This window comes from Vigna unguiculata, chromosome 7 (genome assembly GCF_037176805.1).
Source record: "Vigna unguiculata cultivar grain cowpea cultivar isolate G323 ecotype 2 chromosome 7, ASM3717680v1, whole genome shotgun sequence".
Classification (NCBI taxonomy): Eukaryota; Viridiplantae; Streptophyta; class Magnoliopsida; order Fabales; family Fabaceae; genus Vigna; species Vigna unguiculata.
In genome coordinates, this window is record NC_140798.1 from 13,572,198 (window position 1) to 13,644,286 (window position 72,089).

A 72,089-nucleotide genomic window follows, 5' to 3' on the forward strand; every position below is an offset into this window, starting at 1 on the left:
CCCACAAAGAACAACATCAACAGATCAATTTAAGCTACCAAACACAACATCAATACAAAACCAAACATTCAAACAAAGTCAAAATGCAAAAAGTAAGGTTTAACTTCCCTCACCTTCGAAGATAGACTCGAACTCTAAGAAACTCCAAGGCACCTTCGAACTCGCGAAAGTTCAACCTCGACCTAGAGACAACGTGTAACGTGCAACCAAGAAAAGAAAAAAAATAAACTACCCCTCTAAAAGGGATAACCGTAAAAGCATTAGGCAAAAGAAAGAAAATGTCTTATTTAAAGACTTTGAGTGGCAAAAGAGGGGATAGGGAAAAATTGCTACAGTCTCTTACGAAGGCTTCTTCTTCTCTCAATCTCTGTGAAGGCGGTGCCTCTTTCTCTGTTCCTATGTTCCTTTTTTTTTCTTTTCTGATTTGATTGTAACAACATTTAGCTTTTGGGTAATAAAATTATCTTTGGTTTCTTCAATGTTTCACAATTCTTCCAGAATACTTCTTTTAGCTTATCTGTTGCATACTTTTTTCTAGTTTCTTGACACTTGTATCTTGTTCTTTTTTTTTTCTGGTTACAAGGTGCTTTCATTGACTCAATGGCCGAAAATACTCGCATGAAGGATATGCAAGCCCAACTAACACGTCACGACGAGGAAATTCGCCGAATCGTGACCTTGCTCGAGAATAGTGAGGCAACTTCCCAAGAACGAGATGATTCTTTGCGCGACTTGGTTAATCAAGCTAATTCCCTCAATCAGAATCATTTCGAATAATTATAACGCTCCTTGGAAACCCTAATTCTTCAGTCAAATCCGCGCATTGGGCAGACGAACCAGTTACAGCATGACCACACCAGCACAACGTCTTCGTTCCAGGTACGTGAAATTTCACTCAAATTTCCTCATTTCGATGGTCTGACTCCTGTTCTTGAATGGATCTTCAAAGCAAAGAAGTTTTTTCAATATCATCATACCCCAGACTTCGACTGCGTCAACATTGCGGCAATGCATTTCAAAAAAGATGTTGTTCCCTGGTTCCAAATGTTACATCGGATGCATACTATCAAATCTTGGACCGACCTTACTTCAGCTTTAGAGACACAATTCGGACCATCTCCGTTTGAATGCCCTATGGCTTCACTATTCAAATTACAACAAACAGGTTTTGTTTCTGATTATTACTTACAATTTATGCATCTTGCTAATAAATCTCAGGGATTGTCAGATGAAGCTTTGATTAATTGTTTTGTGGGGGGATTAAATAAAGATATCCGTAGAGATGTTATAGCTATGACACCGTTTTCTTTGATGTGTGTTGTTTCTTTAGCAAAGTTATGTGAAGAGAAGTATATGCCTTCTATTACCTTACAAAAATCATCTTTGCAAAATTCGATTCCTAAATATTCCTAGGTTTTGCACATTGTTCACAACTCTTCTCCTAGTGTTAACTCAAACACTAAACCATCTTTACCTGCTCTTCTACCTACTCCATCCTTACCATCAACAAGACCTAACAATACTAAAAAGATTTCTCCTGCCAAAATGCAATTAAGATGGGAAAAAGGGTTATGTTATTTTTGTGATGATAAATTCACCTTTAATCACAAATGCCCTAATAGACATGTTATGATGTTACAACTAGAAGAAACTAATGAGGATCACCAAGAATTACAATCTGAACTGCAATGTATGGATTCTCATAAGGAAGATCACCACTTATCTCTTAATGCACTAAAACGAGGGTTAGGGGTTGGAACAATACGATTTCAAGCCTATATAAACCAGTTACCCATTTCTGTTTTGATTGATGGTGGTAGTTCTGATAATTTCATCCAACCTAGAATTGCAAGATCTTTAAAATACCCAATTGAACCGGTTATTGCTTTTAAAGTGATGGTAAGTAATGGAAATTATATGTTTGTTGAAGGTCGGATTAAAGAATTAACCATCAAGGCTCAAGGAAATAGTTTTTCTTTTCCAGTATTTTTATTACCCATATCTAGGGCTGATTTAATTTTAGGAGCATCTTGATTAAAAATTATAGGACCTCATATTGCTTATTATGGAGAACTTCGTTTGTAGTTTCTATATAACGACAAATTTACAATTTTGCAGGGCGAAGTTGACCATAAACCAGCATATGCTAATCTCCATAATATTCAAAGAATGATTCACAGTGATTCTATTTCAGATGTTTATCCTATGCATTTGCTTAATAAGGATTCCTCACCCTTACAAGAGGTATTGTTGGATATGCAACCTGCATTAGCAGAATTATTACGTAATTATGTTTCTATTTTTTCCATTCCCACGAGTTTACCTCCCACAAGATCACATGATCATGCTATTCCTTTAATAGATGGCTATACTCTTGTTAAAGTAAAACCCTATAGGTATCCCCACAGCCAAAAATCTTAGATAGAAAAACTAGTTGATAATATATTAAATGAAGGAATTATCCAACCTTGTAAAAGTCCTTTCTCATCTCCAATCCTGTTAGTTAAGAAAAAAGATGGGCCTTGGAGGGTTTTTACTGATTATAGGGCTTTAAATGCTATCACTATTAAGGATACTTTTCGCATACCAACAATAGATGAATTAATTGATGAATTGTTTGGGGCTACTTATTTTTCTAAGCTTGATTTAAGGTACGGTTATCATAAAATAATGGTAAAGTTAGAAGATAGGCATAAAACGACATTTTGAACACTTCATGGACATTATGAATGGTTGGTGGAGCCATATGGTCTCTCCAACGCTTCAGCCACCTTTCAATGTCTCATGAATGATATTTTCAAAGGGATATTACGAAAATTTTATTTTTTTGATGATATACTTGTTTATATGTCACATTGGCATGATCATCTTAATCATTTGGATATAGTTCCGAACATTTTAAAACAACAACACTTATATGCTAACCTATCCAAATGTTCTTTTGGAGTTAAAGAAATAGATTATTTGGGACATATTATTTCTGGAACAGAAGTTGTTATGGAAATGTCTAAAATAGAAGCTGTCAAAAATTTGCCTCAGCCAGTTTTCATTAAACAACTGTGGGGTTTTTTGGGGTTAACAGGGTACTATAGACGGTTCATTAAAAGTTATGCACAAATAGCTACCCCTTTAACTGTTTTGCTTAAGAAAGACTCCTTTAAATGGTCTTCTGTTGCTAATGAATCTTTTGTTGCTTTGAAGCAAGCTATGGTTTCTACACCTATTTTGGTTATTCCCAATTTCTTTGAACCCTTCATTTTGGAGACTGACGCATCAAGTACTGGGGTTGGGGTTGTCCTTAGTCAAAATAACCATCCTATAGCTTATTTTTCAAAGAAATTATCCTTTAGAATGCAACATCAATAAGCTTATATATGTGAGTTTTACACTATTACGGAAGCTCTAGCTAAGTTTAGATATTACTTGCTAGGTCATAGATTTGTGATTAAAACTGGTCAAAAGAGTCTAAAAGAGTTGTTGGAACAAAAATTACAAACTCCTGAACAACAACAATGGTTACCAAAATTTTTGGGATATGATTTTATAATTCAATATAAACCCGGAAAAGAAAATATTGTTGCTGATTCTTTATCTAGATAATTTGCTATGGCTTAGTCTGCTCCTACAAGTTTATGGCTTGAAGAGGTTAAAGAATTCCTTCAACAGGATACTACCTTACATGACTTGTATGATAAGTGTGTTAGTGGTTATCTTCATGATTCCAATTATTCTGCAAAAAATGGCTTGCTTTTTTGGAAAGATAGACTGGTAATTCCTTCCAATGACCAGCTAAAACACAAAATTTTTTATGAACTTCATGTTAATAAAATTGGGGGTCATGCGGGAATTGCTAAAATTGTTGCTAGGATAGTTTCTCAATTTTATTGGCCACATATGCATGCTGATATCCGCAAGTTTGTTCGTGACTGCTCCATCTGCCAACAAGCTAAATCTAATCATGTTCTTCCAACTGGTTTGTTGAATCCTTTACCTATTCCTAATCAGGTTAGGGATGATATTGCTTTGGACTTCATTACTCATTTACTTTTATCGCATGGCTATACTAGCATTATGGTTGTTGTAGATAGGCTTTCTAAATTTGCACATTTTATCTCTTTGAAAACTGGTTTTACGAGTAAAATAGTAGTTGATGCTTTCATTAATAATGTAGCTAAATTCATGGTTTTCCAAAATCTGTAGTTTTCGATAGGGACCATGTGTTTATAAGTTCTTTTTGGCAACAACTTTTTAAATCCCAAGGAACTATATTAAAAATGAGCTCTTCATATCATCCCCAAATAGAGGGCCAAACAGAAAATCTAAATAAAACCTTAGAGATGTATTTAAGATGTTATGTGTTTGATCACCTAAGTAAATGGCATCATATGTTACCATGGGCTCAATACTGGTATAATACTTCTTTTCATCATAGTATACATATGTCTCCTTATAAAGCTCTGTTTGGCAGAGATCCCCCTTTGCTGGTTCCATACGTCCATCAAGTTGATGATCCTTCAACTTTACAAGAAACATTGTAGACCCGAGATGCTTTACTACGACAGCTAAAAACTAACATGTCAAGAGCCCAAAATTATATAACTTGTCAAGCAGATAAGAAAAGGAGAGACGTCCAACTAGCTATTAGTGATATGGTTTTAGCAAAGTTACAACCTTATCGTCAACAGTCGCTAGCTTTAAGGAAAAACTATAAGCTAGGATTACGTTACTTTGGTCCGTTTGAAGTGTTGGAGAAATTTGGAGTTGTCACTTACTAGTTAAAACTATCTGCTGTGGCGAGATTACATCCAATATTCCACATATCACTCATGAAAAAGTTTCATGGCCACTACAATCAGCATTGTTTGTCGTTGCTGCTTACTACTTCTGAGTTTAGACCAGACTTACAACCTGAGAAAGTTCTTGCAACACGAGTAGTCATTCAAGGTTCAATAGCAGTTCAACAACTTTTGATTCAATGGCAGCATACTGAAGCAACAAAAGCGACTTGGGAATTTGAACAAGATATCAGAAAGTCTTTCCCAACTTTCAACCTCGAGGAAAAGGTTGTTTCTCATGGGGAAGGAAATGTAACGTGCAACCAGGAAAACGAAAAAATAAACTACCCCTCTAAAAGGGATAATCATAAAAGCATTAGGCAAAAGAAAGAAAATGTCTTATTTAAATACTTTGAGTGGCAAAATAGGGGATAAGGAAAAATTGCTACAGTCTCTTATGAAGACTTCTTCTTCTCTCAATCTCTGTACAGGCGGTGCCTCTTTCTCTATTTCTCTATTCCTTCTTTTTTTTTCTTTTCTGATTTGATTGTAACAGCATTTAGCTTTTGGGTAATAAAAGTATCTTTGCTTTCTTTACTGTTTCACAATTCTTCCAGAATACTTATTTTAGCCTATCTGTTGCATACTTTTTTCTAGTTTCTTGACACTTGTATCTTGTTCTTTTTTTTCTGGTTACACAATGTAAAATTAATTGGACCGAAACAAAAGGTCATTGGTTAGAAAAGAGTGAAAACAACGATTCTAGGAGCACATGAAAATCCAAGAGAGGTTGCATGCACTACCAAAACAAATTGGGTGTCGAATGATGCGAAAATTTTGACTTACCCAAACATAGATTTTGTTCGGTGATATTCGAAAAGGGTTTTGCAACAATCACGACCTCGAATCATAAAGATGATGGAATCTTAGAGAGAAGTTTGATGAAGGAGATGGAAGTTGTGGAGAGAATGCATTTTAGAAGAGAAAAAAAGGTTCAATGTTAGAAACATTTGGAGTAGTTGAGTTTGGGTTTTCTTTTTAATAAAAACATATTTAAAATTAAAGAAAAAGGTTTTACACCTTGTAAATGAAACGTGGAAATAAACACTCACACTATATCAATAATGAATTACTTATTTTTAATTTAGACTTTTGTAGTTGTTTCTTAAATCATAACATACGTTAAATTCAGTTATGATAGTAAGAGAGAATAAGAAACTAGAGTGAAAACCTATACCAACATAAGGAGCCAAATGAGAAAACAAGTAAGAAAGGAAAAAGCAAGGAAAATAATCAATTTTATTCTATATATTAAAGAATGTAACTAAGATACATGAGAGAAGAGGTAAACATGTATATATCAAGGCAAAAAAAATAAAGGAAAATAGAAAAAATGCACTTGAGCAAAAGGTAACACACTTGAGCAAAAAGAATAAGACAAAAAAAAAAATTGTCGCGCTAAGCGTGAGATGTTCTTATTGAGCAACTTGGACTTTTCAATAGCAAATTTTTTTTCTAAGAGCCCCTCAAGCTAGGAATGGATATTAAGCATTCCAAGCTTGGAACACAAATCATATAGTTAAAGCATCAAATTTTAGACTATGGTGTAAAGCTAAGCAAAGTACCTTTGTATTGTGATAATACTAGTGCCATCAACTTAACCAAGAATCCAATACAACATTCTAAAACCAAGCATATAAAGATTAGGCATCATTTCATTCGTGATCATGTTCAATGTGTTTATTTCACTTAAATTACCACTGAATGATGAAAAAATGATCTACTATGGTTTTTAATTTGCTGATTTCATAATTCAGTATGTTGGTTTCATTAAAACTGAATCTGGAAAAATGAAGTTCAATTTTACGATTTTCAATCGATTGATTTTCAAAATCAGTCAGCTAATTTCACTTAACCAGATTCTGGTTTTAATCTCTGATGCTCTAATGTTGTTTTAATCAACTAATTCTGCTTTTCAACATGTTGATTTTACTTAAACTATGCATTTACTAACGAATTGAGTTGCAAAGCTGACCTAGTCAAAGAAAGCATCTTTTTTGTCAGGTATTATCTGCTCCTAACAGTTATTTCACCAGCCATGTGTTGTTTTTACTGATTTGTTTGACCAAAAAGCACGTGTAGTGTATAATTTCAATGTGCATGCAGCTTACATGATCTCAAATGATTGATTCACTCATAAAAACACATTGTAAACACCATGAATGTGTGAGATACTATATTGAATTACATTAATCTGGTTTGGATAACCTAAAACGAATTAATTAGAAAATTTTGCACCATTTAATCGACTGTTTCTGAAAAATCAGCCTATTCAATTATAAATACTACACTTGAATTACTGCATTTGCATCATACATCTCTTAGAAACAGCCATACTCACATTCATCATGCCTCGTCGTCAACAAAGAGCCACCTAATCTGATGTGAGCACTCCATTCCTCCTACCCCAAGGTCTCCAAACCAAGAAAATCAAGGGAGAATTGAAGCATGGTTCGAAGATCATGAGTACAACATCCTAGTGTTCCTCATTGAGATGAACAAGAAGCAAATCAGCATTCCTAAGGTGTTGAGGTTTTCGTGGTTGAGGGCTGACGGCTTTGAGAGCCTATTTCCACAACTCAAGCATCAAAGGTTGAAGTCATTCCTTGAACTTTCAAGAAAAATCCATCCAGACTTGGTGAAGGTGTTTTTCACCAACTTGGAGTTCAAAAATGATGTGCTGTTGTCAAGTATCAAGGGTGTCCATATGGAGATCAACAAGAAAGCTTTCAAAGATGTGTAGTAGAGCTCTTCTTTGAAAGACTCTGATACAATCTTAGACTTTTTGTTGTTTCTTAAACTGTAATACACATGAAATCAAATCATAACAATGAGAGAAAACAATAAACTAGAGTGAAAACCTAAAAAAAAGTAATAGGAGAGAAAATAAAACAAAGAATACTGAGAAAAGAAATAAGAAAAAGAATCAATTGTATTCTCTACTTTAAAAATGTACCTGAGATACATGAAAGAAGAAGTATATATGTATAATGAAAAATAAAAAATAATAGGTACAAATATTTGTGTTAAAAGTGATTAAAAATGGAAAGTAAAAAAACAGAAGTATAAAAGATAAAAAAAAAAAACCAAATATAATATCATTTAAAAAATATAGTTTAATTCGTTGACTTTATTTTCAGTGACTCTTTATTTCTATTCGATAATTTTTTAAGAGGAATTTTTAAATGTGATTCAAAAAATGAAATGATATTAGATGATCACAACACTCGTAAAAAAATATTTCGAAAAAAAGAACTAGAAATCTAAGATTAGGTTTGTTAGTTTATATCACAAATTGCGTGGTGCTTAATTTCTTTATTTTAACTTAATATATTAATATTAATAAAATTTTCTTAAAACTTGCTAATAAAAAGGAACCAATGTATAAAGAAAAATACATGTATAAAAAATTTAAATAAAAAAAACATCAATGTTCTTCTTCAACAAAATATTATTCTTCAATGAAAATTGACACTCCATAAGATGTAGAGAGAGAAAAAAAACTTAGTATATTGGAAAAACAATTATATTTAATGTCACAGTAAGTGTGTGTTCGCTTGTAATGATTTCACTATTGACGAAAATTTACAAAGACGGATTTTAACTATGGATTGTGTTCTCTAGAACTGTAAATGTGAGGATTCTAGAGTGTGGAAAAGCGGGATGGAGGGATTATCTAATCATGGCAACGATGCGCAGATTTGAGAGTGTTCATTGTCATTTTACGACTTTAACCTTGTCACGTGGTTAATATTTTTGAGTTACATGGTTTTCCTTTTCTGCTAGCAAGATTCATGAACCATGTTGCCACTGCTTCACACAAATTTGTTACTTGATGTGTGTTGTAGAGGATTGTGTGTGTGTGTGTGTGTTCTTGAGTATGTGTTGCATAGGGGTGTGTGTGTGTGTGTTTGTATGTTTTTTAGTGTGTGTTGAAGGGGATATTGTCTATGAAACCAGTGTGTATGCACCGGTCATAATCGGTGTTGTGTGTGAGTGTGTATGCACCGGTTACGTAATCGGTGTTGTGTGTGTGTGCACCAGTTTCATAACCGGTGTTGTGTGTAATAATCACAACTAAAAATTCTCATATTACACGAGACTTTTCTTACAAATTTCTTAAAAAAAAATTATAAGAAAAGACTTTTTCCTACTATTTTTTTCTAAGAATCTTAACTAGTACGTAATTCCTTTGTGGGTAATTATTTCCTACAAAATTATAAAATTTGTAAGTATTTCCTACAAAATTTGATGTAAAAAGTGTTTTATACAAAATATTTTGCAAAAAAATTGGCAGTAATTTTCTGCAAATTTGTTTTCATAACAAAATTTATAAGTATTTCCTACAATAAAAATTTCAAAGCAAAATTGGCATGAAATATGAGTTTTTTTAGTAGTGAATAATAAAAATATATAATAAATATATATAATATAATAATTAATAATATATAATAATTAGTATTATTAATAATATATGTATATAATAATTAATAATATATAAATATATAATTAAAATATTATTAAAATTTAATATTTTTAACTTATTTAAAAATTATTTAATTTTATTTTTATCATAAGGTGATTAGATAATTTTTAAATTCTATCTATTCAAACTTTTTCTAATATATCACATCAATCAAATCACTCACTAACTTTTATAAAATTTATGTCCAAATCCATTCCATTTACCCTCTAATGCATGTTTATTCGAGCAGATTCTACGGATCCACTAACTTGTGCATATAGATTATTAAAGTTTTTCGTATTCCCTTTTAATGACTCAAAGTAAATGCTAAGATTGATCTTCGAAATAGCATGAAATCTTCATCTTCACAAAAGACTAGGATTTGCAAAGATAATAAATGATTTTGCAATTTTAAGCATCTCCATTTAAATGCTTTTTTTTTCATTTCATAATGATTCATATATTTGTGATAACAAAATATACCTCAAAAAATATTATTTCTCAAATTATATGTATTTTACATATATATTATTAATAATTATATATACTATTATTATATTTATTATTATTAATTAATTAATTAATCTATTATTATTATTTTATTATATATAATAAAATAATAATAATAAATAATATATTTATATGTATAATAATTATTAGAATTAATAATATATTTATAATTATTAATAACGTATGTCTAATAAATTATTAATAATATATATAATAATAAATAATAATATATAGTAATTAAAAATAATAATAAATAATAATATTATTGCTTAAATTTATTAGTTAATAATTAATATTACTACTATATATATTATTTTTATTATTTATTGTTATATTTAATTATTATAATAATTAAATATAACAATAAATAATAAAAATAATATATATAGTAGTAATATTAATTATTAACTAATAACTCTTAAGTAATAATAATTATTATAAAAATAATTATAATAATATAATATAATTTTTGGTATTAATTTTAATTAAATTTTATTGAATAATAGTTTTTAAAATGTAATATTTTTAACTAATATAAAAATTATTTAATATATTTTTATATCAAGGGTATTTTATTAATTTTATAAATTTATCTATTATAATTTTTTATTTTATCTATCACATCACTCAAATCATTCATTAACTTTTATACAATTTATCTCCAAATTCACTTACTTTACCTCTTAAGTCCACACAAAAAAACACACATATTCATCCTCTCAAATACACACAAATTCATCTTCACACTTTTCTCCAAATTCATCATACCGGATGAACACACCCTAAGAATAATGATTGTTTGAATATTCTTCTTCGATGGAAAAACAACAACATAAACAATATACTAGAGAATCCAACGGATTAATTTTTCCTAACTTGCAAGAATCTATAACGAGCAACTATCAAAGAGTAGCAATAATAAATCACCAGAATCACAAATAAAGGCACCAAGATTTTTAACGTGGAAAACCCCTTAAATCAAGAGTAAAAATCACTAGTCGTCCAGACCAAAGAAATGGTTTCACTATGATCAACAAGAATACAAATGAGTCTCAATCAACTGCACAAATTAGTATCAACACCCAACCAAATAGTAAAGCAACAAAGCTTTCAAATAGAGAAGAACAAAGAGAAGAAAAATCTATAAAATCGCAACTGCAATGCGAAATTAATTTCTCTCAACTCAGACCTTGTATCGACGATCCGACCGATCATAATGAAGAACAATGTGTTATGAACCTCCTGTAAACTTTTCAGTCTGATCCAACAGTGAACGAATTCGCAATGCCGATTTTACGGTGGCAGCTCTGTGAAAAACGTGAACAGATTTTTCCCTCTACCTTTCCCTCTATGTGCTAGGGTTTTCCTTGTGTTCTGACTCTATTGTTTTGTATCTCTATTTATTTTGCAGCCCCATCTCCACTAGGTTAAGTGAGACATGGGCTTCTCAAGTGTTGGGTCTTTTCTCCACATAGGAAGGGAGTCCAACAAGTGGTATCAAAGTTGATGGTTAGTCTTGGTTACTAGCTCACACGAATATAGTGTCCCTATATCGAAAGTCTTCTTGACAATGGTTTTAGGTAAGCGTGTCCCGTTAAGAAGAACAACGATACGAGAAGGGATACTCGAATGCTTCCGCTAGAGGGGGAGTATACCAATGTGGTGAAAGGGACTCACCTTTGAGGGGGAGATTGTTTGGAATCTAAGTGTGAGTTTAAGTCCCACATTAGGTAGAAATGAGAAAATTGAGCATCATATATGGAAGAAGACGCATAAATCCATTGTCTTAAGGTTTTGGGTTGAAATTGACAATGTCTTATGTAGTTAGGCTAAGGTTTTTTGGTGTTGTATCCCCAATGAATCTCCTTCTTGAAAGACTTAACATTCTTAATTAATAAAAAACTAAAATAAAATATATTTTATTCATAAATTAAAACTAATACGTAAATTATTTAAGAAAGGTTATCTCATTAAAATATTATTTTAAATCTTGAACAAACCAATATTATTTTTTTAGAACATTTGTATTTAAACAATTGTCACAATCATATAACTTGAAAAACTTGAAAGAGAGAAAAAGAAATATGATACACGATTATCACACAATAATATATATAAAAATATAAAAGATGTAGATGTGCAAGTTGTACATATCATGATTCTTACAATTATTGGTGAACAGGTGAAATGATTTGAACATTAAAGAGAAGACATTATGTTTATTTATTTATTTGAAGGTTTGAAAAGATTGGAAAAGAAAAATGTAGTGAATTTGAATTGGTTGGACATTTGTGATGAAAAGTATTATGATTATGCAATGATGAGTGGCTTTCTGACATTACCTAACATTAGCCAGGTGCTTTCATCTTAACCTCCAATCAAGTCGACATGCCCACCATTTATTTCACTTTCTCAACCATTTTCTTCATCGCAAGATTCAAAATAGGAGAAAAAAAATGTTAAGAATTAATATTTGTTAAAAAGTGAAAAATAATTAAAAATATGTGAATATTGAAATTTTATTATCTAATTCATAACTCTATCATTTTAAGAATTAAATTTTAGACATAATTCAATTTTATAAAATTAATTTATAAGATTAGGTTTATATATACTATAAATTGATATAATTTTTTAGTTGATACGAGACTTCTAATATTTTTTTTTAATATTATTATTATTACTTTTTTCTAATAGGTTTTAAATGATGGATATTTTTTTGTTATTTGCATGAAAAGTGTATTTGTTATGCAAACCTAACGAATTGGCAAAGAGTGAATTGTTATTAATTAGTGGTAAACACAATTATGAATGCAGGTGATTGTCGTCTAAAGAGGGAAATCCAAATGATTCGAATCAATTCAGGGGCTGTAGGTAGGTTCTCTCAGCCACACTGATTTACACTAATTTTGGATTTTATAAAATATTGTCACTGATGTCTCTATTTGTAGTATCAAAAAAGTATTAAGTATGTTTAATTTTTAAAGGTTATGCTTATTTATTTATATTTTTATTTCATACTCTCTTATTAGAAAATTTAGAAGAGAAAATGTAATTATTGTATTATATATTATTTCGTATAATAAAATAAAAACTTGTGTACTTTCTTTATATAAAATCAAGTTCATAAATAATTAAAATACATATTTGAGTTGTTTTTTTTTTTTTACAAATCTTTTGTTTGACAAGTAGATTAAGGAGTGAAAAAAAAAAAAAGAGAGAAGAGTGAAAAGTTGAATTGTTTGAATAAAAAATAATAATAGAAAATGAAGAGAAATAATTGCAAATTATTCAATATGAGCGATTGAGATTGTGATATTGGTTTAGTGTAGAAACCAGTCAAACACCATATCATAAACAAAATCGTAGATTTGACCAATATTTGTTACCCAAGTACTAAAAAAATCACTGTTACTGTTATGACCATCATAACAATTGTTGTCATTATTATATTCGATATCAATCCTTTGTAGTCACATTTAATATTAAAAAAATGACAAAGTTTTACTGTTGTACGCTAATTGTACCACTCTTTATAGTCATATTTCTTTTCTACATAGACAAGTCTTCTCACAAAAAAATATTTTCACTTTTAATATTAAAGCAACAAGTTATTTTAAAAGAGAATTAAATAGAATTTCAAGGCTTCTTTCGTAAATTGTTAAATCATTTCATTTGGCTAGACAATTACAACGACACAACAAAATATTTACGTATTCATGACAACTTTTTAGTCACATCTACTTCTCTTGGTTAACACTTAAGAAGTTCCTCTAATAAAAAAAAACATATAACTAGAAGAAATCAATATATAAACTACTCTTTGTTATAAAAAGTACATAAATCATTCTTAAATATATAAATGAGTATATTCCTTCTTGAACTTCTCCTTGATATTAGGAATTGAAGTACTTTTATAGTCACTTTTGAGTATGAAATAAAAGACATTCTTCTAAGAAAAATAATGTGTTGATGATTTTCTCATATCTAGATAATTTTAGGAAGTGATGAATATAAAAATTTCGCACACTCTCATAATAATAAAAGTAAGATTAAATATATTTTTAGTTTTTAAATTTTGATGTGAAATTAGAATTTTTTTATCTCAAACTTTAATACAATTTGGTTCCCAAACTTTAAAAATAAATAAATATGATATTTTTAACCCAACTATGTTAACTTTTTTTTACGTGTTAAAAGGTGTTTTAGATTGACATTTGAGCTTAAATGTATCAAATGGTGTAAATAGCTTAAATATTAGCCTAAAACACCATTTAACACGTAAAAAAAAAAAGCTAATATTGTTGTGTTAAAAGAATTATATCCATTCATTTTTAAAGTTTTGAGACTAAAATATATCAAAATTTGGAACATAGGCAAATTTCAATTTCGTATCTAAATTCAGGAACTAAAAACATATTTAACCCTAATAAGTATACCTACAAAGCTTTGAAAAATGAAATAAAATGATATACCTACATAGATTTTATTATATAAATAAAATTTAGACAAAAATATATTATTATGTAATTATAATTTTAGATTTTTTTTAAATACTTATTAAACTTTTTAGTGCTTCTAATAACGTTTTTTGAAAGTTGTATATTTTTTCTTTATTTGGACAAGTTATTTTATTTAAATGAGTTAATGTCATTAATATTGATCAAATTTGTTTTTTATTTGTTTTTATAAATGTAAATTCTTTTCTTTATCACTTTAAAATATTATTACAATGAATTTACTTTCTTTTACCATTTTTATTGTATGAAAATTTGTATTAATTACTTTGGTTTAAAATATTAAATCTTTTTTTTTTGTCTCTATAAAATTGAAATAAATAATATTAGATAAAAAGGAAATAAAGAATAATAAGAAAATGTATCAAAATACAAAGGATGGTAATAAAATAAAATTAAATAAGTTACAAGTTACAATACAGACTATAAGTTAGTTGAACCAGCTTGTAGCTTACAAGTTAGAAATTCCTACAATAAGGTACTTACTAAACATTTTGAGTTAGTCAATCTAGTTTATAAATTAGTAAGTAAACAAATCGAACACATTCAAAATCTGTGTGTTTGATATTGTAGTCTTTCCACTTTTGAACAAAATGTATCATTCATTTTCATCATTCATGTGATGAGAGTCTTTTTCATGGAAGGTAAGTTTTCTTTTTAGTCTTCAAATTATAAAACTAATAAATAATGCAAGAATTCATGACAAATGAATTATCTTAATCATATTTCTATATAACTTTCTCGTGTGTTTTAATTGACTTTAAGATCAATTTATTTCTTATGGAGTTTTTGAATATTGTTAACATTGCTAGAATAATTTGTTTCTTTATATGAAAATATGGAATTTAGATTTTTTGCTGTTTTTTTTTTTGTATTGTTTCTCTACTGTGTCTCTATAATACATTGATTACCATTAATTTTGACGTTTTTAAAATATATTAAAAAAATATTTAAAATACCAATACAGTGTATTTTCAATGCTCAATAGAGAATAATACCAAAAAACCAATAAAAAATATGAACTCGAAAATATGTTAAGTTTGTGTTAATATAAAAACAAAATAATGTGACTTTGATTAGGTAAAAGTCTTCATTAATTGTTTATAATCAAAGATGGATTGTCTAGGAATAGGTATGAATGATAATGAAATAAGGTTGTAATAATTATTTTAATTTAATCACTTAATTATATTCGGTGAGTTGAAAAGTGTAAACAATAACCTAAAGTTATGTTTAGAAAATGGAGAAGTGTAAGAAGATTGAAAAATGAAAAAAAAAAAAAAAAGGTTGTAGTAGATGAATATGCATATATTATAAGAAGCATGGGAAAGGTAAGAGCGTGAGATGTTGGGAGTAGAGAGACATTAAGAGCTTAACTTCCATACTCATAAAGTCATATAAGATCTCACTCTATCTTTTTCCATTCTCACACCACCCAACTCCTCCTTTCTTTAATACTCTCACTCTCTCACCTAAGCTATTTATTGTCTCCTTCTTTCAACCCTTTTTTTTTCTCTTTTGGAACACTTTTCTACCAAAATTATATCATTATTATTATTATTATTATTATTATTATTATTATTATTATTATTATTATTAACATTTTACGTTTAGGTTTCAACAAATTCGACTAAGGTCTGATCCTACAAATAGTATTTTGAAGATCTTGTCCCTTTGATGTTTTTTCATATAGTTGAAAACATGTATCACTGTCACAGCTCATCAAATTCAATAAAACTTGGCCTTCTGATTAAAATAATCACATGTCAAAAAATTAAAACTTAACCGATGCTAAATATTTCAAAATTGTATGCGTAGTGACGACAGGGTTCTTAATTTTGATATGGATTTTAAAATTTAAAAGTAATAGAGCCGAATACACGATACCCATTTCACACGATACCTGTTTTTATGTCTGTGCCGAAATTGATTTCAATATCACCAACTCATTTAACAAAATTCAGAAGAATGAGTTGATAACTCTATTATAGCATTTTTGTCATGTAGATAGATAAAATGTTACTCTTTTCTATTATAAGATAAAACCTACAAATATACAACCTTTTAAATATAATGTTACATTTTTATTAACTTAGTAAATAGAGTTCAATGGTCATGCTGTCAATTAGTTATCGTATTGATGTGAGTTTCACAATTGTTTTATATGGTGAATGTGTGATTTGTTCTATGTATTCAATGTACAATGTTTTTTTTTTGTGTATATACACATGCCAATGAGAATTTACTTCCGTATAATGCATAGTTGATTAGAAAAAATAATAATTTATTATATAAATCATATTTTGCACTTCATGAGAGACAAATCGTGTCAAATGATACTCTGATGTCAAGGTTTGATAATGATATTGTGCAAGAGAGGAAAATTGAAGAGTGGTAATTTTGTTGCGAAAACTTTGGAAGGGAGCTATCGTTGTTAATGTCAGCGGAGACTTGCCGACGACTCTGCCAACATACATAGACATGGACTCGTGGACTTGTAGTCAATGTGGATAGCAAACATTTTCACACTTCGGACATGTTATGCAGTTTTAGGGAAGAATAGGAAAAGCAATACTACGTAGTAGGTACCAACTACTAAAGGAACAAATATTGGATTACATAGGTCATAGGTCCAGCACCTCTTTGTCTTCTTTTCTGGAAGAATAGTGTACAACATTTTTTGTGTTGCTCCTCAACAGTTCAACACTTCCAACGTGTCTTTTCCTTCCTTCTGTGCACCTTGCTTGTCTCTTAGCATTATTCATAATTTTTAAGTTGGCATGTTGCAATCGGCATAAGGAATTCGATGAATCCCTGTATTACTAATCTCAAACCTGCGAATCTGAAATTTTAATGTATTTATCAACTATTAGTATGTCACGCTACAGGGTAGTATATATTGAAAAAGGGTATCTCTATTCATTCTTATGTGGTTCTATAACATGGTTTCCATTGATATAATTTGAATTTGAATTATATGAATACTAAACTTTAACACCTTTTTCTTTTGAAAATTACATGTGTTCATTAAATGCAGCGACAGGAAAAAAAGAAAGCAAAAAAGAAAAAGTTATATTATCACAATGCATATAGATCCACAAGAATTTATGGCGTGAAATCTGCACTGCTTTTAAAGCAATCAAATTATAATGCTTGTGGTTGAACATTGATTCAACTTGCAAGCTTACAACAAAATTAACATGCACTTCAAACTTTCAAGATTGACCTAGATCAGTTCGGTCTCAACTTTAAACCCCATCGTCAAATCTATCTTTTCCAAACTTTTTTCTTCGAGAACAAAATCAGTAGTAGTGATTAAAAATAATACATTTGTTTCATATTGCTTGTTCAAGTACAAAGTAAAAGTAACGAAACATGAAAAACCAGTACCTTGCAACCAGTGAAAAATGAACTCTTTAAATAAAGATTAAACATTAAAACTATACTTAATTTAAATATATGATTTTAAACCTCAAAATTATTAATTAAGATATATCACTAACTATAACCTTATGTGAAAACAGAACCCGGCTGGCAGAATTCAGTAGGCGAATAGATTTACAAAAGTATTGGACTTGGTGAATTCATTTCAGAAATCCATCCTTACGTACGTTCTGTCGTTCGATTGATGTATTTACTTATTCAGTTTAGATATCGACTCCTCTAAAATTAGCATGAACCATGGTAAAGCCAAAAATGCGTGAGGACCTCTCTTTTCTCCTTGGTACAACATAATAAAATCGATAACCTTTGAAAGACCCTTACTTTTGAGATTACGTGCAACTCAAAAATAGTTCTCAAATTGTAGAGGTGCAGCTTGCAGCCATGAAGCAACCATGCACGATGGTACTAGATTTTCTAAAGTAATGCACTGCATCACACTTCTATGAACAGTTTTTTATTAAGAGAAAAAAACTGTAGCATGGAGTCAATATGACATAAATAACAACTCAGTCAGCCCAGAAATGGAGTGACAAAAATCTCAAAAAGCTGCTGACCAAAATAATCGCATTAAATATAAAACATAAGCAACTGAACCAATGACAATGAGTCCTTATGGAAAACCATTTAATATAATCAAATAATGTAAATTACAATCGCACTGTATTCCACCACCAGCACTCACCAAAACTAACATTCATTGGCAGGGGAAAAAGAAGACAAAAAATATAGGAGAAAGGCGGGGAAAGAAAGAAACAAAATGAAAACCCACCTAAAAAAAATAATGCACACAATATACAAAATACACAACAATGAATAAAAAAAAAAAAAAAAAGGCATTCAAAGCCAACGAATTTTCATCTGAATGAACCACTAGACTTGAGTGGTATCAAGTGTTTTTCCTGTCCTTGCCTGTGAGATTCGATTTGCATAAATGGTGACCAACTTCAACTGTGTGCTGTTAAGCCCTTCCAAATATGGCAAAAATGCTTTCCCAAGCATGATATAAATGTCCACTAGACAGAAAACAACCGTCTGTACCACCCACCATTAACATAAATGAGAATAATGAAAGAGACCAGTTATGAAAATGGAGAAACATGAGAGCAAAAGCATGCGGACAACTTCTTGCAATCCTCCAATTCAAACAAACTTATCTTGCAAAGGAAGTCATATTAATCTTATCTGGTCCCTCTCAAGTACAAGTGTACTTTGGAGAATAAAATACATATATAGCCATTGATTGGAATATAATTGTGGCGATTTTCAAAGCTTAATAATTTATCACATGCTCAGTTATTCATTTAAAAACTTGAAACACTTGCATATATATCATCACATACTCCACTGTTGATTTTCTAATCAATGGAAAATATAACTGCTCTTCACCCTCTAAAGTATACCCTTTCACTGGAAAAGGGTTAAAAACATGTTAATCACCTCTTTTACATTATTACTTTTTCATGTTGAAAACAACTAAACTAATGCTCAATATCCAGACCTAGAAAACCAAAGAAAACAGCTTACTGACCAGATTTGCCACGTGAAATAAATGTTATTGGTAAGTGCAATATTTGTGTTTAACTACAGTTAATTGAAGAGCGAATTGTATGCTTAAGAGTATTGCAAGAGTAGAAGGTAAGAAACCCCGAAGGTTTTTGTTAGAAGAAGTTTGCTGTTGTCTTCAAGAATACTTGGAATACTCGGCAAAAAGCTTTTTTTTTTTGCTGTCACCTGTTAATCATATAGGGTCCTAGGGTGTAGCTTTTCCTATCAACCTGTTATTTCGAACATATGTGCTACTCACGGCTATTCTCATCATCAAAAGGGCTATTATTGCTATTCTCAAAAGACAAAATAGTATAACTTGTTTGCTACAGTCTCTTTCTTTGAAGAGACTCCTCTTTTTCTTCTTCCACGCACGTTGTTACTTTTGTTCAACAGGTCTTATTCCATTCATTGATTTTCTCTCCTAAAATTCCCAACTAGGCACAAGTTTGAGTCATTCTCCTACCAACTCCACACCCTTTACCACCTTCATCAACTCTCATTACTTACCAATGGAAAATACAAGGAGTTGGTCCAAGTGTATGGTGATTCTACCTTATGCCCTTCTCCATGCATGCATGACCTATCCAAACATATGTGATGAAGATTTGCATTGACCGTTTGTTTTTCAAAAAATTACACGACATCCTCACTATATTTGTAATTTTTGAGCAATCATTGATTGTCCCTTTGATATGTATATTTTCTCCATCTTTTGTCTTTTGTTCATATTCTAAGAAATATAAATGAAGCATTTGTTCATCCTGAACGGCGACATCACCATGATTATTGAAATGCAAGCTCTTGTAAACAGTGGCATGATAGTTGGTCCCTCGGAAAGGTAATTGGATGTCAATGGGTCTACATAGTCAAAGTAGGGCCCAATGGCCAACTGGATTGTCTTAAGGCTAGAAATGTAATCAAGGTGTATACTAAAAAATATGGACTTATTATCAAAATGCGTTTTCCTCTATGGTTAAGAATACTATTGCATGATTCTTCTAGGATCTGTTAGTCGTTCACCATTGGCCTCTCATCAATCAAATATAGAAAATGTTTATCTCCGTGGTGACTATATGGAGCAACCTATTGGCTTCATTACACAAGGGAGTGACTTAGTCTTTAAAGCCCATCAATTTCTCTATGGGATTAAAAAATCCCACAAGCTTGGTTTGGGAAATTTAATTACCTTGTGCAAATTCCAGACTAAAGTGTAGTGAGGCAAATCATTCAATTTTCTTTTGTCACACTTTTCCTAGTAAATGTCTTTGACTTAATCATGTATGTTGATGATGACAGTTATTAAAAAAAAAAAAACATACTGCCTAAAATTTCTCAGGTGGAAAGACATTTATGCAACCATTTCCAAACTAAAGTGGCTTAAAATATTGTGTCCTAAAGTGGCTCAATTAAAGGAAGGTATCATCTAGATATCTTCAAAGATATAGGACTAATTGAATGCAGGTCAATAAATAGCCATGTGGACCCTAATCATAAGTCAGACAAAACAAGGAGAACCTTTTCTAGATCCAAAGAGAAATATAGAAGACGTGTTGAGAAGCTCATTAAACTCATGATTACTAGACCTGACCTATTTTTTTCAGTTGGAGTTGTTAGTCAATTTGTGCAAGCCCCTCATTTCGATCACTGAATATTGTAACTCATTCTCAAGTACCAAAAGAAGGCTCCAAGACAAGGATTTTTTATGCACATTGTTAAGAAATAAATTTTAAGTCTAACTCAACTTTACAAAACCGGCTTATAATGTGAGATGTGCACCCACTTATATACTTTAAACCCACCTTATCTTTGGTATGTGGGATCTCCGACACCCCCACCTCACGTCAAGGCATATACTTCTCAAGCATAAGACTAGACATTAATGGATGGTCCAATAATGATCTGATAGCAGGTGGCACGATAGGCCCAACAAACTCTCATTAGGATAGGCTCTAACTCATGGCTTCAATACCATGTTAAAAAGTGGACTTTAAACCTAACTCAACCTTACAAAACCGAATTGTAAAATGAGGTTTACAGCCACTTATATACTTTAAACTCACATTATTTCTATTCGTTATGGGATCTCCAATAAGCATAAAGAAAATACCAAAATTTTGAGGTCATGTGATCTTGATTGGGCTGGGACCTCTATCTATAAAAGTTCCACTACTGGGTATTTGTATCTATTGGAAGGCAATATTTTTTTTCTTACAAGATCAAGAAACAAAATGTAGTTGCTCAATTTAGGCTTGAAGTTGAGTAAAAGGACATGGCTTCAATCACAAGCAAACTCGTGGCTCAAACAACTTCCCCAAGAATTGAAATTTTGGGATTCATCAAATGAAGTTGTATAGTGATAATCAAAGAGCACATCAAATTATCTCTAATTTTGTGTCCCAAGAAAATCAAACACAGAAATTGAATATTTTGGCCAAGTCTTTATAAGGAGACCTCAATTGAGTTCATAAGTTCCAAACTTGGTGAATACAATCTATATGCTTGAAAGGTCCCTTATCTTTATAATTTTTCTCGGATTTTTGTACTGTTTTGGGAAGATTTAAGTTGTAAACGAGAGTATTTAGCTTAGATTTAGCTTCATTAGTTTTTTAGACTAGTTTTGTGAAATTAGCTTAATTAAGCCTTTTTAGGGATACCGAGTTTAGTTTAGAGGATAGTATTTTAGATAGGTTGTTAATATTCTAGTTCGAGTAGACAGAGTTAGTAGTGATCCATATGGTAGAATATGTAGTATAAAGTAGAATTAATGTTCTTAGCTAATTAGTCTAGTTGGTTTAGATTTGTGTTTGTGTGCATTCTAATAATTGTGAGTTTAGAGTCAGTTTTGAAGCAAGTTAGTATTATGTCTAGTGAAGTTTTAGTGCTTAAATGAAATATGGCATAGTAGGTTGCCTAGTTTAGTGTCATTAGGTAGAGTCCTTAGCTTGAGTAACCTTAGTTTGAGTTTTGTAAGTCTAATGCAGCCAAAAGATGCAAAGTTAGCATTGAAATGATTATTGAAAGCAACCAAATCAGTCAAGCCTCATCAAATAATGCAAAGTTGACTTTTTCAGCATAGTTGACCAACAGTTGACTTTTTCCAATCTCTAATTCCAATTTGCACTTGCTTAGTTGACTAGTGTAGTTAAGTTTTAGCATACTAATTCTAATCTGATTTTTGTGGTTCTGCATGCAAGGGGGAGTGTGTGCGGAGGTTTTGGAGTTGTTCCTAACCTAAAAGAGGTTGTTGAGTTGGATGAACCATGATGAAGAGGTCAAAAGGATACCACACAAGCCTAGCACGTGAAAAGCTATTTGAGAAGTGGAGCTGAAGCTGCTATGAGTCTGTTGGCTTTGTTTACCCTCTACAACATGACAGGAGTTTGAAGAGTCCAAAGGAATAGAAACAATGTTGTCAAAATTGCGATTTTACTCGCAAACTCACACGATCCTGCGAGTTTTCACACCCCATGCCAGCTGGATCGGAAGTTCACTGAATCAGAGTGATCTTCTGAGTTTGTTCGCGAGATCAGAGGATCGTGCTCCCTGTCAATCTTTCATGGTGAGGTTGAAGATAGGTTCGAAAGGAGAAAAAATGGGATTAGGGTTTAACGACAACATATTTTATTAAAATACAGACCCCCACTTCATGTTTTAGTAAAAGACAGACCCGCTCCATGTTTTGGTAAAAACAGACCCGACCCAGCCCAAAACCCAACTTGTTTCCCTCCTTTTCTTTTAGGTTAGGTTAACTCTTTTTCAGCTCAAAAGAAAAACCAGTTTCACACCTTAAAAAAAGAAACTCATACGATACCCAAAGAGCTTCACCTGTCACGAACACTTTCTTCTCCTATTTTAATTGTTATGAACTCATTTTATGAATCATAATGAGTTGTTTTTATCATTTATATTATTTTAAACGATGTATCTATTTAAATAATATAATTTTTTTATCTAGTAGTAACTCTAATGAGTCGAGTTACGATCCTCGAGTTATGAGTTTTCATTCCCTTTCCGATCCACTTACTATCCTCGAGTTAGACAACAATGAATAGAAGGACTGACCTACACAAGCCAATGGCAGATGTTGGAATAAGGTTACCTAGGTTAAGGGTCAAAGTTAGAGTAGTTAGTATAGGTAATTAGTTAGTTTTGTTAGTTAGGAGTTAGGATGACTTGTAATAGGTTGTATTGGTTCTGGTACAATAGTTATATGCACGAAACATTCTCATACTAGGGACCAATCATCCATACACCATTAGAGATCCATTCATTCATCACCCACAAAGACACCATTTCTTCTATCATTCTGCTGCACTTTTCTACACTTTTTGGATCATTCTTGGAGCTTAAGACCGCATAGTAAGCTTAGCACCAAAGATTTTCCTTCTCAGTGAGTTTGCATTCCACTTCCACCGAACCATTGGTTGTAAGCATGTTTCTATTCAATAAAATTTGTGTATTCATTTTGTTTTCACCGATTAATGTTTCTGTTTTCCTGTTGCTTTGCTGATTTGAGTTCATGAAGCATGTTTAATTGACTGAGTTTTGTTGATTCGATACAACACTGAATTTGACCTGGAAACATGTCGAATTTCAAAGAATGCACAGTCATTCAACCTATGTCAAATGTCTTTTGATTAAGAATCAGCTAAAAACAAGCAATTCAAACTTAATTCATTAAGTTCATTTCATCAGAACCACACATACGCACACTATTCTATTCAATTTCAATTCGATTTTTGTTTTCAGTTGTTTTTGAGCTTTGTTTATTAGTTATGATAGTTTCGTAATGTTATTCGTGATTTGTTTGATGCATTTTCATGGTGAATTCGTGTTCAATTTAGTTAAATCTCCATTTGTGTTTCGCAGTAGTTATAGTTAATTAGGGTTCTTGATTTGGGATTTCGAGTTTTACCTAATCGTTTTGAATGATTCCAGTTTCTATAGTCAATTAAGATCATTTCTAACAATTTTGAATCACCAAATCGTCAATTCATCCATTACACATCCATATTCGTACCTGTCCTGCACTTTCATTCATGAACCTTCAGATACATTTTTCCAGTTTTTGATTTTCTAATTAGAACCTCTTGTTTTCATTTCCAGTAGTTTGAATTCAATTTATATAGTGCATTAGAGTTAGTTTAAGCATATAGATTAGGTTTTACATAGCTGCATTATGAAAATCCACATGTTAGTGCATTTAGAAGCATGAGTCTTGGTTACCACTGTTCGTAAATTCATCCAGTTTTATGAGATAATTTGCATTTTAGATTAATTTTAGTTTGTTTAATTACATAATTAGATTTCCTCCATTAACACAAAACACACTCAAAAATCAGTCAAATCCACTTTGTCTTTCCTAGGATTGATCTTTGGTTTCACACGATACTACACTAGTGAAGAATCAGTTTTGTATACACTTGAGGCGACTTAAAGTTTATCAATGCTCCAACTCAACAAGTGGAGTTAGAAGAAGTTTGTTATTGTCTTCTAGAATACTTCGTAGAGCTGTTTGTTTTTGTTTTTGCTATAGCCCGCCCATCAATCATATAGGGTCCCAGGGTGTAGGTTTTCTTATCAACCTTTTGTATACCACACTTGGATGGCTTTTTACATTAACTAGATCAGCTGGGAAGAGATCTCAAGCTTGATTCTTCTCTTAATTCATTATTCTAGATTGTTTTGATGCTTGCATTTCGTAATTTTGTGATTATTCTCTCCTAGTAATATTTTATTCACACTCTTCATTTATCCATCATTGCAGGGATGTTTGGAGTTTAATTTCGGCATTCTTCCACTTGAATGTGAGCAAATAGATTACAATAACAAAATAGGAGAAGATTGTTTGGTTCAAGCCAAGGATATATAAGTAACACCTTATACTCCCTAAAAATATCCATACCCAAGATATTCGAGTACACCATTTAACTATTTTTTTCCCCACAATATATTTGGTTAAGCTCCACCACTGGCCATGCCCAAACCTGATAGGGAGAAGATGATCGTGTTTAGTGTGCATGGGCACACCAAAACCTAACATGGCCACACAAAGTGATAAGTAATCAATATTGAGGTGTTTAAGCTTGCATATTGCCATGCTAGATATAAGCATGGCCATCCCAACAACTATCTAAAAATTATAAATAGCTAGATTCAATCAAAAGAAGGAACTTTTACTCCTGTGAGGATAGGGTTCGAGTTGAAATTTGGGGAATCAAGTCTTGATTCTCAATTTCTAATGAAGTTCACTAAACTATATTCTCCCAATTGCGCCTCTTTCTTCATGTGTATGGATAATTAGTTCTCAAGGTCAGGGGCTGCTGATGACTCCGAATCTATATTTCTAGTAATTCAGATTCTCTTGCATCTTGATTCCAGTTCATTTCTTTCAATTCATGTGATTGCTTCTCTCTTAATGCTTCTATGGCTTTTGATCACCAATAGATACATTCTATATTCAATCGCAATTTTGAAATTGGTTAGCGGATTAGAACTGGGACTAAATCACCATAGTCATTGATATACTAGGAATTTTTTCAACAGCAAATGTTTATTAAATATGTGAAAAGAAGGAAATTAATTCATGGATGCAAACAGAATATCTTAAGCACCTTGCGAACATCAGCACTCTGGTTTCCGAAAGCTTCAAACAAAGCAGGCAGAAAAGAGGGTAACTGAGCCATCAGTTCCTCTTGAGAGAGACGCCCCACAAGCTGAAAAAGTGTATAATATGAAGTTAAATATGATTATGTTCATGAAGCAAATTTAATTCTTGCACATAAATGGAAACTTCGTAAGTAGTACACCTCCAATATGATACAAATTAAATTCAATATGTTCTGGTTGTATGATTTATTCATTTCTACTATCACTAATTGATATGATATTATGTTTTTCCTGAGAATGAAAATGACAGACTAGGATATAGTCAATATAAAGTATGACATCACAATTGCCATTCATCAAGGAAAGAATCAGGGTATTTGTATTCAGGACAATTTTGATTTAAGTTTAAAATTAAAAGAAATGACACGTTTGCTGAAGTAAACAAGAGGTACCTAAGCTATATACATAATTTAAAGTAATCATATAAGTAGGATACTTCCAGGATATGGCTTTATAAGCAATAATATAAATATTGGATGAGTACAATAGGGATTATTTCCCTTTTATTAAGAACCGTGGCTTCACAGGTCAGTAACATAACAGAACAAGGTTTTCTAAGAAGTGTGTATATTAGAAAGTAGAGTTAATTAAAAATGAGGTTTTGCAGAAAGAAACCATCACATCGAGAAAAACTGAAAATTGATTCCTCAAGACAATACCTTTGTTAAGCAATTTATGCAAGTGACAAGAGTTTTCTCATCCTCAGTAACCAATAGAGGAACAATAACCTGAAACATTTCAAATTTTAACATCAGCTTTAACTTTATGCTGATAACACAAATCCCTGCGCCCTCCTCCAATCCAACTAAAGATTTTACAAGTAGTAAGGATGGACAAAGTAAAAAAATCAAGAAATGCATACACTTAAACATCTAAACGGATCATTCTGAGATAAAACACTGGTGAGGCAGTGCTCTGCTTCATTTGAGACCTGAAGAAGGGGTGACATTGCAGAGACTGATAAGAAAGCAACTATATAAAAAAACAAAAAAAGACAAAGTTGCCTACCTTGGGAAGAATATCCTTTGTAACATTAAGCAGCTTTTCAACAACGATCTCAACAGAAGTCTCCATGGCATCTTTCTGGAAAAAATACACAAATCAATAAAATAATCTCTTATTATGCTACGAAAAGAATATGAAGAGACATACATGCAGACAAAGTTTCAAGTACACACGCATGCGCGTGCGCACGCACACACACACACACACACACACACACACATATATATATATATAAGTGAGGACATAATCCAACAAAAGATGGCACAAAAATGGAGTACGAACCTGGTTTTTAAGCATTTCAACTATCAGAGACAGACCAAGTTCTCTGATTGAGGAATCTGAATCATCCAGCACGTCAAGCACAACTGTCAAAATCTGATTGAAGTACTGCAATTACACCATTTAACTATATAAATATACAGACGCTCACTGTTGTTTGATAAATTAGTGATTTCCTTCTTTCAATAATCAAAACTTCTCTAACTATTGATCTCACAGCTAATAGCAATCAAAGAATCAGAAGAACTCACTATTATACAACTGATTCTTTTTGGAGAAAATGTCATTGAATATTTTAGAATATAAAGACAAATAGCATTTTATAATACTAATATTAATCACCAAATAAATAAAAAGATATGACAATAAGAAACCATATTAGTTTTTTAATGAAGTTCATTAGATTAAATCTTTCATTTGAAGTACAATTGACAATCACATAATTTGGGGATAGGAAGGAGACAATTGTTAAATTAAAAGTACCAGAGTCCAAACCGAATGATCATTAGCTATAGACACTTCAACTAGCTGTTGAAGTGCAGTCCGCTTGCTCAAAATAGGGCTTCCAGCACCGTCACTGCATATCTACACAAAAATCAAAACTATATTTTAGTGAAAACAAATCGAAGACATAACACCCTTAATAAATTTAAAGAATAATCATTATAACATTAATCAAGTAGTGCTGTCTCTCTAAATAGGCTGACTGAACCAGAAAAATTTAAACGATAGTGCAAATACATAACTCTCTTAATAAATTTAAAGAATGATTATTACAACAACCAAATAGTGTTGTCTCACTAAATAGGCTGGCTGAACCAGCAACAATATTTGGTCACATAGTAATCAGCAACAATATTTGGTCATAACACCCATACAAAATGGTTCCACTACAGATCAACTAGACACCACTTGTTCTTACACCATGGCGTAGCTTGACAGCTTCACACAAGCTCTTGCCCATTATCTTTTAGTTTTGGATATGCTCCACCATCTTAGAGAGCTTTTCATTTCCAAACTGACTGCTTTCTCACAAAAATATAGGGTACTGTACACACTAACCTGGTGTGTGACATCATTAACTCAGCATAATGCTAGGTTTTGGGGTTTGTATCTTTTTTTCCCAAAGCGATTTTTGTTGACTTTTTAGGCTGATAAAGTTTTTGCTTTAAATATTTTTCTGATGTATATGTTGCTGCTCTTAGATGATACTTTACATAATTAACTACGCTTTTCATTCTAATGAATTTCTTTTTTCAAAAATAAAAATTACTGTACCAATCCATATACTAGTTGCATAACTCACCATATGAAGAATCTGAGGAATACTGGGTCCAGTGTCAGTCATGTAGTTTTCTTTCACACCTTCAACTGACTGATGATTATGGTTCAATTCAGAGGGATGTTCTTTGTCAAGTCCAAAGTCTTCAGCAATATTTAAATGTTCTGATGACATCAGACCATTAATATCCATATCAGATGATAGACCTTCAAAATTCATGCTACCATCCACATGTCCAACTTGGCTAGTTTGAAAGCCAAAGTTTTGACTCATTGAATTGACTGTGTAAGCAAGATCTTTAGTTTTTAAACCAAAAATACCACTATTAGAATCAGTATGTTCCTCAGATTCATCAGAAACTGCTTGGCCAAGATTGGCTTTAATCAGAGAGGAATCTTGGGAACTTGACTTCCTGCCACCATCACTATCCAGTGAACCACCTGAATACCTTCCAAGGTAATGAGCTTTCCTGGATAAACCAGTATATCCCTCTTCAGGTGATGCTCCAACTACATCAGATGGATCATAGGAAGATTTGGGGCGTCGCTCTTTCTTGTTCTGCAGATAATTCATTAAGTCTACTTCAATACGAGGGGTGCGCTGTTTAAGGGCTCGTCTCAAAGAATTTTGTTCGTCAACTGACAAACTAAGAATAAAATTCAAAACTGCAGATGAATCAAAGTGAGAGTACACAGATATGATGCATGTAATAGCAGCTTCTTTAAGTTTTGTATTTTTATCATGAACCAATGGAGCTAACTTGGAAAGCCATAATTTTAGAATGCCAATATTAGCAGCACCTTCCGGATTCATTGAATGCTTGTTAAAGGAACTTATTGCAAACTCAATAACAGCCAATTTTGCCTTTGGAGACCTTTGTTCATCTAGCGAGCGTAGCAGTGCAGGCAAGAGAGAATCTATGCTGTATGTTTTGCTAACCACTTCCAAATTCATTGAGCAGGCTTGCCTAACTAGCTCTTTGGGATCAATTAACCGAGAAAACACATGGGGTAACATCCGTTCCATGTAACCCTCAAAGGGCTTTCTACATGCCAGAATAATATCTGCAAGTGTGGAGAGAGCAGCCTGCGCAACTTTATGATGGGGATCATCCAAGTGCTGAAAAAACAACTTCATTACCTTCTCAAAATTCTGGACTATTTCTTGAATTCCCTTTTGACCTTGCTGCAACAAAGAGTGAAGATAATTAAAGGCAGCAACCCTAGCAGACCAATCAGAACCTGAGCTAAGTCCTTCACTCAGAGCTTCATGAAGAGATGCTGGTCCATCTGCATAAATTGACATCTCTCCAGGAGATAATTGGCTATCATCCAAACTCCTCCTGCTGCCAGCAGACACACGTCCAGCTACATTCTTTCTCAATAGTGGCCTCTGGAAATTAGGCACATAACTATTCTGTGAATCTCTAAAGTTGCCATCTCTGTAATGGGTATCCATATACTGCCTATCTACATTGGGGTTCATATATCGTCTAGTGTCCCTGATGTCACTATTTTCATCAACAGAACTTCTTTCTTGTAATTTCTCAGAAGGTCTCTTAATTGAGTATGATGAATATGCTGATAAAGGCTCAATACCAACATTAGTACTATATGCTAACCTACCAGAGTCTTTGGAAGCTTGAATTTGGGTAATTATGTCAGACAGACCCAAAGCACCATTGCGGTTACTACCTTTGTTGGCACCAGAAACAGTTGACTCAGTCATTAAAGAGCTAGTCAGATGATTAGATGCTGAGACAGCAGCAGGGAATGGTGGATCACGAGATGAGGGAGGGTCAACTCCTGCACTAGGGGCAATAAGAGATAAATTTAGCCGCTCACAAAAGTTTAAAAACATACCATTCCACTAATCACCATCATTTGTTGAATGGCTGGAAGTCCATAAAAATGAAGTGCAAAGAGTATGTATTTATTTAACAAGTAAACTTATTTGGTACCTAGATCCAAACTCGAAGACCGGAGAACTGATGTACCATGCTTATCCGACAGATCCAATCCCCTAAGCATGCTTTCAATAGCAGTGACCTTCTGTTTGCTTGCATGCAGCACACTTTCCAAACTGCGTTCAGTACCCTTGGCTTGTGAAAGAAAGCCAGAGGTAATAGAAGTCCCTGATGATAAACTTGAACTTCTATCCATTGCAACAATAGCAGAAGTTCCATAACCAGTTAGATTAGAGGGAGCTGAAGCTTGACTAGTTATTGATATCAATGCACCTCTATCACGTACAGAAGGTGATGCATGTCTCCTATGCATTCCTCCATCCTCTTCATTAATTAACTGCAAGTTATGTTCACGTTAAAGAAACAAACTAAGCAACAAAATAAAGGACAAACAACACCTTCGATTAAACATATACCCTTTGAATAGCAGGGTCAAAGGATGAAAACAGATGGCGGGAACGATCTGGCCAAGTCTTTGCAAACATTCTGTAACACATCCTTGCAGTTGACCGCACCTATAAAGTTTAATACTGTAATTATCTTTATGCACACAGCTTGGCACCAAAATGAAAAATGCCAAGTCAAAATACACTGACAAGATTCTGTTTTAAAGTAAACCCACATAACTTTTAATCAACAAATAATCAAAAGTGCATGAGAACTTTAGAACATCCAACCAAACATGATTACCACTGAAACAGAGTAATGTAGTAATTATGTCATTTTGGACACCGTTCCTTCAAAGGTTAAAAATTAATAGAATTTGCATAGCTAATGATAAATAATATATATATATATATATATGCATTCAGGATCCCAAAGTCATTGATTCCAAGTCCATAAGAAACAAGATGACTGAAGATGGTAGCAATTCATCTAAATCGCTCTTGAGAATACATCTTTTAGTACAGATATGTTGGTCAATTAATTATTTGACATCACATTAGCAAGAAATAAAATATAAAGAACTTCATACAACAATTAACAGATAAGCATAACAGGTTTGCTTCACCGTATGTTTTATTGTGCAAACTTTCAGAAATTTTATTGGGCAAAGCCAACCAACAATTTCTTAATAGCTAAGGAAAAAAGAGCAAACCTACAAAAAGCTAGCCTGAGTAGAAATATGTACAGTCAACACTGATCAAAGACATAAGCCTAGAATTATAGGGGTTACCTCACTCATTGCATCTGAAACACAACACCTTATCATATCCTCGTATAAATCAGCCGATCGTTGTATTTCTGCTTCATCAGGCCAATGTTCTAGTATCAAAAGAGCATAATCACAACACCTACAATGCAAAATTATGTTAATTAAAAACCAAAACTCTCACACATCTATCCCCAAAGTAGATAATCCATACCTTGCACGAAGTACAGCACTACGATCATTTTTTGCACAATCAGCTACCCGAGGAAGCACACGAGCAACTTTGCAGTTGCGCAACATCTGGGAAGTAGAGGATAAAAGTCACAACAGCACTCAAAGTCATATATGTGCAGAAAATTAATAAGCATACCAAATTACCGTTTTTATGCAGTTATCTGCAGATTCTGCAATTACGAGCACAGTAATCACAACTAGCTTCAGAAGGACCTGATTATCAGATAAAGAATAAGATTTTAGAAATATGCAAAAAATGATCATCATAAACATAAAGTTGAACTTACTGGTATGAACAATTCAGCACATGCTTCAAAATCACCCAAGAGGTCCTTTGACAAAAAGCATAATAGATGGCAAGCCTAGAATAAAGTAAATAGCAAACAGAAAGTATCCATGTGTTAGTAGTAAAATCTAAAAGAGATCGAGCATCAATAATCATGCTTACTTGCAATAAAGCATTCTAATCTAAGCTACACTACCCATTCAAACATGAGTGGAAAACTAAAATTTCAAGCCAATATTCTGGGCTTTAAGTGTGGGTAATGCTCTCAATCCCAACTACCTTGTCCGTAGTTTAAATTTCTCTACCAGTACAAGAAAAATTTTGACAACTTGGCCATAAAAGACCTGGCACCATATGCAAGCTAAAAGCATATTATGCCAAACTCAGAGTAGGGAACAGGGTGTTAGCTCAAGCATTATAAGGGATAGGAGTGTTTAAAGGACTTGAATAGATTTAAATTTTATAAAAACTGAACTAAACTACAAAACCAGTTTGCCTAAATTAACTGAACCAAAAAATAGTTCAAACAAACTAAAATATTTTTTAGCTTGCTTGACTACATTCTACATGTTTTTAACTGAACTACTTTTTTTCTTGAGAAATTGAAGTAATTTAATCATCTGAATTGCATTTATATTACACACAAGAGAAAACAGAATTATTGCTGTATTTCTTTAACTCAAATTCATAACAAGAATTCATTTACTAATGATGTATAGCCACCAACTTTTTATAGACAAATTGTATCTAATAGAGTAATATAAATATCAGAGTCTTTTAATATGGAAGGAAACAAATCATTAGTGAAAGGTAAAGTTTTCACCATATGAGCATAGAAGGTACTGCCATTTGTTCCAGACAGTGAAATGTAGTTATTAATCTATTAGAATACATTCTTAATGTTGAAACAACTTTTAACAAATCAATTCTATAACAGATAATTTTACTGTTAAAAAAATCATAGTTAAAAACTCACCTAAAAGAATGGATTACTTCAAGAAAAGGTAATGAATGGTTATATAAAGTTTGTTTTCAAATTTCATGATAATGTACGTAGCACACTGAACTATTCCCTCAGCAGTTAAGTTTCTAAAAATTGAACTGAAAAGTTCAGTTTAGTTTATAATAAAAAAGTTTCTAAAAATTGAACTGAAAAAGTTCAGTTTAGTTTATAATAAAAATATATCAGTTTTTTATAGTTTAGTTCAATTCAATTAATTATTATTTTGGTTCAATTTAGTTCTTTTGAACACCCTAAGAGGTATTTTGCCCATGTACCCAGCCGATATGGCATCTTAACGTCCTTCCTGAAAATAAAAGTTGCATCTCACTTAAAGTAAGATGGATAGCCATAACCAATGAAAATGTCAACGAACCTGCTTCACAATGCTAGACCTTCGATCTGACAATTGTGTACTTAAAGGCCCTACAAGCTGCTTCAGGAGTCCAAAGAAACATGGATAATCAGTAGCACCTGGAATGCAAAATATTTAAGAGATATTGATCATTCATGCCACAGACAAACAGAATAAGTTGCATTGGATTTTAACATCTCAGTGAAAATTACAATACAACAACAACCTAAAGTAACAGTAAAAAAACATTTTAAACAATAAAACAAAGTAGAGACTTCAAATAAATAATTGAAATGTAATCATGCCAACATTAAACTCTTACTAATTTACAATGCAACAACTGTTTAAGGCCCCCTTCCTTTCTGCAAATAGAATCTCAAAAACTCACAGCTTTAAGCTATTCATAGAGCTATACTTTATGGCCCCAAAATACAACTTTCAATCCATACTTAAATTAGAATTTGAGTCTAACTCAACACCATAAAACTTATTTGGAAAGTGAGGATGTCCAAAGCTTTATAAACTTTTTTGAAGTAATAATAGTATTCATTAAGGGATGTAAATAAGCTGAGAGCCAATGTCCCAATGGCTGCACAGTACAATGCCTCACTAAGGTTTTCTGATCAACCCCACCGTAAGTAGTCCTTTATGAGACATTAACAACTAACTCTAATAGGCCATAATTAATACAAGCTAAGGGAGTTATTAAGATGGCTTTCCAACAGTTTACAAGGATATTTATTTCCATTATTTGATGTAATAGTTCAGTTTAACACAAACTCATTGAATTCACCGCTACAAGCAAAAGCTATACCAAAATTCAAGAAAGATCACCATAAACAACCTTCATAATGACATCATGTTAAAGATATACCTACAACAAATGTTCTTTCCCTTTGAAACAAAATTAGATAAAAGATTTCACGATTGGATTCTAAGTACATAAAATTAAGTACATATATATTATTTACTCCTGAAAAGAGGATGGAAAATACCAACCTCCCAAAACAAGACCTTCAATTCTTTGCATGGCAGCAATACGAATTGACCAGTCCTTTTCTGGTACAAGGGTAGCAGCAATCTTATCGATTTCTCTGATTAACTCCTTCTCTGAATACACCTTGATGGGGTCTATGACTTTCACTGTAACATCACCTTCTCCTGTCATTTATATTTAATACAAGAAAATGAGTATTATGTTAGAATATGACAAATATATTATTATGTTCATTATAAGAATAATATAGAGTATATCTTGTGATATGTTTCCCTGTTTAGCTAATTTAGCTAGTGCTGTAATCCAGTATTAGAGTAAGGGTAAGTACTTTATGTTTTTTTATCATATTCAACAGTAATATTCAAAGTCTTTATTCTCCCTGCTTCCACCCAATGATCATGCGAGCTAAACATGTGAAATAGCCCAAAACATGCTACCTAAAATATCCCAAAAGTTCTGATAACTGATAAAGAAAAAATTTGGAAATCACCACATATTGTTGATTGGAATAGCATCTTTATAATCAAAATTTGAAACTTTATCAATTCCAGCATGATCGAAATGTTCTGTTTGATAATATCACATAAAGTACATCAAACTATTATAAATGAAAGCAAAATTTCTTATGCAAAACATAAATCTGTTATTCCTTGACTTCAAACTAAAGTTTAAACATACGATCAAGTAAAAAAGGAATATAAAGAACAATTAAAGTGCAATTATAAGGCATGTAGGCAATAACAAAGCAAATATGCAGGAGAGAAGAAAAATTTATAGATAAGGTATAAGCCATACTACAAAAAAATACATTGATATTAAATTACAAAATAAATATTTTGCAATCCAAAAACTATAAATATTCTAACCTCCAAAAAGAGAGCTCTCCCTTGATGAACTTTTAGCCTTTGGACTACTTTTTTTGGGATTAACACCCACAGGCTTGATTTCCCCAGCAATATAACCACTAGCAATACCATCTGAAGATTGAACTTTTGGTTGAATTCCCTCAAGTCTGGCATTAATAGCTTTCACCTGAAATCATTGTGATTCCAAGAAAAAAGAAAATTAAAGTCTCATAGTAGTTGATATGAAAATGTTAAAGGATCTTCAATATCTAAATTACAGAAGTGAAACACAGACATTCATGAGTACAACATATTAAAGATAAAAGTTAATGCTACCAGAGAAGAAGGGAGATTGTGGCGCTGAAGTTCATCACGAAACTGGGACCCAGCTTGTGCATACATCTCCTGTAAGAGAAGAGACATAATTTTAAAGGAATGCCTGAGATCCTTCTTAAATTTTAAACTGCTAACCACTATGCTTAAGTATACATATAATATTATTCAAGGCCTAATTTATCATGATACCAATATCAATCTCCTAGTCAATTAAACATTAAAAAAAACTAATCCATTTATACATAATTGTTGATACTTGAAATAAAACAGCACTCCGAACTCTCAAAGAACAAGGTTGCATCAATTCTTAAATTTTAAGCCATGTAAAGTTGGCAAGATGCAGGAGTTGAAAAGTATATAAGCATCCAAACCCAAGCACTTGAAACACCCCCCCTCCTTAAAAGCTAGATGCAATGGGGGAAGAATCAGGCCACTTAAGCACTCCACCAAACATTTGATATTATTTGTAGGACAGAGGCACTCAATAATATCCAAGTCCCTGTTGTAGTATCACACTGAGATCTGATACAAACATGTAAGCCAGTTCAAGCAATATAAAATGGCAAGACATACTTACCTCAATGCACAAAATAGCAGCTTCCCTAACAGCGGGATTCAGATCATTAAGCAACTGCAGAATCTGATATTGATCAATTTTGAAAAGGAGTTAGTATCACGTTCATGAAATATTGAATAACTAAAGCACATATATTGCTTGTAGAGAAATTCAATGAACATACAGGAGGAAGAATAGCACGTTGAAGAGGAAGCTCGGTTGCTGAAAATAGACCAATAGCAGAAGTCACAGTTCGTGCAAATTCCTCTCTGATTCTCCAGCTTTTGCACGTCCAAGCAAAGGACCCTGCTCTTTCAACAATTATTGTGGGAGATGAAACCTGAAAATAATAGTAATAAAATATAAAAGGAAAATCAACCAAACACAGAATTTAAATCTGCAACAAAATCAGACAATGGGAACATTAATATTTCTTCAAATTTGAATGGATATAAATAAATACCAAAACTTAAAACAGAATCATTGTAAAGTACTGAAGATTTTGCTGTTAGGGTAAACACAGAATTGTATTCCAATTTACAAAAGAAACATTCAAGGTACAATAAGGGCATACAGATAAATATATTCTGACTTGAAATTTACATGGATTAGCCATGCAAGACTCCATTTGTTTGGCAATATATTATAATAACCAAATGCCAACACCGACATTTTGCAATGAGTCAAGAAATATGTTCAATGCATAGCAATCACCAACTCTAATAGCTTCCAGCTTAACTTGTTAATTGTTATACTATCCTCATGCATAGGTTATTTTAAAAAGTATGATTTGTCTATTGCATTTAATATTGTTGAGTGTTAAATTAATATTGTGCACAATGAACTTCAATGCATATAAACATGTCAATGTTTGGAAGAGCTTATTCATTTTAGCTTATTTCAACACGCTATATTTCAATCTTGTCAAAATAAACTATTTTTAGTTTATATAGACAAAAGTTACAGGACTCAAATTATCACTGACAGTAGCAACTATCATGTCATTGAAATTCACTCACATGTAACTGTCAGCACCACAAGCTTGAATATGGTTTGGCTCATTAACAAAATAACCGAATGTTATAAATCTCATGTTCAGGATCTTTCATCCATCGAACGACCTACTAGGATAACATAAGGAAGCTATGACACTGGCATTGGACTCCAATGACACTAAAACAAAAACGCTATATGATCACAACAAACACTTGAGAGATCCTCCAGTTAAGCGCAAAATTCTGATCAAAGATCTAGTGATATATTTAGAAGTCAAGGAAGAGTCAATAAACGAGTACTAACCTCAAATCCAAGCAATCAATTATCCCCACTCATCAGATTTTTCTTGCCAGAAATGAAGAGTGAAACGTTCATGCACAATTGCTAAGATTTAAATACCACGTGCTTCCCCTTCGTACACTCAAAGTCTTATTCCCCGATCTCACTTTTTCAACCGACAACCAACTTTATCAATTAATTATTATTCGCTCTCACCTCTATTCACTCATGGCACTAACTTTTCACTTTCCTTATAACAGATTCGAGATTCTCTACTTAGCAAAAACCTCAGTTACCAGACTCTCTTCCTTCCGAGGTTTCGCACTCACGATTCACTGAAAGATACAGATACATAAATAAAAATTCCAGGAATCGAAGCTATTTACCTCCATGAGAGTGAGCAAGAGGCGTCTGGCGGCGTCGCGGACGGGCTGTTTGGCGTCACCTAACCGTTCAACGACGGCAGGAACGAGCGCATTGAAGTGGAGCTTGAAGTGGTCGCCAGCGCGGACGGCGGCGGAGTCGAGCGCCTGAAGCGCGCCCTGCGAGACCTTGAAGCTGCTGTCCTTCAAGAGATCCAGGCAGCATTCGACGAGCGAGGTGACTTCGGCGGAACTTAGGCTCCTCCTAGAAGCTTCGAGAACCTCGTGGAGGCGCTCCACGCCGGCCATCCTCTCCTTGGCGTCCTTGGCGCGTGCGAGCTCAAGCGCTTCCTCCATCGCGCAGCGTTCGGATCTGGCGTGGCCACGTGTAGATCTGAAATAACCGTTCCCGGATTCACCACCGCATGGAGATCAGTATCGGTGCCGAGAAGCTGCGAAATGCAGATGAAATGAAAATGCAAGAGTAAATAAATGCGAAAGCGAATGCGGGAGTTAGGAGTTAAGAGTGAGATGGTGGATTGAGGAGTGAAATTGAGAGAAGTGGTTGCGGTAGGAGAGAGAAAGAGAGTGGAGGGAAGGAGTGGGGACTGGAATTGACGGAGGTGGTGGTGGAAGATGATGACTCAGAGAAGAAATGAAAATTATTTGAAAACTATGTTTATGGGTTTCTTCCGCTTGCAAAATTAACCATTCGCCTTCTTATAATTTACCATCTATACCACTGTTCACTGCTGAGTTGGATTGCTTTTAATTTTTACCTTTTTTACTATTTTTATATTAAGGTAAAGACAAAATGTAAAACAGGAAAACACCTAGCTCTTCATTCACTAATCTCCTTTTAGTTGTACATATTATGTCAAGAGTGTTGTATTATTGAAGTTAATTTAGTTAGGATGGGACTTCTAAAATAGTACAGAACATGGTGAAATCTTCATAGATACCGACCATTTTAAAAAAACTGAAATCATATCTACGAAGACATCAGTTAATATATATATATATATATATATATATATATATATATATATATATATGAGTACTAGTTCCGCTTTTTATTTTTTTAAATACTTTTTATAATTTTATTTTTTACTTTTTAAGATTTTAATAAAATTTATATTAATAGAATGAAAATTTAATAAATAAATAGTTTATTAATATTGTAATTATTTTTAATATCTTAATTAACTTAACTGAATATAATTATTTATATTAATAGAATGAATAATTGAAAATTTTATTATGATAATACTAAATATAATTCTTAAATTATATAAAAAATTAATATAGTAGAATTTAAGATCAGAAATTTAATTACTAAATAATTAATTGCTTTCATATTTTATGATATTCATATTGTCATACACGATCAAATTACAAATTATAATCAAAAGTAGTGATGAAAACTCATTTTATTTCTTAAAATTGCGGTGTTTAGATTGAAGAAAATTCAAAGAAGATTTTCACTGGACATTAAAATAATCAATGGTTATCTAAATGTGAAAATGCAATTTCAAGGATTCATCAGAACGAAGGAGCTCAATTAAAGTAAAAACACAAACACAAATAACTAAAGATAAGCATACCTGATATAAAGAAACATAAAATGAATATAAACATGAGATAAAATGGAACAAAAGATGAAAGACTAGAAGGGGGAGACGGGAGAGGTGCAATCATACTATTGTTGTATTTTATATAATTTTATTATATAAAATTATTGTTCTCTATTTTATTATTATTGTGGATTAACATTAATTAATAAATTATATTATTTGTAAATATTCATTATATTACACAATTGTTATTAATTTATGGATAATATATATTGAGTTTCTGATGAACGATCTGTGATGGGTTGGATTGTTCAATGAACGGTCTGTGATGGACTTAAGTATTCAAGAACTTGTTGAGAGGTCCTTGGTCTCTGCTGGTAAGGATATAAAATTGATATCCCATTAGTCAGTTTCATGAGACAACGTAATAACACATTTGTGAAATACGTTCTTGGATAACCTCCTACAAGGAAGAGAGCAGTATCGTCTCACACGTAAACAATTTCTTATCTCTTAATCTTTCATTGATTCAATTCTATTTGGAAGATCAGGTATCACTGTTCAGGTACGCTTCTGCATTCTACTATTGTATTAGGAACTGTTCTTAATATTTGGGATTAATTGATTATATGGATGATTTGATACTTCTCATAATTGGTTTAATATTCATAATCTAACAATTGGTATCAGAGCATGTTAGATTTGTGATTAAAATTATGTTTCCAATTTGCATGAACCCTAATCATGCGAAATCTCAAAATCTGGTCTTCCTGCTCCACGTTTAATCTTTCTCGAGGGTTTATAACCGTTTTCCCAAATGTTGTGAAGAACCATAATTTTGTTTTGATTAAATCCTAATCTCGTTTCTTCTCTGGTATTCCCATAGGTCACCAATCTTTTATGTTCTTATGGGTTTCGACGCTACGAATCTTTTTTTTGTGCCACCCTTTGGACTTTTTCTTCATTGGTGTCACGAGGAGGTGTTGTTCCTCATCTTCCATGGAGCTCGCGATGGCTGCGTTTCACGCAACAACGTTCTATTCGTCAACGTCGCGGTGGTCACCGGCAGCTTCGTTCAGAGCTCGCGCTATGGACTTGCACTCTTGTTCGAGCCAGTGGTGGCTTCGTCGCGACGACTCGCGACTTCTGCTTTGTCCATGGCGAGGTGCTCACGGCAATGGCTACGATGATCTGGTGCGACGGTGAGTCTACTTGAGCTGCTAACGTCTGTGACGGTGTTCGCGGTGGCGTGTTCGGCACAAGTGCGACAACTCTTTGTGGAGTCACTAGTTCTCTATGGCTGCAGCTTATGTGTGTCACGGTGGTGTTTTTTGGTTTTGGTGACTCACGAGAGAGGAGAGAGAGAGAGAGAGAGAGAGAGAGAGAGAGAGGGGGCTTGGGTTTTTTGTGCAGAGTGTGTTTGAATGAGTTAAGTAATTCTCTATTAAGTATTTCATGTATGTATCTGTGCAATTAATTTACTTTAAGTATCATTAGAATGCATTGTAATTATCACTGGTACATGTATGTTTGCAATTTTTTTTAGGATGATGATACAATGACATGATTTTTTGACCTCATTCTTACCCGCTTACGTGACATCCTTTATTTTATTCTTACTCGCTTACTCGCGTGAGTGAGAAAACATAGAAAGAAAGAGTGTAGTTTTTAGCTTTTGAAAGAGAGGTTTCGTATCTTCTTCTTCCCTGACTGAAAGCCCATTTTTTTTCTCTTCTTCTTCCCGAAATTAAAGGCTATTTTCTTATCTTTTTCTTCCCCAAATGAAAAGGTGTGTCGTTGCTCTCACTCTATCAATCCAAAACGTTGTTGTGGACTATTAATCCGTAATCTCTTCCAAAAGGTAAGTAATTTTAGTTGTGAAATCTGCCCCCCAAAAAAACATGTATGTTGTTGTTCCCCAAAATATGAGTTTGAAATTGTTATGAAGAAAAAGTGAGAGGGTTTCTCTAACAAAGAATGTTTGAATGTGCGAAGGGTTGTGAAGAAGTGTTTCACCGAAGGATTGGATGGCTACAAAAGTGAAGTGGTTTTGTGTTGTTGGATGTTAAAAAGTGAATATATTGGAGCGTAAGAATATCTGTCGCAGAACACGGTTAGTAGATTTGTCGCAGAACATAGTTTTGTTTAACATTAAGTGAAGGGACAACTAGTTGTTCGTGTGTGTAAGTTGTTATTTTGATGGTTTGTTGTATATTGTATGATTAAAGTTGTTTTGCAATGAGTTTGATTATTTGTTATTGATTTCAGGGTTTTTGACGTTGTTGTGTAATTTGATTGAACTGTGCCTAATTTCTGTTAATTTAATTTGGTTAATGTGTTTGGTAATTTCAATTCAGTTGACATGAGTGACGTTAGTAAAGGTTGCGAAGGTAGTGAAGGTTGTGAAGTTGGAGATTGTAGTGATATAAGTCAGGTATTTTAACTTTTGTTTATTTGTAAGTTCATTTATATTTGAGTAATATAAGTTCATTTACAAGGTGAAGCTGAAGTAGTACAAGATTCAAATAATGCAGAAGACAAAAATGTAAAAAACAGTAATATGTACATGCGTATGAGGAATCATCCACGCTTGCGGTTCAAAAGTCGTGTAATCCAAAGTCCGTTCGCAGGGTATGGTCCAAAGAAGAAAATGATACCAAAATAGTTGTTGGAGTTGCAGCAATATGTGTCTGGTTTTTTTGTTTGATGAAAATGAAATATCATTTTGAGTTGTGTAATTTAAGAACGGTTAATTGTAATGCAAATGTATGAAACATGTAATTGTGAAGAATTTGTGTTGTTGTGTAAGGGGGTGTTTTTTTTATTGTGATGTTACAGTTCATGAATATTGACTTTTTAGAAGTGTTTGTGTTGCTCTATAATGAACTTATTTAGCAGAGAAAATATGTCAGGAAAGAATATTTATGCTAACTCTATGGTACAGAAACCACATATCAGAAAGACACTTATTGAACTATAAAAAGACATATCTTGTGCCAGATATTCAGAGCTCCAATTGACATGTGATTGATATTTGTATTATTTTGGCACTGTCAAGTTAAAGTTATGTACTTAAAATAAATTGAAATGAATTAAATTTTTTTTACGAAATGTCATGTTAAGGAATCAATTTTTTTGTAACTCTGTTGTACACAAACTACATCTTAAAAATATAGTTATGCTATTGTAAAAAGACACGCAGTGAACCACAATTATAGGGGCTCCATTCAACTTGGGAATGATATTTTAATTATTGTTGGAGTATTAAGTTCAAGATTATATGTATTTGAAATGAATCAAAAAATGTTTACGAAATGTCATGTTAAGGAATCAATTTTTTTGCAACTCTGTTGTACACAGTCTTAAAAAGGCAGTTATGGTACTATAAAAAGACATGTAGTGAACCACATTTATAGGGACTCCATTTGACTTGGGAATTATATTTTAATTGTTGTTGGAGTATTAAGTTCAAGATTATATGTATTTGAAATGAATTAAAAAATGTTTACGAAATGTCATGTTAAGGAATCAACTTTTTTGCAACTATGTTGTACATAAACTACATCTCAAAAAGGCAGTTATGGAAGTGGAAACAGTGATGAAGGATTGACCCTAACCAAAGATGGAGGCACATGCTTAAGAAGACTAAGCATGTTTAGAAAGGAAGTTCACTAATCCTTCATCCATTTCATTTGTGTTTGTTATTTTTGATTCCCAAAGTTGACTTAGTTGAATCAACTTTAGTTGACTTGTTGACCTTTGACTAGGTTTGACTTGTTGACTATAGTTGACTTGACTTAAGCCAACATGTTAATCTATGTTTATTTGCTTTGTAGGTTAATTAGGAGTAAGAAAGCAATGCTAGGTGGCGCATGGTGATTGGGGAGCATAAATGATGTGGAGGAGAGAGTAAAGCATAAAGTAAAAGGCATGAAGCAAATGTACCTATGTACCTTTGGTCTTCTTTGTTTTTAGCACACTTTGGCCACTTTTTGGAGACATATGAGACACATTTTTTGTTTCCTTTTGTGCTAGAACGAAATTAGTCTTGCACACACCATAGTTAGGTCCTTTGTCTCTCATTTTTGTAACCTTATTTGACCTAGTTTCTAGAAACTAGGGTTAGGTTTTTTTAGAGACATCCTTAGGTATCTTTTATTTGCTTAGAGGCCCCTAAACTCTTCTATATAAGGGGTGCTCCTAGACATTTAAAAGGGTTGAAGATTTTAAAATAAAAACACTCTTGTGTCTCAACCATTTGTGAGAGTTTCCTCCCTAGGGAGTGAATACTTTTAAGCCTTATCTTCAATAGCAAGTGGCGACACACATCCACTCATCTTCAAGGTTTCCATGGCTTCTAGCCTAGCCTTGTAGTGGCGTGCTTCTCACATTTTTACCATTTCTTTCCTTTCCGTTTTATGTTTTCTTCTTCCTTTAATTGTTCTTGGTTTCTATGGTTTATGTGCTTTCCATTTCCTATTTGTTTTGAATCAATCTATCATCTTCTTCTTTTGAGCTTTGTGAAAGGAACCTTCACATCTAGATAGCTTGCTATCTTAATGTCCAGTGGGGATTTCACTTAGATTTCTTAATCAACTCACACCATATTCAATAATCTAAAAAGAAACAAGTTAATCCTTCATCAAACAGACACGTACTGAACCACATTTATAGGGGCTCCATTTGACTTGTGAATGATATTCTAATTGTTGTTTGAGTATTAAGTTCAATATTATATGTATTTGAAATGAATTAAAAAAATGTTTACAAAATGTCATGTTAAGGAATAAATTTTTTTGCAACTTTGTTGTACACAAACTACATCTTACAAAGGCAGTTATGGTACTATAAAAAGACATGTAATGAACATCATTTGTAGGGGCTCCATTTGACTTGAGAATTATATTTTAATTGTTGTTGGAGTATTAAGTTAAAAATTATATGTATTTGAAATGAATTAAAAAATATTTACGAAATGTCATGTTAAGGAATCAATTTTTATACAACTTTGTTGTACATAAATTACATCTCAAAAAGGTAGTTATGGAAGTGGAAACAGACACGTACTGAATCACGTTTATAGGGACTTCATTTGACTTGTGAATGATATTTTAATTGTTGTTTGAGTATTAAGTTCAATATTATATGTATTTGAAATGAATTAAAAAATGTTTATAAAATGTCATGTTAAGAAATAAATTTTTTTGCAACTCTATTGTACATAAACTACATATCAAAAAGGCAATTATGGAAGTGGAAACAGACATGTAGTGAACCATAGGGGTTCCATTTGACTTGGGAACGATATTTTAATTATTGTTGGAGTATTAAGTTCAAGATTATGTGTATTCCAAATGAATTAAAAATTGTTTACGAAATGTCATGTAAAGGAATAATTTTTTTTTGCAACTCTGTTGTACATAAACTACATCTCAAAAAGGTAGTTATGGAAGTGGAAACAAACACGTACTAAACCACATTTATAGGGACTCCATTTGACTTAAGAATGATATTTTAATTATTGTTGGAGTATTAAGTTCAAGATTATATATATTCCAAATGAATAAAAAAATTATTTATGATATGTCTTGTTCATGAATCAATTTTATCATGAATCAATTTTTTTGCAACTCTATTATACATAAACTACATCTAAAAAAGGTAGTTACGGAAGTGGAAACAGACACGTACTGAACCACATTTATAGGGGCTCCATTTTGACTTGGGAACGATATTTTAATTATTGTTGGAGTATTAAGTTCAAGATTATGTGTATTCCAAATGAATTAAAAATTATTTACGAAATGTCTTATTCATGAATCAATTTTTTTGCAACTCTATTGTACATAAACTACATCTTAAAAAGGCAATTATGGTACTGTAAAAAGACACGTATTGAACCACATTTATAGGGGCTCCATTTGACTTGGGAACGATATTTTAATTATTTTTGGAGTATTAAGTTCAAGATTATGTGTATTTCAAACGAATTAAAAATTGCTTACGAAATGTCTTGTTCGTGAATCAATTTTTTTTTGCAACTTTGTTGTAAATAAACTACATCTAAAAAAAATAGTTATGGAAGTGGAAACAAACATATTCTGAACCACATTTTGACAAGCTCCATTTGACTTAGGAATTATACCTGTATTATTGTGGAAACATTTAAAAAAAATAAACTGCGTTGGTTCGGTTTTCCCTTCTTCTTCTTCTTTCCCGCAACGTTCTTCTTCCACAAGGTTACACAAACACAGAGTTTTTTCTTTCCCAAAAGGCTCTTCTTCCACAAAGGTTGATGTTGTTGATATTTGGTGTAGGTAGCAATCGAAGCGGAGAGCGGACTTCTCGAGAGTGGTTTGGGTTGTTGGATGCGGCTGATTCGCCAGAAATATGTGGGTACCGTTCAGTGCATTGCTTGGTCGCAGTCTTGGTGGCGTAGTTCTTGGTTCATTAAAGACCATTCACACAAGGAATCTTTGCCCGATAGGTTATCGTCCAAAACCCCTGTTTGAAGGCGGACATGATTGTGGGATCTTGGTATTGAAATTTATAGAGATGTGGGATGGTATAAGCAAATTTGATGGTAAAGCCCTGCTTGACTACACTACTGTAAGTTTACCTATATAATATGTTTTATTGTTTATAGTGTTTCTTTGAAGATTACATTTGGTAACATTATCATGATGTTCTTTTTAGGAGGAGCTGCAATTAATTAGGCAGAAATTCGTTTGTGATTGGGTTTTACATGAAGATAATGTCCACCATGATGACATTATTCAACACTACGATATGCTCATGAAGAAATAGCTGTTGTAAATGTAGAAGTTTATGCTTTTGCATACAACATAATTCTATAACTGTATTGTTTTGGAGACTAAGATTATGAATTTGGGCATACCTTTGATGGAATGCAATAACAAGATTTTTGAGAAATGAGATGTAGATAATTGTAGATATGTATAGTTAGAATGAAATAGAAGCAGGAAATGAATGTACTTATTGTATATTTAGTTTTGAAACTTGGATGAAATAAAAACTGATACATTGGAAACTGTTATTTGACTTGCAATGTGTTTTGCAGTGTTTGAACTAAAAGTGTCATTGAAAAAGCCACTTATGTAGGCACAATAATATATATTGTTGAATCATTTGTTGGAGTTAATATGTAGTTTGTACATTGACAGATTTATTGATAATTTGATGGTAATCTAACCATTTGAATGTGAATGCCATTGATGGCAAACAAAATTTGTTGTGAAAAGACAGTTATACAGGGTGAACAATATACTTAATTTTAGGAAGGCAAATGTTAATTTTTGATTGTATTAAATTTTAGTTCATTCATTGACAGAGGTTTACTGATGAATGGCTTATTTGGATGGCTTTTGTATTGTGTCCAAACCAGATTTTATGTAAAAATACACTTGAAAACCAGTTCCAGTACTGCTGGTACCAAAACTTGACTTGAAAAAGACACTTATTCACTTAGAAAAGTACACTTCATTCTAGTACCCGAAATGTTATTTTTTTTTTGTATCTTCAATTCCACTTAGTTCTTTAAGTTGTTTGCTGATGATTGACGTTGATGGAATTATTTGGATGACTTTTACATTGTGTCCAAACCAATTTTTATGTAAAAGTACACTTGAAAACCAGTTTCAGTACTGCTCGTACCAAAAGTGGACTTGAAAAAGACACTTATTCACTTAGAAAAATATACTTCATTCTAGTACCAGAAATGTTGGTTTTATTTCTATCTTCAATTCCACTGCTGGATTTCTCCCATGAATAGGAAATGAAAATATTCTCCAACATGCTTCACATGGTGATATGTACCTGCAATCTAGATATTGTTTTATCTCATCTGGAGTCTGTTGTGAAAAAGATGCTTCATTGTCATTAGGAACTATAACTGCTGTAATTCTATCATAACCCTTGTTAATGTACTTAAATAAGTACTTGATTGAATTGCTCTTGTTACACCATTCTACATTGATATGAGTTTGGTACTTTAGCAGTATCCTAGGGTTATAAGGGACAACAAAACGATTATCTAATGTAATATCATTTTCACAACTATTGAACCGTTATTTCTTCGACGGTAATATGGAAAACCATCTTCTGAAATGGTAGTAGCACTTTGAAAATTCTTTGGGTAAAATCGTGAACATGATCCATTCTTCATGCAAGGAGATGAGTTGTTAGCTATCCCACAGGGACCATGAATCATATGTTCTGTGACACAATGATACAATTGTGGATCTTTTTGGGCACATGGGATTTCTGCTGAAATTACCTTATCAATATCCACTGGTGTTGGGTATTTGCTAGAAGGATGCAAAAATATCAACAAATGAGCATGTGGTAGACCACGTTTTTGGAATTCGATACTATACATGTCTACAATGAAAGAAGTTTAACAATTAGAATAAGAAATGAATTTAATGAATTGAATTTGTAGACTTATAATGCAATACTTACATGCAATCACTTTACCGAGTACATGCTTCTTCGTCAAATCTATTAGAAGTTCATCAAATTTGATTCTAAAAACTCTTGCAATTATATCTGGTCGGTCTGTTGGTGTTAACTTCATAGAGTTCAATATTCTGGAAATTTCTGACCACTTAGGGTTACAAGTAAATGTGAGGAAAAGATCTGGGAATCCAACATGACTACAAATAGCCATTCCGTCAAAATATAGTTGGTTCATAAATCTTCTCCCACCAACAAAGGTTGATGGTAGCACAAATCGTTTTCCTATTTGTGAACCTTCATTCTGGCTTGAGTTACTTGATTCAGAAAGGTTTATGTACTTATCACCCCTAAGCTTAGATTGATTGTTTCTGATGAAACATAACCTTTTAGACTCAATCATTGTATATCCATCAACAACAAATTGCTGAAATAGTCTCCTATATCTCAAAAGAGTAGCTGCCTCACAATCCTTTGTCTGAATTCTAAACGAAAATCATTCCCTAATGGTTAATTGGTTTCGTTTCTTGCCTTTAAAAAGCAATGAATCACGATGATTGATGTCATGCCTATAACCATCTTCACCATATGGAAACAATAGAGGATATTGATAACCCAAATAACTTGTGTGTAACTCGTTTATCCTTTGTAGCTTTCCTATTCTACTCTCCATTATAATATCTCTAGGAGAAGCAGTATCAACATCCCCTACTATTAATGCAGCAACTTCTGACACTGTTGGGATATTGTATACTCGCCCATCTTTTGTCCTATCCGCTATAAGCCTTAGTTTTAGATAATCAAATGGTTGCTCTCTATAACTATCTCTTGTCATTCTGAATGATTTTGCATGAACATTGTATTTATCTAACATGTTTGTCAGCTTCTTTACAATTTCAATATCAATATGATTGTGGTTCCTGTAATGGGATTGGATGTAAAATAAATAATTCTGCCATATTTAAATGAGTTTAACTTTTTTGTTAGGATTTTGATACAATAATTCTAATAAACAATGTAAAAAAATTGCACAATAATATATAATATATGAATATCAATATCTTACCTTAAAGATTGAATTTTGTTGTGTATTTCATTATCAGTATCATAGATGTAGAGTTGTGCAAACTTTGGAAGTTGGCGAGTTGGTGGTAAGAGACTACCAATCCTATGACATGTTTGTCCTTGGATTCTCAAATTAGGTGGTCCACGTCCATTGTTGAATTTGTTGTCTACTTTTGCTCCAGGAGATGTGAACGCAAACATCATGTCGTATGTTCTAATATGTTGTTGATAATTTTTCCATGGAATCAAATTTAAATAGAAGTTGTTGTAGCTCTTGAGGTGGTTCTTTCAATATTGACAATTGAAATTTTCCATTACCACAACACATGTTAAAGTTGGGATTGATATTGTTCTGATATTTATTGATCCGTTCCTGGTACCACATAAATGCTTTGCAATGTGGACATATATATATATATATATATATATATATATATATATATATATATATATATATATATATATATTGGATCCCCTATATCTTCATATCCTATGGAAATAAACATAGTTGTCAGTTGAATGTATGATATATGATTGTAGTTTAGTAAATGTAGTTAGTGAGTTTAATCTTGAATTGAGGTCCATTGCTTCATGGTTAATTAATACACCTACTTCGAAGATTTTTATGAAAGCATCTTCATGATGATTAATTGTTCAATAGCTATTGATGAATGACATATCATCTTATCATATGAAAAATATATCAATAACAATGATTGCTTATTGCATCATTGATATGAACATAGATATTAGTTAAATTAACATGTACTTGTTATTGGTGAACACAATTCTGGTACATTATCTTCTTCATGTCCATTTTCATCAATATCTTCCAAATGGATTGATTCAGTTTGTATACTGGTAGGGGAATTAATGCCTGAACTACCATGAATATGGTGTGGTCCACTACTTTCTATCACCATATTAACAGTTGCTACAAACTTTTGAAGTAGATTTTGTCTATTTGATTTCTTATTCTTTTCAGTAGTTGTTGCATGTACTGAATTTTTTAATGATTCCATTGGTTGTTGTCTTCGACAATGCATTGGTATTTCCATTTCAGGAAGCTGTTGATTGAAGATTGAAGATGTTATATCAGATAGGGGTGTACAACTTTTGGTTCTCTTTGGAGGGCGATTGTGTTGTACACATGTTGCCTTAATCCTCTTCCCTTGAAGTATCAATTTCCTCTTCATTCTTGCATTTGACAAACTTGTACTGCAATTTCTATTTTCATCTTCCATCTCACTACATAAAACAATATAGTTTAGCATTAGCACATGATAAATATTGCATGGAACCAATGTAACAAGTATTTAAATGTTAAGAATAACAGGAAACAAAGTACTAATACAATTTGTCACCAATAATAGTGAACAATGTGTAAGAAATAATGTTTATATTAGTTCTTCTTCAACCCATGATATTGGGTTTGACATTATTTCTTCATAAACTTTGATCAGTAGCTAAGGGTGTTCTTGGTGACAATAAAAGCTTATTAGGTAAGTAGTGCTATTGGCTCCTTGGAAAGATTGCAGATGAGCGCCAATTGTAATAATTTTGTTAAACTTTTTCCTTAATGCAAATGTTGATTTTGAGCGCCAATTCTTGCAAATTATTTTTGAGTGGGAAACTATTTTGGATAATAAATACATGTCTTTTTAGTTAATATAGACATGTCTAATCTCATGATATTTGTGAACATGTAAATATTATTATATTAGTACTAATACTGTTAAAAGTAACATCATATAAGATGTTTATTACTTGTCATGCAATCAATGGATTTCTGAGTTAGGAAATGTTTTTCAACTCATACAAAGTTGATAATTGGTGTGGTTTATTTGACGAATGCATATAGTAGTATTTTCAAGAAATTGTTTTGCCTTAGTGCTGGTAATGAATGTCTTTTCAATTATTAAATACATGTCTTATCTGACATTGCCATTTTTTTATAGCTTTTCATTCCATTATATAAAAAAAAGGAATAAGCTACAAAACTAAATAACTTACGGTGACTAATTGCAACCCATGTAATTTATCCAACTAATTAAGTCTATTTAATTTTGACATGTCTACGTAAAAAGTAATTTTTATTTATCATACTTAATATTATATATATATATATATATATATATTAATATGATATGATATACGTAACTATTATAAAGAAATCGTAGAATTTTATTATGTTAGTGTTTTCTTCTGTATAAACAATTTATTCTATGTAATTAGTATAATAATGTTCTTTTTATATTCAGAGTAATGTTAATGATTTGGTACAACAACGTGCATTTTGTTGCTCTAATTTTTATAATTGTTATATAGAATGACAGAAAATAATAAAATTGTGTTAGGATATTATATATATTATAGATTCTAATATCATTATTATATGGAATGATAGAAAAGAATAAACTTGTGTTAGGATATTATATATATATATATATATATATATATATATATATATATATATATATATTATAGGTTATAATATTTTTTAATATTATTAGAATATTATACCACTCATGATTCATAATAATTTATGCGCGGAATATTTGTATGAATTTTTATAAATAAAATATTAAAGTATATATATATATATATATATATATATATATATATATATATAATAGCAAGTTATTATATAAGTCTTAAAAATTATCGTAAATCAAATGTGTTGTATGATTTAGGGGTGCTTTAATGTCATTTTTTTAAGATATAAACACTTTATGTTTATTTCTCGTGTAGAGAATGTATCTATAAATATCTATTACAATAAGGTATTTATTATTTTAATGGATGAAGACATATAATATGTTGTGAAATTCTCATAGTATTTGATTAATTATTAGTAAATATTTGTACAGCAGTAATTCTCAAACTGGAATTAAAGAAGATCATGATAGTGATGGTGAAAAAAGATGAAATAAAATTGGTCTCCAACGAACTTCTTGTTCTAGTCCTTTATAGCCTGAAAAACAACATGCTCAAACAATCAATTATATGTTAATGGTTAAAGGTCAATATACTTAAAAAAAATAACACCTTATTTAGGTACAGTCACATGTATATTATGATTGTTTATTTATTTTTTCACTGAGAAACTACTAATGTCAAAGTTTTATATATTCCAAGATTGATAAGATAAAAAGCATCTACTAATATCTTGCAAACATTGATACCAATCCATTAACCCTCACTTTGAACTTTTCATACTACCTCTGTGTCAACATGTGTTTTCAGCTAATGTAACAACTTCAATCGACAAAATTCATTATGGTTCATAACCAAAAACTACATGAAGAGTTCTGCCAAAGGATAAGAAATAAATAAGTTCATTAAGGACCCTAATGGGTATGGAAGGAAACAATTCTAAACTAAATGTCTCTAACAATCAACCAACATTCATCGATAGCAAAATACCTCACCATTACAATAACATCTCAATCTAACATAACCCAAATATAAAGGCAGTCATCAAGGCACATGCCAAAAGAAATAGATGCATTTTCAAACTCCTTAATCAGTCACCATTGCACCAGAATGTCAATGAAGAGCACAAAAAAAAAACCAATACCAGGAGACTTACCATAGTTATGCTTCAAAGCTTTGTCAAAAGCAACAATTTTATGGTCTTGCATCACTTCAAGGAATAAAAACAACTTTATTCATTGGACTTAATAGTCAATAAAATCACAATAAGTCTATTTTAATACAGAAAAATATTAACTTACATTGATCAAATAATGCATATAAGTAATTTGGGGCTAAGTCAGCCCATAACAACATGATTGCCTTTGCATCTCTTGTCATCAATATTCCCGTAGATCACTCTAGAATCTTTGTGTAAAGCATAATACCAGCAAGCTACAAAATAAATACAAATAATGAGCAACACGTAAACAACGTAAACAACAAAATAAGTACATAAGCATCTAAGGAACTAACACAATACCCAAAATACAAACCACAAAAACTGCAAATACAATATGCAGAGCACAAAATAGTGAAAACTATATAACAAAACAAACTAAATCGTACAATATAAACTACTACATTGAGAATTTGAAAATCCCAAATAATTGTTTGTAAAATAGAAATATATTACCTTGATATCTGAGTTCTTAATATCCAAGTGGTCCAATAGATTTTAACTTCTATTCTACAAACCTGAACAAAAACCCCAAAATACCAAGATAGGTTCTAATGGAGTTGTTGATGACTTGGATGATGAAAAATACAACTATTATGACAAATATATGTATCCAAAAAATCCAGATCAGTAAAAAACAGAGAGCAAGTATACAAACTTCATAAAATAAGAATAAGACAATAATAAAGGAAAGAACTTTTATCTATATTGTGCAATAAAACCTTCGTTAAAAGAAAACAAATAAAAAACAAAGGTATTAGAAAAATAAAACCCCATACTATGAAACCTAAAACGAAGCTAAGAAGAACAACATAATAACAACCCAAAACAACTTCTTAAAGAACCATGGGACGAAAAGAATTTTGGTTGAAGAAGACCTAACCTTCAAATTGATACCGAAAAAAAAGTAGAAGAACAAACTTTGAAGAAGAAAAAGAAGAAGTTGGGACCAAGTAATGCAGGTTCAACAACACCCAAACTTCAAAGTCGTGGTGACTGAATAAAAAGATGAGGGGCTGAGAAAGTAATGCAAAATGAAGAAGAAGAAGAGAGAAACGAAAAAATTTAGCAGAAGATGCAGCGTGAAATTTAAGTAATCTATGCCCATCAATCATTCATGCTATCAATTAAGTAAATTGACATAATAATAGGGTAGGAAGAGATTAAGAGAAGGGTAAAATTGTAAACTAAGTACAAAGAACACAAATGACAAAAAAACCATTGTTTGGGACAGGTGTCAATAAAATAGAGTGGGTTAAAAATGTATTTTACCTAATGGTTCATTTTCTTATATATATAGTAGATAAACTTGAAAACCAATTCAATATTGGTCGTACCAAAACTTGACTTCAAAAAGACTCTTATTCACTTAGAAAAGTACACTTCATTCTAGTACCCGAAATGTTGATTTTTTTTTCTATCTTCAATTCCACTCACTTCTTTCAGTTGTTTGCTGATGATTCACGTTGATGGAATTATTTGGATGACTTTTGCATTGTGTCCAAACCAGTTTTTATGTAAAAATATACTTGAAAACCAATTCCAATACTGCTCATACCAAAAGTGGACTTGAAAAAGACACTTATTCACTTAGAAAAGTACACTTCATTCTAGTACAAAAAATATTGGTTTTTTTTTTCTATCTTCAATTCCACTCACTTCTTTCAGTTGTTTGTTGATGATTCACGTTGATGGAATTATTTGGATGACTTTTGCATTGTGTCCAAACCAGTTTTTATGTAAAAATACACTTAAAAACCAGTTCTAGTACTGCTCGTACCAAAAGTGGACTTGAAAAAGACATTTATTCACTTAGAAAAATACATTTCATTATAGTACTAGAAATGTTGGTTTTTTTTTCTGTCTTCAATTCCACTCACTTCTTTCAGTTATTTGTTGATGATTCATGTTAATGGAATTATTTGGATGGCTTTTGCATTGTGTCCAAACCAGTTTTTATGTAAAAATACACTTGAAAACTAGTTCTAGTACTGCTCGTACCAAAACTGGACTTGAAAAAGACACTTATTCAATTAGAAAAGTACACTTCATTCTAATACCACAAGGAATACATATAATTTAAAACATCAATATAGCTGTTTATAATTAAAGTAAGACCCCATTCACCACAAAACACAAATATCAGATTTAACAAAAAACTTTAACATACATAACATCACATCTAATTATTTGAACATCATAGTTACTCGTCACACAAACATTTGTTGACAAAGACTGTAATGAATTCATTGGCATCAGCGTGATCCACTTCAAAGAGCACACGATCTCCTTCTTTCAATTGATGTTCATTGCAAAATTCCTTCCAGCCCTTCCCAAACTTGGTGGAGCGGAGTGAATCTGAAATTAGAAGTTTGCATCCTACAACACTATTTGGACCACTAAGAACGACTTCATTGATATGCTTGCTCCTGATCAAGGTAGCAAATTTGGTGTTAAGATCCTGATTGGCAAAAAACATTTAAAAAAATTCAGTATCCCAATTAATGTGAGGTTAACATTTGGTTAATGAAAATAAAAAACTTGAAAATGACATATATTAGATGAGACCCTCGACTTTGATATTTGGTCAACCTCACACAAAAGATTGTGTCATGAAACTCAGTGGTAGGATGGCGTAATTGGACATCACGATGATAATATCTCCGTGTAGCGGAATTGGACATCACGATCACCGGAAATGTGATAATCTCTCCAAAATCATAAAACGCATTAACCAAATTTAAATTAAACAAATTCGGCACAGATCAATGAAATTACACACAACATAGTCAAAAACCAACAAACTAACTTTCTAACATCCAACAACACAAATCCAGTTTGCTTTTTGTACCCATCCAAGCCTAAATGTCGAAACCAACAAACTCACTTTCTAACATCTAACAACACAATTGCAGTTCGCATTTTGTACCCACCCGACCCTAACTGCCGAAACGCTTCTTCTTCAAAAGCATTCGTACATTCGAAGCATTTTTGCTTACACAAACTCGTTCACATTTCAAATTAACAATCCACAACAACATTTAGGATTGAGAGAGTATCAATTTGGGGAACAACAACACATAAAAATGGCATTTCAATCGAGGAACAAGAACATACGACAATAGGGTTTCATTTGGGGAAGAATAACACAAAAATACGGGATTGCAATCGAGGTAGTAAAACATACCAAATTGGCTTTTTATTTGGAGAAGAACACCAAAATTAGGGCTTGCGAATGTGGAGGAAGTTGCGGCAGCGATTAGCAACGATTGTGGAGGAAGCTGCAACAGCTAGAAAGTCCACCTCTGTTTTCCTTTCCCAAAACCGCACTCTCGCTTTTCCCAAAACCGTAGCGTTCACTTCTTTTTTCTCAGTTTTCCTGTGCAGCGCGTGACCTACAAACCATTCATAATCTCACACGTCAATTCTCTTTTCATATTTACAAAACATTAAAATAACCCATGCCATGTAGGCGGATAAAATTTGGGTCAAATAAGTGAGGCATTCTATCATTATCCTTTTAAAAAAATAAAATAATGGATGCCACGTAGGCGAGTAAGAAAGAGGTTAAAAAATTAGGTCATTGTATCATTATCTTTTTTTTTAGCATGAGGCTTTCCACATGTAATGAAGTATATTGTATGGACATGTGTGCTGCTTGGGATTTTAATATCTATATCCATTAACAATGCATGATGGTATTTACTCTTACGTGAGTAGATAACTTATGACGAGGTTGCATAATTCCAATTCCATTTATTTGAAAATAAAATTATGGTATTATAATAATTATATATATAATTATAAAAGGTCATAATTTTATTCATATATTTTATATATCATTTATGAGTGTCTTTTTGACTTATGAAATAATTACATTTGGAATTTTTTTTATAAATAAAATAAATATATTTTGGTTTTGGAATAAATAAATATTCAAATTTTGGTTTTGTTTAGCATTTTTTTATGAGAAAATTGAATCAAGATTTCGTCAAAGTGACTTCTCTTGAGGAGATAATTTGTGGAAAATGTTAAATGTTTGTGTTTTTATCCATGCATTTTAATTTCAATTGTTTTGGATTTTGACCGTCGCGTGATGGCGATCATATCGTCGAAAAATCGTGTCATTCTATTGAGTAAATTGCCGAGATATTTCTTTTAAATATAATTATTTCATGCATTATATAATCTTATTATATTTGGTTAAGCATGAGTAATATAATTTTATATGATTGTGATCTCATCTATCGTGGGCACAATTGTATAAGATTTTAAGTGAATGAAATAATTTAATTTTAATTATCTCATGAATAAAACTTAAGTTTATATATTATATTCTCGACTTTTTGACATGAAATTTTTGTACAAGTTCTCTACTATTTTGGTGACGTGTTAGTATGATCTACTATCCTTGTTAGCATGTTTATATTTGAATTGATTTGTTACCCTTATTTCGAAATGTTATTATTTAAGGGGTTTTTCATGCATAAAATAATTTTATTATATTTTGTTAAGCATGGACGATGTAATTTTATATGATTGTGAACTCACCTATCGTGAGTACAGTTATATGAAATTTTGTGTTAATTAATTTTATATTACATTAATGTCAATCATGCTCGTATGTTATTTTATTTCTTGATGATATGATGTACTTTGGATTTTATCATGTCAATTATTTGTCTTGTACCGTATCAGTATTAGATTTCTTTATGACATGAGTTGTGCATTGTCTTTTATTTCTTAATTATATTTCTTATTTATTATGATTCGAGACCCTTAGGCGGGATCATAATGGATGAGAAATTGGTATTATAGGCCTGTTTGACTGAGTATTCAGAAACATTAAATTTTATTGCATAATAATTGTGCATATTAGATGTTTCCTTGTCGTTTTGATATCGGCTTCATTGCCCATGCAATTGACTTCGGTCAAAACTTTGAATAATACAAATTTTGAGGACTAAAAAAAATCTTTGGACTTGTGTTGGTAACTACCAATATGGACTCTTCTTTAAGAGAAGAAGAGCCTCCCGCTTTTACTCCTGATTACTCCTAAGTCCACTATAGTCTAGAGAGCTCCTTGTAAGAAATTGGAACACTCAAACATAGTGTGTTTAATGGTGTTGAAATATACCATGAGGACGTCTATATGGTTCAATTTGATAGCTTTTGCTAAATAAGGCAAAGAGCATTTAGTTTGCAGGTTGAAGAAGTCTATTTATGACTTAGACAAGCTTCTAGACAATGACATTTTAAATTTGACCGGATGGTCACTTCTTTTGGCATTAAGGAAAATGCCTCAGATTAGTGCATTAACTTGAATACTAGTGGGAGCAATTCATCATTCTTGTCTTGTTGATGATATTCTTCTTGCTAGTAGCAGGGTTGAACTTTTTATTGAGATAAAATTTATGTTAAATAGCCACTTTGATATGATGGATCTATGGCTTTGTTGTTCTAGGCATTCAGTTTTTTGTTACAGGTCACGTGGCATTCTTGAATTGTCTCAAAGAGGATACATTGATAAAGTCCTCAAGGTTTAACATGCATTCTTGCTTCCACCTCTTAAAAAGGTGACAAAATCTCTAAATCTCAATGTCCTCAAAATGACATACAATGATAGAGTTGAAATGGAAAAGTCCATATGCTTCCGTTGTTTGATAGTTTAAAGTATGCTCAAGTTTGTATTCGTCTTGATATTGTTTTTGCTGTAAATGCTTTAGGGAGATACTTGAGCGACCTAGGTTTGGGTCATTGAAAAGCCGTTAAAAGGTCTTTAGGTATTTGCAGGGAACCAAGGATCACATGTTGACCTATAAAACGTATGATCAACTTTAACATCAAGTCATTGGTTGTTCTAATCTTGATTTTGCTGGTTGCCCTGACGATCGAAAATCTACTTCCGGTTTTGGTTTTATGATCGAAGGAGAAGGTATTTCTTGGAAGAGGGTTAAACAAACTCTTACAACAACTCCTGAAGGCAGTATGTTGCTTGTTATGAAGCACTTGTCAAATTGTGTGGCCTAAAATTTGATTTTTGGCTTTTAAATTGTTGAAAGTATTTCTAGGCTACTTATAATATATTGTGGAAATACTACTGCCTTGCATTTCTCTCAAAACAACATACGTTATGATGCTCAAAGCATCTTGATATAAAATCTATGTTTGTTAGAGAGAAATTTTTAGATTTTCAGATTAGGATTGAACATACTGCTACAGTCAATCTGTTAGCAAATCCACTAACTAAAGGCTTAGCTATTGGAGATTTTCAAAATCATGTAACTCATATGGTTGTGGTTAAGTCTTTTGATGTATTAAGTTAGTGGGAGTCTGAAATGTACCCTTTATATTGTTATGGTTTCCATGAGATGTAATTTTATCAATAACGTCATGTTCATTACATCTCTTTTGGCATATAAAATGTATAAACCATTTTGGGATCACATATTTATTATGTTTGTTTTTATTTTATTTATTATCCATTATTTCTGAAATCTAAGCATATGATATGTATCCCTATCGGATATTATCTTTATGACTCATGCTTATATTCTTAATTGGTATTTGTGCTTATGTTGTAACTGATATAATTAATTAATTTATTAATGTTATCCAAGTGGGAGATTGTTGTATTTTATATAATTTTATTATATAAAATTATTATTCTCTATTTTATTATTATTGTGGATTAACATTAATTAATAAATTAAATTATTTGTAAATATTAATTATACTACACAATTGTTATTAATTTATGGATAATATATATTGGGTTTCTGATGAACAATCTGTGATGGGTTGGATTGTTCAATGAACGGTCTGTGATGGACTTAAGTATTTAGGAACTTGTTGAGAGGCCCCTGGTCTCTGCTGGTAAGGATATAAAATTGATATTCCATTAGTCAGTTTCATGAGACAATGTAATAACACATATGTGAAATACGTTCTTGGATAACCTCCTACCAGGAAGAGAGCAGTATCGCCTCATATGTAAACAATTTCTTATCTCTTAATCTTTCATTAATTCGATTCTATTTGGAAGATCAGGTATCACTGTTCAGGTACGCTTCTGCATTCTACTATTGTATTAGGAATTGTTCTTAATATTTGGGAAAAATTGATTATATGGATGATTTGATACTTCTCATAATTGGTTTAATATTCATAATCTAACAACCACTTGTGAGAGAACAAAGTATAACTAACTAAAGATAAGTGAGGATGTCTCCACTTAAGACCAAGCTTAAGATAAGACTAACCTTGTGTTTGGATGGAGCATTTCAACAATGCTTAGAAATTGAAATACTTTGTATTTGAATTGCTTGTAATTAAATTCTATTCATTTTTTAAATAACTTGTTTGGATAAGGAAATTAAAATACCTTACATTTCAATTTCTTGTTTGAAAAAAAAATTGAATTTATTGTGAGATAAAATTTGATTTTAACAATATTTATTTTACGCTTAATTATGTTTTGAGTTCATGATAAATTTGGAAACATGCTCGACAACCCAGATGGGCCAGGCTGACCCAACTACACAACCGGATTGGTTAGACCCGACGACACACCCGAGCTGGACCGATTGGGAAACCCAAACAGGCTGGGTCGACCCGATGATCTAGAGGCCTGACGGCCCATACTAGACGATTGTGCCGTCAAGTTCGTCAATATGGCCCAGTCCAGCTCGTCTAGGTTACTGGCCCAATGCTCCAGACAGGTCCAACGACCTTGAACGAGCCTGACGATCAAGACGGGCCCGACGACCTGGACGAGCCCAACGATCCGGACGGGGCCGAATACCTGGACGGGTCTGAATACCTTGACGGGCATGACGACCTGGACGGGCCCGAAGACTTGGACAGGTCCAAAGACTTGGACGGGTTTGACGACTCAAATTGGCCTGACGACCTAAACGGGCCCGAGACTCGGACAGGCCTGACGACCCGGACAGGGCCTTTCAAACCGTCGGGTATGTTTGGGTCGTCGGGCTCGTTTGCATAGTCTGGCCCGTACGAGTCGTTGGGCTCGTCTGGGTCGACGGGCCCGTTCGGGTCGTTTGGCCTGTCAGCATCATCCTACATGTCCGGGTTGTCGGGGTCGTCTGAGTCGTCGGGCTCATTCTAGTCATCGGGAACGTCAGTGTCGTCAAGCCCGTTTGGATCGTCGGGCTCGACGGTTTGCAAGGGTCCGTTTGGGTCGTCGGGCTCGTTTGGGTCATCAGGCTCGTTCAGGTCGTTGGGCTTGTCCGGGTTGTCTGGCCTGTCTGGGTCGTCAGGCCCATCCGGGTCATCGAGCCCATTTGGATCGTCGAGCTCGTTTGGGTCGTCGGACCTGTCTGGGTCATCAAGTCCGTTTGGGTTGTCGGGTCCGTCCGGGTCGTCTAGAATGTGAGGTTGAGTGAGAAGAATTTCAAATTCCACCTATTTTGAGGATATTTGAATTTCTACTAATTTAGCTAATTGAAATCCTTCAAAAAAAATGCTTGCATTTGAAATGCTTTTTAATTTCTCTATCCAAACAAAGCATTTCATTACAAAGAAATCTAAATTCTTCAAAAAAATGAATTGCTTCATTAAAATACTCTATCCAAACACACTCTAAGGTTGTGTTCTCTTGAGCGGATTCACTATTCAAGGGGAGTGGAGAGCGAGGCATAGAGGGTGAGTACTGTGTTCCTTTTAGGGTGATGCAAGGGAATGGCAGGTGCAGAACAACGAGGTTGTTAAAAAATTTCATCCCACTACTATTGAAGAGATTAGGAGGTAATGGGTAAGAAATGATCACTTTGTCCTCATTGTATTTATTTTTTACCACACCTATCTTTTACTACATTGAAATATTGTTTAAATTTATTTTAAAATTTATATTAATTATGTTTAATGTATCAAAAACTATTTGTATTTTTTTTAATTTGTACCTAAATTTATCTTTTAATCTTGATAATACATTTTCCAATAAAATTATGTTTTCTTAAATTTTATATCAGCGTGTATTTGTCCAAAGTTTTTTGTTTTCAAATATCTGCTAATTATTTAATAAAATAATTAAAAAAATGTTTTTAATTTATTATAGTCTTTAAATTTTGTTATGTTTTTTTTTATTTATGTGAAAATATTATTTGTTTTGAAATTTTTAGATAATTTAGTTTATAAATATTTACCAATTTTATTTTTTTTAACAAATAAATATATGTAATTTTAGTTTTAATTTATTAATAAAATTAAATAAAAATTTATTATTAATAAACATCTAAAAATCTAAAAGTTAAGAATATATAGATAATATATAATTATATAAAATTTGAAGAAAATAAAAAAAATTTCTTAAAAACCATTACCTACATTATTAACAAACACAATCAAATTAAAAATATGTTCATACCAAATAAACCAAAAAGTTCATACTTTAAAGACTATACTATTAAAAAGAATAAAAAATACAAAACCTAAATGAATTATTTCCCATGTAAACATTAAATTGGTAAATAGCAAATTTAATTTCATTCCAAATAAATTTTATTATTCATTTTTTTATAAATAAAATTTTTATTATTTCATACTATCAATACAAATTAAATAAACTATTCTAAATCATTGATATAGCATTTTATATTACTTTTAACATTAGGGATATTTTGGTAATCTCATTTTTTTTATATATTAAAAGTTTTTTTTTAATATGTCACATCACTCAATTCAATCACAAACTTTCATGAACTTCACTCTCTAATTCACTCTAAGATCACATTCTAATCCCTTAAAAAGAATAACATCAACTTCATCTTCTAATTCTTCCGATCTCTTCCTCTCCCTTTCCATCTGATCTTTTCTCTCAAAAGAACACAACCTAAGAGAAGAAAACACTTTAGAGAGAGCTTTACTCATAAATGGTCAAATAGATGAGTTTTCGCTCAAAATATTCAACCCTCTTACAAGACAAAGAGATCTCCTTTTATAGGTAATGCAATGGACCTCTTAGCAAAAACAAAGGACAAGCTAACAGAAACAAAAAAGAAGGCTTTTAGAAACTAGTTCATCCTAAAGAAGGCTTCTAGAAACTAGAGGCGTTACCTAGCCTTTCTCTCCAAGGCTTTCATGTGTCTTTGGCTTTTTAAAAAGGTCAACCTTTGCTTTCAAGACTCCAAAGGAGATGCCTTATGTGTGTAGGCATGCTTATATTAATCTTCCTTGAAAGGTTTTTTATGCTCTCATGAGGAGTTATGGACTCATCAAGTAGAAACCATTGGTATTGTCTAACATTATGATATATTATATATAATGTACCACACCTAGCCAAACTCGACCAAATAAGCAAACAATGCATATATCAAGGCAGCCAAGTATTCAGCCTAGGCCGAGTTAGCCTAACTTGTATCGGTTTCAACCTATATATCTAGAAGAATAACCTACACCTCGTATAACCAATGTCAGTCGTCAAGGTAAGTAATCGGTCCAAGCCAGCTACTCCAGCAGACCCGATAAGATTAGAGCCCAGGCCGACAACTCCAATAAACTTAGTGAAAATAGAAGCCCCCGCATTCAATAGGTCTTAAGGGCCTGGGTTAGGGCCCAAGCCAGAGCCCAAGTTAAGGCCCGGCCCATGAGGTAATCAGACATCATTAATGCTTTATAAATACACGTGGACCCCAATAATTAGAGGTACACATTCATTAATCACTAGTTTGACTCTCTGAGAGCTTTGACTTACTTGAGCTTTGGAGACTCTTCTGCAGGTAACCCCTCCTGGGTTCAAGCTGACATGTACCAACCGGGAAGAGACCAATTGAAGAGATAGCGGACTGCATGGTAAGGTGACACTCGTGCCTAACTCTTCTTATTTGTTCTCTGCAGGAACAATTGGCGCCCACCGTGGGGCACGAGACGAACACCTTTAGTACCCGTTTTTCTATGAAGATGGTTTCCACCCGTAGCAAAGCTGGAGTGAACAAGCAAGCGGATGCTGGTCCCTTTGGACCTCCTAACATCACCCCTGATCTGGCAACCATCCTAGACGGCCAAGCAAAGATGCAACAAGAACTCGCAGATTTGAAGAAGCGCAGCGCCGACGAAATGGAGGCATTGAGACAGGAGAACTCTCGCCTCAGGCGAAGGATCGAGGCTGATCCCAATCTGAAGGGAAAAGCCAAAGAAACTTCTGAAGCTGTGAAGTCTCCGGCCTTCTAGCCCACAGAGGAAGAAAGTGAATACAATCCCACCCCTCACACCTTCACCACCACCCAATAGACACCATTACCTCTACCCATCCCCATCACTTTCCACTTGGCCAACCGGGGCTTACCGCACCCCGAACCCCCGCCGCCACCCTTCCTACCACCCAGATCCCCTACAACATACCCACCACCCTATACATCACACATATTCCACCCTATAACCCACAATACCTTCCCACAACCCACATTCCCCCTCACAACATCACCTCCACCTTCCCCGCTATGATCAATCACCCCGTTCCACCTCACCTGCTTCCTTCTCACCATCCCATACGCCGTCACCCATTCACGGACTTTATCGCCAACACCCCTCTTCCAGCCCAGTGGGAACCTTTCACCCTGAATCGCTATACTGGCGAAACCGACCCCGACGAGCACCTTAAAGTCTACATCACCCATGTCGCCTTGTACACATCCCAAGACGCAGTTTTCTGCAAAGCTTTCCCCACCACCCTCAAAGGCCCTGCCCTAGAATGGTTTACCACTTTTCTGCCCTACTCAATCGAAAGTTTCGACGTCCTCTCCCACATGTTTTCCACCCACTTTGCCGGCAGCCGTCCCCATCAAACCACCACCATATCCCTCTTGGGCATTAGACAAGAGCACAACGAATCACTCAAAGCGTTCATCGATCGCTTCAGTAAAGCCGCCCTTCGTACACCACACCTCAACCAGGAGATGATTCTCCAATGCATGACCCTTACCCTATAACCCGGCCCCTTCGCCAACAACGTCTATCTCCACCCACCTGCCTCTATGCACGAACTCAAGTTGCGTGTAGCCGACTATGTTCGCATGGAGGAAATGCAAACACTTCACACTAAATTCTGCAACGACTACGCAGCCACCACCGCCAACCCCACCCCACAACATAACCCACGCCCTGATACCCGCCCACGCGAAACCCACTAACCTCGCTTCATCAAATACGCCCCCTTACCGTAGCCCGTTCCCGCATCCTGGACGAAGCCCTCCAAGCCGATCTAATCCTTCCACCACGCAAGACAACCACACCCCCCAACGCCGACATGACCAAATATTGCCGTTACCACCGCAACCATGGCCACACTACAGAAGAATGCAAAGCACTCCAGGATAAAATATAAGAACTGGTCTGTGCTGGCCACTTTCGCCGCTTCATCCGTAGAGACGACCATTCCTCCTCCTCTCGATCATGTCACCCCCCTCGACCTGACCACAGACGTCCACCAAATGACTCCCATCACAACAGCCACCCCGCCCAACCCAACAATCAAGAACCAGAGCCCGCCCGCACCGACATCACCCCTGCCGACCCCCCCTTACGAGGCACCATTAACACCATCTCTCGTGGCTTCGCAAGCGGTGGCTCCACCTCTTCTGCCAGAAAAAGACACCTCCGCCATATACAATCCATCAACCACATCACCTATTCCCACCACAGACGCCGTATGCCTCCTATCGTATTCACAGATGATGACTTCCACGGCCTCGATCACCAACAAGATGACCCCATGGTCATCATTGTCGAAATCGAAAATTATGCTGTTAAGAAAGTCCTTGTTGATTAGGGCAGCTCTGTTGATATCCTCTACTAGGCCACTTACTAAAAACTCCAACTTCCTAACACCGCCATGGTCCCATATGACGAGCCAATATATGGCTTTTTCGGTGAACAGGTATCCACCCGGGGCTACATTGACCTCCACACCATCTTTCGGGATGGAACCCAGACCAAAACCATCCCAATTCGCTTCCTTATTGTCGATGCGCCAACATCTTACAACATCCTCCTGGGCCGTCCTTCCCTCAATACCCTTGGTGCAGTCGTCTCCACCCCTCACTTGGCCATGAAATTCCCTGCCCCATCCGGCGACATCCTGACCATACACTGTGACCAGTGCTTGGCACGCGAATGCTACATGGCCAGCTTGCGATCACAACTCCCAATCCAACAAACCAACCACATCGAACGACCCCCTGGTTCTAGCATAGCCTTATCCGGCGAGGACCTTGACCCCAGAATAGGCCGAGATGTCCGCCTCGAACCAGTTGAGGACACCTCTCCTCTAGAGCTTCCCAATGGTCACTCTATTAACCTAGGCATCGGTTTAAACTCTGACGAGCGTGCCACCATCACACGTATCCTCATCAACAATACAGATCTTTTCGCCTGGTCGGCAGCCGACCTCCCTGGAGTAGACCCCCAGGTGGCATCCCACAAACTATCCATATATAAAAAAGCCCGCTACGTATCCCAGAAAAAATGCAAGCTTGGTGAAGAGCGTCGGCAAGCAGCCAAGGTCGAAGCCGATAAGCTACTGATCGCAAGATTTATAGAAGAAGCTCAATACACCACTTGGCTTTCTAACGTTGTCTTGGTGAAAAAAGCCAATGGCAAATGGCGGATGTGCGTAGACTACACGAACTTGAACAAGGCTTGCCCTCGCGACGCCTACCCCTTACCCAGCATTGATTGACTCGTGGACGGCGCGACAGGAAACAAGGTGCTTAGTTTTTTGGATGCGTATTCAGGGTATAACCAAATCCCCATGGCCGCAGCAGATATACACAAAACCGCCTTCATCACGGACGATGCCAACTACTTCTATAGGGTCATGCCCTTTGGCCTCAAAAACGCGGGGGCAACTTACCAACGACTAATGGACAAGGTGTTCAGCCACCTAACAGGGCACTGTGTCGAAGTATACGTCGATGACATGGTTGTCAAGTCCCTAAGTCATCACCAACACGCTGAAGACCTATCAGCAGTGTTCTCCGTGCTGCGCCAATATAACCTTCGCCTCAATCCCGACAAATGCGTATTCGGTGTTGACCGGGGTAAATTCCTTGGTTTTATGTTAACCCAACACGGCATAGAGGCTAATCCTGAAAAATGCAAGGCTATCATCGAAATGCGCAGCCCCACTACTGTTAAAGAGGTCCAACGTCTCATCGACCGTCTCACAGCCATCTCTCGTTTCCTACCCAAACTAGTCGAACGAACCCAACCCATAATCCAACTCCTAAAGAAATCCACCCTGTTCACGTGGACTGATGATTGTGAACAAATCTTCCAAAAACTCAAAACAACCTTAACCTCCCCACCTATCCTCCACAAGCCGGACACCAGTCAACCCCTGCTGGTATACATCACGGCTACCGACTATACCGTCAGCGTCGCGCTTGTCCAAGAAATAGAAGGCATACAACATCCTGTGTATTTTGTGAGCAGAACACTACAAGATCCTGAAACCAGATATCAAATGGTAGAAAAACTGGCCCTATCTTTAGTCCACGCGGCACGCCGTCTCCGCCCATATTTCCAAAACCATACCATAACTGTTAAGACCGACTACCCAATCCAAAAAATATTACAAAAACCAGATCTAGCCGGACACATGTCATCATGGGCCGTGGAACTGTCAGAATTCAACATCTGCTATGAACCCCACGGCCCCATCAAAGCCCAGTGTCTTTTAGACTTCGTCAACGACCTACAACAAACACCCATTAAGGACCAGTGGACACTTCATGTAGATGGTTCCTCAAATCCAAGGGGTACCGGCGCCGGCATCGTCTTAGAAGGCCCCAACGACATCCTCATCGAAAAATCCCTTCACTTTGCTTTTAAAACGTCAAATAACCAAGCCGAATACGAAGCCATCCTCGCCGGCCTTTCCCTAGCCCACGAAGTAGGCGTCAAGAAGTTAACGTGCAAAACCGACTCCAAACTCACTGTAAGGCATCTAAATGACGAGTTTCAGATCAAAGACCCCATCCTTCTACAATATTACCATCTGGTCCGTGCAGTTATTCAATCCGCCTTCGAATAAGTCCGCGTCGAACACATCCCAAGAACCGACAACGTCAGGGCCGACATCCTTTCCAAATTGGCCAGCACTAAGCTCAAAAACTATAACCGATCCTTACTACAGCAAACACTATCCACACCTTCCATCACACACACTTGCCAAAATTTAACCGACACCCCAGCCAACAACGTCACCCCTCCCAAAGCCAAAACTGGACCACCCCCTACATTCAATACCTCAAAACTGGTAATCCCCCCTCGATGCGGACAAAACTTGGCTGGCTAAGGCCGCCAGGTACACCATGATAGGCGATGACCTCTACAAGCGCGAATATGGCCAACCCCTACTTAAGTGTGTCACAACAGAGCAAGCCCAATATATCATCAAAGAGCTACACGAAGGAATTTGTGGTTACCATTCCGGTGCACGCACCATGGCTACCAGAGTTCTCAGAGCCGGATACTTCTGGCCGACCATAGAAGCAGATTGCCAAGATCATGTCAAGAAATGCAAGCCATGTCAGAAACATGGCAACCTTATTCACCAGAAACAGGAACAACTACACCACATACTGTCCCCATGGCCATTCGCTAAATGGGGAATGGACATCCTCAGTCCCTTTTCACCCAACAAGGGGCAGGTAAAATTCCTAATTGTAGCCGTTGATTATTTCACTAAATGGATCGAAGCCAAGTCCCTAACTACCATCACGGCCCAGCAAGTCCAACAATTTGTGTGGAAAGACATCATATGCAGATATGGCGTACCACATACCATCATCATAGACAATTGTCGACAATTTATTGACAAAGAGTTAGCCAAATTCTACACTGGCCTAGGCATCAAGCACATCACAAGTTTTGTAGAACATCCACAAACCAATGGGCAAGCAGAGGCGGCAAACAAAGTCATCCTCGTAGAGCTGCGCAAAAGATTGGACACTGCCAAAGGCCGATGGCCCGAAGAGTTAATAGAAGTACTATGGGCTTACAGATGCACCCCCCAATCATCAACAAACGAATCCCCATTCAGCTTAGTCTACGGCGCAGACGTCATGATACCAGTAGAAATTGGCGAACCGTCCCTGCGCCGAAAACTATACGACCCAACCCACAACTACCAAAACATGGCCTTACATCTCGACCTTCTACCCGAACTTAGAGAAAAAGCCCAGATACGCAATTTAGCTATCAAACAACGAGCTGCCAGGAAATATAATGCAAAACTACATCCACGATCATTCGTCATCGGGGACCTAGTATGGAGAATGGCCAGCAGTGCTAGAAAGAAGGATGGCAAGTTCTCCGCCAATTGGGACGACCCGTACCGCATACGAGAAGATGCAGGAGGAAGAGCTTATCGCCTAGAACAATTATCGGGGGAAGAGATTCCCAACACTTGGAATGTATCCCACCTCAAGTTCTACTTCAGCTGAATGTGTATTGTAATCGAACCAATACTTGTAACCCCGGGTGTACTCTTTTTCCTCACTTGGTCTTTTTTCCCTAAGGAGGGTTTTGGCCAGGGAGGTTTTAACGAGGCACCCCTATTCAATAAATAAAAAGAAGGGTTCCCTACTTTACGACTTTCTATGTGTTTTTCCTTTTAATTCGTTTAAGTTCCCCACCCTTATCACAAGTAAGCGGCCTGGGTCAAACACCCTTAACTTGTGCTTAATTCGTTTAAGTTCCCCACCCTTATCACAAGTAAGCGGCCTGGGTCGAACACCCTTAACTTGTGCTTAATTCGTTTAAGTTCCCCACCCTTACCACAAGTAAGCGGCCTGGGTCGAACACCCTTAACTTGTGCTTAATTCGTTTAAGTTCCCCACCCTTATCACAAGTAAGCGGCCTGGGTCAAACATCTTTATCTCATGCTTAATTCGTTTAAGTTCCCCACCCTTATCACAAGTAAGCGGCCTGGGTCGAACACCCTTAACTTGTGCTTAATTCGTTTAAGTTCCCCACCCTTACCACAAGTAAGCGGCCTGGGTCAAACACCCTTAACTTGTGCTTAATTCGTTTAAGTTCCCCACCCTTATCACAAGTAAGCGGCCTGGGTCGAACATCCTTATCTCATGCTTAATTCGTTTAAGTTCCCCACCCTTATCATAAGTAAGCGGCCTGGGTCGAACACCTTTAACTTGTGCTTAATTCGTTTAAGTTCCCCACCCTTATCACAAGTAAGCGGCCTGGGTCGAACACCCTTAACTTGTGCTTAATTCGTTTAAGCTCCCCACCTTTATCACAAGTAAGCGGCATGGGTCGAACACCCTTAACTTGTGCTTAATTCGTTTAAGTTCCCCACCCTTACCACAAGTAAGCGGCCTGGGTCGAACACCCTTAACATACAATCGATTGCGTCACACATACACCACATATCATCAAAAACCGACACACACAATAACATAGAGAACCTTAATTGCATTTAAACATAAGTGCAAGAATGTACCAATGTAACGTAATGTACCAAATATTACAGACATAGGCTCAAATAATATTCTCGAATCAATTAAAACTGAGATCCTATTCTGCTACATCAGGTGCCACCTACTCGACATCGTCCGCTCTTTTCTCCCCCTCTATCGCCTTCTCCTCCGCCTCCTCATCAGCACTGCTCTCGTCCTCCCTGACCAACTTTCCGTGAACAACGTCCTTATTCACATCGAACTTGGAATCCGTGATGTCCACATCCTGATGAAAGAAGGTCGCCTGTCGCAATCCCTTCTCAAAACCATTGATGTGCTCCTAAATGATGTTGTTCTTCAAATCATCAAGCTCACCAATAGCTCCATCATACTTGTCCTTCAAGTCATCGTAGTCCTCTTCCAATTCCCCTATCCGTTTATTCAACTTTTCCTCAGAGTCCAAGCAACGAACCCTCCATGTCACCAACCTTTTCCTCTCCGCTTCCTAACTTTCCTTTGCCTTCTCCAATGCAGCCTTTTCCTCCTCCAGCTTATCCACCTTCCCCTACAACTCCTCCACCTTTTCCCGGCCACCCTCCTTCACTTCCCTCCTATAAAGCGACCCCACACGCTGGCTCAAAACTAAAGCCTTGCTCCCAAATTCGACCATTGTTCTCATAATGTGCTCTGCATCCATGTTGTCAATAGAATTTACGATGGTATCTGGGAGGGTGATCGAAATATCCTTTCTCACGGATATCTCCGGCAGCTCGATCAACCCAGCTTCCGGCCCCTTCTCCCCACTAGCCGACCCCGCCCCGCTAGCCGACCCTGTTCCAAGCAGGGCCGCCCTTACCTTCTTCACATCTTTTCCCTTCCCGGGTCGAGGTGGAAGCTCAACCTTCCTTTTCGTTCCGCCGTGCACGTGCACCTCCACCACAGATTCTTGTAAGTTGGGAACATCAATCTTCCCAGCCGCCTTGGCCTTAGCAGCCATTTCCTTCCTCAACGTCTGAAAAAGCACCAAATTCTTCTTTCCAGACTACGCCATATGCCCTACAATGATACATCACAACTCGGATCAAAACGCTTAGTATTATTAACACAGCTCAAGTAATAAACAAATACCTTCAATATCTATTATCGGGTGCACCGAATTATAAACTCTAACTAGGCCCTTAGTGGGCAACTTATCAACAAACTTCAACAAGGTCTCCACAACCTCCTTATCACCAGCCGACAATTCATCCATCCCCATGTCCTTATACCGAGAAGGATTGTTTGTCCAACTAAAAGGGAACTTGGCACTTCCGTTTGTGTTCAAAAAATAAGCTTTTCCTCCTTCTTTAACGACGACCTTGAAGTACCCATCCTTGAAATGCTTGAAAGACTGGGAGAAAGCATTCAGTCTGCTGATGCTGGGGCGACTAATTAAAGATAGCCAAGTAGCCGGCCGCCGAGGTCTGGTGTCGTAAAAATACAAGAAAGCATAGGGAGTGGGCTCCAAGTATAAAGACTGGCACAAAATGCGGAAAGCCTGCAAGTAGGCCCAACTATTTGGATGTAGCTGTGTAGGTGCCACATTCAACACCCGCAATACGCCCATGGTAAAATCGTCTAAAGGCAATCGCACATGAAACTGAGAAAAGTGGCACATATACATGTAGAAAAACTTCTCGGTAGCCCCCTCCTGCCCATGGCATACCCGGTCGATAGCACTCACCCGCTCTAGCGAAACAATATCCCCACTGACACCCTTGGAGATGACGAGTGTGCAGTTTAGCCAAGAGTTCAACAGACGGGACCACCTGAACAAAGAAGATTGGTCACGAACGTCAGCAACAACCCACCCATAGCCGCCTTTTGCCGGTCAGTTGCTCTCCTCCAACTCTTCGGGGGGATCCTCTCGAACCTTCCTCACAACCTCCATTGGCATCCCGCTCGTAACAACTCCAGAACTCGTACC

The 72,089-nt window shown here is 34.3% G+C and overlaps 1 protein-coding gene and 2 pseudogenes across 1 annotated transcript; 1 reads left to right on the forward strand and 2 right to left on the reverse strand.

The window, feature by feature from the left end:
* Nucleotides 1–600: 600 nt before the first annotated feature.
* On the forward strand, nucleotides 601–1,633 carry LOC146884638 (uncharacterized; annotated as a pseudogene).
* Nucleotides 1,634–18,381: 16,748 nt separating this feature from the next.
* LOC114189722 (CLIP-associated protein-like) lies at nucleotides 18,382–38,604 on the reverse strand. Its single transcript, XM_028078380.2, has 21 exons — nucleotides 37,944–38,604; nucleotides 36,467–36,622; nucleotides 36,304–36,366; nucleotides 35,727–35,795; nucleotides 35,412–35,577; nucleotides 34,548–34,709; nucleotides 33,570–33,667; nucleotides 32,195–32,269; nucleotides 32,052–32,120; nucleotides 31,888–31,973; nucleotides 31,698–31,815; nucleotides 30,937–31,035; nucleotides 30,515–30,857; nucleotides 28,579–30,359; nucleotides 27,756–27,857; nucleotides 27,276–27,380; nucleotides 26,997–27,071; nucleotides 26,851–26,919; nucleotides 26,648–26,716; nucleotides 25,934–26,035; nucleotides 18,382–18,803 (listed from the first exon to the last, which is right to left on the reverse strand). The coding sequence occupies exons 1-21, from the start codon at nucleotides 38,274–38,276 to the stop codon at nucleotides 18,642–18,644; spliced, it is 4,302 nt and encodes a 1,433-aa protein (XP_027934181.2). The 5' UTR covers nucleotides 38,277–38,604; the 3' UTR covers nucleotides 18,382–18,641.
* An 8,610-nt stretch (nucleotides 38,605–47,214) lies between these two features.
* On the reverse strand, nucleotides 47,215–49,418 carry LOC114191180 (uncharacterized; annotated as a pseudogene).
* Nucleotides 49,419–72,089: the final 22,671 nt, after the last annotated feature.

Excerpts from the sequence above, each read along its gene's own strand:
- LOC114189722 (XM_028078380.2), bottom strand. The coding sequence starts at position 38,276 with ATGGAGGAAGCGCTTGAGCTCGCACGCGCCAAGGACGCCAAGGAGAGG. Across the intron at positions 30,360-30,514 it reads GTCTTCGAGTTTGGATCTAG|GAGTTGACCCTCCCTCATCT; the intron begins GTACCAAATAAG and ends CCCCTAGTGCAG. Across the intron at positions 26,717-26,850 it reads ATCCGTTTAGATGTTTAAGT|GTTATTGTTCCTCTATTGGT; the intron begins GTATGCATTTCT and ends GAAATGTTTCAG.